The sequence below is a fragment of the Juglans microcarpa x Juglans regia genome, chromosome 7S (assembly GCF_004785595.1).
Source record: "Juglans microcarpa x Juglans regia isolate MS1-56 chromosome 7S, Jm3101_v1.0, whole genome shotgun sequence".
NCBI lineage: Eukaryota > Viridiplantae > Streptophyta > Magnoliopsida > Fagales > Juglandaceae > Juglans > Juglans microcarpa x Juglans regia.
In genome coordinates, this window is record NC_054607.1 from 18,496,582 (window position 1) to 18,568,670 (window position 72,089).

The 72,089-nt window shown below is 36.7% G+C and overlaps 4 protein-coding genes across 4 annotated transcripts; 2 read left to right on the forward strand and 2 right to left on the reverse strand.

Moving 5' to 3' along the window:
* Positions 1-3,400: 3,400 nt before the first annotated feature.
* LOC121241330 (protein DGS1, mitochondrial) lies at positions 3,401-26,486 on the forward strand. The gene is made up of 14 exons (XM_041139057.1): positions 3,401-3,733; positions 8,956-9,070; positions 9,174-9,377; positions 12,052-12,189; positions 12,384-12,545; positions 15,613-15,807; positions 19,553-19,653; positions 20,125-20,214; positions 22,665-22,737; positions 22,813-22,841; positions 22,942-23,065; positions 24,418-24,528; positions 25,591-25,691; positions 25,888-26,486. Exons 1-14 carry the CDS (start codon positions 3,507-3,509, stop codon positions 26,006-26,008), a joined length of 1,791 nt encoding a protein of 596 aa, XP_040994991.1. The 5' UTR covers positions 3,401-3,506; the 3' UTR covers positions 26,009-26,486.
* Positions 26,487-35,476: 8,990 nt separating this feature from the next.
* On the forward strand, positions 35,477-38,491 carry LOC121241654 (G2/mitotic-specific cyclin S13-7-like). The gene is made up of 8 exons (XM_041139519.1): positions 35,477-35,772; positions 36,443-36,549; positions 36,645-36,899; positions 36,985-37,110; positions 37,189-37,437; positions 37,552-37,713; positions 37,825-38,006; positions 38,130-38,491. The coding sequence occupies exons 1-8, from the start codon at positions 35,733-35,735 to the stop codon at positions 38,278-38,280; spliced, it is 1,272 nt and encodes a 423-aa protein (XP_040995453.1). The 5' UTR covers positions 35,477-35,732; the 3' UTR covers positions 38,281-38,491.
* Positions 38,492-39,771: 1,280 nt separating this feature from the next.
* On the reverse strand, positions 39,772-43,209 carry LOC121241265 (tubulin beta-4 chain-like). The gene is made up of 4 exons (XM_041138962.1): positions 43,031-43,209; positions 42,059-42,461; positions 41,548-41,817; positions 39,772-40,650 (listed from the first exon to the last, which is right to left on the reverse strand). The coding sequence occupies exons 2-4, from the start codon at positions 42,450-42,452 to the stop codon at positions 39,974-39,976; spliced, it is 1,341 nt and encodes a 446-aa protein (XP_040994896.1). The 5' UTR covers positions 42,453-42,461; positions 43,031-43,209; the 3' UTR covers positions 39,772-39,973.
* Positions 43,210-50,330: 7,121 nt separating this feature from the next.
* LOC121240889 (probable LRR receptor-like serine/threonine-protein kinase At3g47570) lies at positions 50,331-53,530 on the reverse strand. Its single transcript, XM_041138413.1, has 3 exons — positions 51,945-53,530; positions 50,811-51,853; positions 50,331-50,713 (listed from the first exon to the last, which is right to left on the reverse strand). Exons 1-3 carry the CDS (start codon positions 53,528-53,530, stop codon positions 50,331-50,333), a joined length of 3,012 nt encoding a protein of 1,003 aa, XP_040994347.1.
* Positions 53,531-72,089: the final 18,559 nt, after the last annotated feature.

Below are 72,089 nucleotides of genomic sequence, written 5' to 3' on the forward strand. Positions count from 1 at the left end.
ACTTTTAAATTACTAATTCAATGCAGAGAGATTTTAGATTAAATTAGCTATGTTTTAGCAAATACTAGCATATGACTATGCTAAGAGTACTTATAATGAGCTAATCATATGTAAAATTTAGTCAAAGTTTAGCTAGCCAACTCAAAATATACTGTAAAAATACACCATACGGTCAATAAAAGCTACAGTAAATTTAAGTGAATTCAGCTGACCAAATCTAGCCAGTGAAACTGGCTGGCCATTTAATTTTTTTTCTCATTATTTTACTGCACACTCTCTCCAATTTGGCGCAAAGATGAGTAAAAAAAATGGAAAGCCTTATGCGTAAAAAAATGTGCTGGTTTTTCTGTTATTTACAACGTCAATACTTCTTGCCGATTGGGTTTCGTTATTGTTAAAAAGCGAACGAGAAACTGAAAAAAAAAAAAAGAAAAATTATTTTATAGAGAAACTTTAATTGAAGTGAATAAAATTGTTGAAGAAATATTATGTTTTATAGTGGAAGAATAAAACCATTAGAGAAATATATCCGTTAAAAAATATATCTGTTAGAAGAATATGACTGTTAAAAAGGATATAACTATTAGAAAAATATATCCGTTGGAAGAATGACTATTGTAAAACAAAACCGTTAAAAAATTAATATGCACTTTTTTAATAATAAATAAATATTCTAATTACCATTAGAATTAAAATAAATAAAAATGTCAAAATTAATATTTTAATTGAATAGTGACAAATTTAGAGAGTTTGTTATTTAGTATTGTTGAAAAGTGGTTAGCTAAATTAGAAAAAATAAATTTTTTAATCAAATTTTGGTTAAAGAATGGGTAGGCCATTACTAATGCTCTAATGCTAATGTAAGACTCTAATATCTTCAAGGTAAGTACTTGGATGGGGAAAAAAGACTTTTGAGTTCAAATCCACAAATTGCAAGCTTATGATCTATTAGGGAATACAATTGTTTTTATATATTGTATTACTTTATTATTATTTTATATTTATAAATTATTTTATTATTATTTATATATCATCTTAAATATTCATAATATCCAAACGAATCAAAGTGAGGGAGAAAGAACCGTGCCAAAAAATGAACACAAGAGAACCGGCGGCAATCACTTCTCAAAACTAACGTGCATATATCGCGAGAACACGGGTATCATTCTCCGCGAACGTACGCGGGATTCACCATCTACAAAACTTTGTAATTTTTGTAGTCCAAATCCTAAGATAATGCTATTATATTATTATCCAATCAAACTTTTTCTTCGTAGAAGGAGCTCCCCCGTTTACTATCGATCTTTTTCTTCGAAGACATAGCCCCCCACTAATCACTAACTTCAAACACCATCCTCCTTGTTTTTCCCGCCCCCCACACTAACGTTAAAGAACTACCTGGTAATTACACTTTTTCATGGGTTGTTGTATAAATACATGAGCGTATGTCTTTCCATTTCTGCTACGTTAAGATAGCACAAGAGTTTCTTGAAAGAAAAGATGCACTTTTTCGTGGACTTGAGATATGTCTTTGTGCCACCCATCGGCCTCGCCCTAAGGTTTCTATTATCACAGGACAGCTCTTGGCCTCAAAATGGCAACTCCAAACTTGAATCCCTTGGCCTTCCCATGTTTCTCCTGACATTACTGATCGTTGTCAGTGTCATCCTTCTCTGTCTTGTGATCTCACTGAAGTTTGATCTCACAGTGGAGAGGTTCAGGTTGCAGACAGGAGATGTGTCTGGTCCGTTGACTATTTTACTGCTGGCCACACTCATTTTGCCACTCTCACTCTTCTGGTTTGCCTATTTGATGCTCTTGATCTTGTCTCCTTGTTCTGGTCTCATTTTTTATCAGCTCAAGAGCTTTGTATACTGGCTTTGTCACGCTTTCAGAACCACTCTCTTCTGCATTATTCGGCACCAAGAAGATCAACCAGAACCACCTCTACCTCAAGTTGGCATTCAACTGATCATTGGAGCTGAAGGGATCAATAATGCTCAGGAAAGAACTCAAGTGTAGATCAGGATGTCCTTGCAAGAAATGCTTACAATTATAATCTAATCCTACCATATCAAAATTATGGAGATAAATGTAATAAAATTGTACACGTGGAGCATCTAAAAAATAAGGAACAGGTATGAGCTTTCTTTGGTTAATTTTTTTTAGCAGCTTTGATTGTGGTTTACTGGGGTTTCAGTAGATTTTGATGCTTTCTAAGTTTGGATCCTCTCTATTATACTTATGTATGGGTCCATTTGGGACAAAATAATTTTCTGTTTTTAGTTGAGGTCTCAATTGTTTTTACAGATAAGATGAGATGAGATGAGATTAGTTGATATTAAAGTTAAAAGTTGAATAAAATATTGTTAGAATATATATTTTTAATATTATTCTTCTTTTAAAATTTGAAAAAGTTAAATTATTTATTTTATTTTATATAAAGGGTCATGCTACAACCCTCGTTGGGGCTCTCGCTGGGGTGTAATATTATTTTACATGTGTTTTTTAAGTTATTTTTTATATAGATGTTTTAATATTTTTAAATATTTTAAAAAAATAAAATAAATTTAGAATATCATTAAGAAAACACTTTCTTAATTGGAAAGTAAAAAAAAAAAATTATTAAAAAATATTTTCTTAATCACGAAGTAAAATAAAAAATCATAAAAAAAAATTTTTTGATAATTTTTTTTTATTTTACTTCGTTATTAAGAAAGTATTTTTAAATAATATTATGATTTTTTTTATTTTTTTAAAATATTTAAAATTATTAAAAAAATTTATATAAAAAAAAAACTTAAAAAAATATATCAAAATACATTGCCAGTCTCCAGCGGGAGATATAACATTTTCCTTATATAAAAATTTGAAAAAGTTATAATAATTAGATAAGATAAAATTAGATGAATTGATAAGAATTGTGGAAACAAACCGTACAACCAAGCCATGTGTCCTGCAATGCAATATACAATCTTGAAACTGTTTGGATAAAAGATATTTGTGAAAGTGGTGAGACATGGAAAAATATTTGTAAAAAAAATTTAAAATACATATTTTTGGTATTTGAGGAAGGGATAGGATTCTTATATGTCTAGAAAGAGAACTTTCGGTGAGTTTTTCTAGCTTTGTGAAAGCGATTTTGATCTTCTTTTGTATTTTTTTTTTAAATAATGTCAGATAACCTTTTAAAATGTATAAATTTTGTACTGGAGCTGACCAAAAACTTTTATTTATTTTTAATATAAATCACAAATTTATCATTTTTTCCGAAATAAATTTACATTCATGTCTAAATGTTAAAACTGCAAATATCAATTTTGTTCATTTCCATCATAAAATTGAACCTAATAATGAATTTATTTTCTAGTTTTCTAGAAAAAAAGTAATCTGATAGTTCTTTATAGATTTTTGGCACGCAAGCACGCAACGAACCCATATATAGGATCATTGATTCGGTGCGTCTTCTCTGATCTTCCTTGCGCGCGGCGAAGTTACCAGAGCTCATGGAGGTCGTACCTGTGGAGAACGATGAATCGAAGAACTTCAAAACGCTGTTCTCATTCTATTCCAGCTATCTATGGAACCGAGTGGTCGGTTTGTTGCCCACTTCAGCCTCTAGTTTTCTCGGGAAAATCTCATATCTCTGTCGCCAAGCAGCTAGCGCCCGGTTCCGGGGGCACAGAGAATGTCTTCCCCTCCCGTTGGCTTCTGACTCTCTAGACTCTTATATGTATGCTACCTCTTCATTCTTTTTCTAACTTGTTATACATTTATTTTTGCATATGTCTTGTTTGGCGCCGAGAAAGTGGATGAAAAGTATTTCGGATTTGGCATTTTATCTTGTTTCCAGGGGTAATGAAAAACTCTACCAAATTGGGTTCAATACTTCTCGCTACATAAGCTGCCATTTCGTAAAGTTCTTGTTTTGAGTTTTCTTTTACATTGAATTGCTGTAAGTGTTCATTCTCTGTCAGGTTTTAATAATTGTATTGTTGTACACTTTGAGTGGTTGTGTAAACGCCCCGATGTTGGAGGTCCAGAGAGTTAACTTCCTATTACCTGATAATCAATTTCAACAATACTAATATGTTCTCCAAATCCAAATATATATTTCCAAAGACTCCAAATCAAACATAAATTCCTCTAATCTGATTAACTACACATACTTATCTGTTAGATCCTCAATACAATAAACCAAATAAAATAGATTTATTGCTCCACATATCTCAAATAACATGGTAAAATAAACCAGAGTTTACATAAATCTCCATAAACCACCTAACATACTGAAACCCATCTACTGAATAAAAATAAATCCACCAACAGCAATAGTACCCCGAGGTACTCAACTACTATCCTTAGCTAATCTTGCACACGCCCTCTATTATTGATCCCCAGTTGAACCATCAAAGTCATCTGAAATATTGTGAAGATAAATAGGTGAGTTATCAACACTCAGTTCAGAGAACATATACTAATATGTAAACATGAACATTTATAGAGTTCAGAATGTGGAACAAAACATTTACTTTCAGAATGCAGAATCGAAACATGTTACAAAATATCAAAGCGAAACTTTTAGAAAACATTCTTATTCCAAAAAAAATCCTTTGACATATCATAAACTGAGACATCATTTTTATATCATATCAGAGCATCACATCGGGATAGAGATCATATTTAACCCCTGTGATAGGGTTATAAACTACTATTTTACCCGTGACAGGGCCGTATGCCACTATTATACCCGTAATTGGGCCATATACCATGTTTAACCCATGTGATAGGGTTATAAACCACCATTATACCCGTGATGGGGCTGTATGCTACTATTATACCCGTGGCGGGGCCATATATCATTATTATACTCGTGGCAGGGCCTTAATGGAAACAAAATAGAAACAACATTGGAATCAGATTATAATTAGATTCAGAATAAAAAATTCATGCCAAGGTTTTTAGATGACACATCGTATCAAATCAGAGTACTGAATAGTTTTGGATCATTTCATATATTCAAAATAACATAATCAAAGCATATTCATTTAATCAAAGCAAAACGTTTTTAGATCTCATATTCGCTCTTTTTCGGAGTTCAGAAATAGAATGATAAAATAATCTCATGTCTACACCAGTCATGACGAAAAATACTCTCTTTATTCAGATTTCATAAGTATGTAGAATACATATCTGAGGTTGTTTTCAGGTTTCTTTTCAAAGCAAGCATGCATATTTTTAAAATCAACCCCATTTTATTTCTTTTATGTAAAGTCTAGTACAGAAATCCTGCTTACCTGACTCTGGTAGTATATTCTCTATGTTTTGGGACCGTAGTCTAATTGTATCATGATAACTTAAATTAGAAATATTTGTACACGGGTTATTAACTCATACTAGCACATAACCTTAGCTAACTAAATTCCATCATCCTAAGAATAGAGCAAAACAAACTTATAAACACTTAAATTTATAAACAGCCCAACAACTTCCTGATTTAACAGTTAACCAGCCATGAATATCAATCCCAAATATACAACATCAACACAAACAACATATAAATCCAAGACCACTCATCAACTCAACACCCCACATGTACACCCAAAACAGCCAACCCATTGACTCCAAGCATCCACACAACTTACCACACGTCCAACACAACCAGCCTAAAAAAATCATCTCACAAGCTGCCAAGAACAACCCCGGACAGCTACCTAATTCCACCCTGTACAGCCACCAATCAACTCCATCCACCACACATCAACCCAAGTCACTACACTTTAACAATTAGAAAAGGCATAACACAACCAACATCTCCAACTCTATTAATTATCAGTTTCATCATATAAGTAGTGACAGAATTATCTTCCAAAACTCATTAACGTATAGATTTCCTAATAACAACATAATCACAAAACTAAAGTTTGAATTTCCTTACCCAAATTTTGTTACTGTGATAAAATGAATTCGATATCGAGATGAGGTTGTCTAACACTAATTTCAATGCCCTATGATACCAAGTAGTGGTGTTAAAAATGAGATTTACAACTGTGTTTAAAACACGCCAAAATAAATTATGTGAGGCTAGGCAATGTGATGTAACATACCAAGAGAAAAACAGCTAACACGGCTGAGGTGAATCCATGGTAGTGCAACTTCAGTATCGGCACGGAGAAGCAGCACAACGGTAGATCACGATGGCTGAAGCCAAACAAAGGTGAAGAGATGAACATAGAGAGAGAGATATGAAACTTTAGAGAGAGAATGAATGAAGAGTGGGCTTACCGGCGTTAAGTGTGCGTACGAAGAAGGGCATAACCCAAGATTAGTGGCCTCGATGTACAACTCGGAAATGGGCGACGACACACACATCTATAGTCAAATGGAGGTGAAGTGGTAAGGCTTAGAGTTTTGTTTCATCACAACCCAAATTGCCATTAGTGTTCAATTAAAACACAGAGAACGATAGAGTGAAAGAGAGAATGAGAGGGAGAGAGGGTGGGTGAGATCCTTACCAGCGTGTGCGGAGTATGGCAGTAGACCGAACGGAGATGAGAGAAGAGAGAGTACCTGTGGGGAAAATGAGCCCAACGGATGAAGAGATCAGTTGTGGAAATGGGGGTTCGAGTGGGGTGTTTGAATGAGACTGGGGTGGAGGTTACAGAGACGTGGGAGAGGAAATCAGAGATAGAGGGAATCTGAAAATCAAAAGGGAAAGGGGAAGGAAAAACTATTAGGAGTGGGCGAAGGGAGGAAGAAGAGAGTGTAGGGAGCTTACCTAAACGGTGTCGTTTCGTGGTGTGGGCTGCCATTCTTGCGGGCCTAGGCCTGGGCCTGGGTATTACAGGTTGTATGTATATAACTGTTTAAACTTCTGGGTTAGGAATGCTTATATAAGGTACTGATGCTTATATCCAATCCCCGGATAGGGGGATCATTGACATTTCGCACCTATTGTTTGCAGATGATACTCTTGTGTTTTGCGAACCAGATTTGAGTCAGGTGCGTGCGCTAAAGGCGCTGTTGTTGTGTTTCGAAGCAGTTTCTGGGTTGAAAGTGAACTTTGACAAATCCGAATTGGTACCAATTGGAGTGGTGTCAAACGCTCGATAGCTGCCAATACGTTGGGTTGTAAGATAGCCTCTCTCCCCTTGATGTATCTGGGACTTCCATTGGGGGCAAGAGCACGGTCACTCTCTTTATGGGAGTCAGTGATTGAGAAGATCGAAAAGAGATTAGCAAGTTGGAAAATGATGTATTTGTCGAAAGGTGGAAGGCTCACTTTGATAAAGAGTACACTTTCTAACTTACCAATATATTTTCTCTCATTATTTCCTATACTAGCTAGTGTGGCGCACATAATTGAAAAACTTCAACCTGATTTTTTGTGGGGAGGTTTGGGGGAGGAGTTTAAATTCCACTTGGTCAAGTGGGAGACAGTATGTCGTCCTATATCCAGCGGTGGCTTGGGCATTAGAAATGTAAGGACCTTCAATCGAGCGTTACTTGGTAAATGGCTTTGGAGATATGGGAAGGAACCCAATGTCTTGTGGAGAGGGATGATTGGGTGCAAATATGAAGACGAAGGGGGGGGGGGGGGGGGGTTGGAGCACCAAAGAAGTTAGAGGTACTAATGGAGTGGGTATGTGGAAATATATTAGAAGAGGTTGGGGGGTTTTTCTTAGACACACTCATCTTCAGTTGGGTGATGGGTCCAGGATTAAATTCTGGAAAGATATATGGTGTGGCGATAATGCTTTACAAGACCGTTTTCCCTCACTATTCCATATTGCTAGTGCTAAAGAGGCTTCAGTGGCGGATGTAATGGGGATGGTGGGTAGACAAGTTCATTGGGATATTAGCTTTAATAGGGCAGCACAAGACTGGGAGATGGACAGTTTTGTTGAGTTTTACAGCCTCCTATATTCTGTGAAGCCAAGTAATCAACAAGCAGATGGTTTGGGGTGGTTACCCTCTCGGAGAAGTGTTTTTTCGGTTCGTTCATATTATAAGGCTCTCACCCAAGAGCCTAATACTCAGTTTCCGTGGAGACAGCTTTGGAAGCACAAGGCGCCTCCCAAAGCTGCTTTCTTTGTGTGGACAGCAGCATTGGGCAAGATATTCACTACCGATAATTTGAGGAAGCGGAGAGTTATTATAGTAGATTGGTGTTGTATGTGCAGGGGAAGGGGAGAGTCGGTATCCTATTGCATTGTGAGATTGCAAGGGCTTTATGGTATGAGGTATTGAGTAGAATAGAGATGGCTTGGGTGATGCCGGAGAATGTGGTGGCAACGCTGGCGAGCTGGCCAAACATTGGAGGAATGAACCAGATCAAAGCAGTTTGGAGGATGATCCCAATGTGTATCATGTGGTGCTTGTGGCAAGAACGTAATGCGCGGACGTTTGAAGACAAGGAGAGAACGTTAGAGGAATTGTTAGCATTATTTTATAGCACACTTTGTATTTGGGCCATTGCTGTTGATTTTAATGGCATGGTCCTTCATGATTTTCTTGTCTCTCTAGTGTCCTCTTAGGCAGGGCTTCCTATTGTATATACTAGGCTAGGCCTATTCTTTGAGCAATATAGTTTTCTTACTTATCAAAAAAAAAAAAAAAAAAGGTACTGATGGGTTTCGTTTTTAATAGTCAGTGCCTTCGAGATTTCTTCCAGTGCATGATGAGTGTTCTATGTGCCTTTTTTTAAATAAGAAAAAAAATTAGTTGGGATTTTTATTTTGATTCCTATGAAATGCTGAAATGTCTTTATGTGGGCCGCATTTTGACCGAAGGTAAAGTTTGTGAAACTGTTGTCTTTAACTCTTCAACAATTTGATATAACTTATTTACTCAGAAAATGGATTCGTTTGCTTACAAAGCATGCTACATTTGATCAAAATAAGTTTGCTTTTTGGGGAAGAAATTAAACTATTGGTTAAATGTTCTGCACACCAGGGTTTTGAAGAAGCCATCTAGAGTTTATGATGTTTTGGAAGATATTTTAAAGCATACGCTGTTCAATTTGCATAACATCCAGAAGAATTTGCAGTTTTGGCAATCTAGGGCGGAGGTTAGTAAATTATATGATGCATCCCAACTGATAGTGTAGGTTACCCATGAACTTTTAAGTAGTGTTATCTAATTTGTCCTCATTTTTTCTGAGTTTATTTCAGGGATCAAATGCTCGTAAAATGTACTTTATGATCTTTGAGAGAGGGCCACGGGCTTTTATTCATGGATCAGTTAAGTTGATACGTGTATGTGTTGCCGAGGGTTCTTCCATGCAGCATCTGTGCCATTCTGCAGCATCTCACATATCTGAGAGAATAAAAGTCTTAAGTTGCTTACGATCTGAGCTTGCTATATTCTTGGCTCAGGTTTGCTTAACCTCATTCTTGTTTCATTTTAAGCATCCAAAGAGTATTGGGTTTTCCATTTTTTTATAAGTAAAAAAATTATCAATCAACACAAAGGACGCACCCTAGTTGCAAGATGTATAACAAGAGAGTCACCTATCTAGGATTAAAAACAGATACGAGAAAGTCATGAAATTGGACCATCTTGAGATAGGATTTTTGCCTTCCAGCCAGATAAATTTTGAACACTTTTTCTTTTATCTCTCTGAATGATAACGTTTTGGACTTGTGGAAAAATATGGGGAGTCCTAGATGTTCAGTGCCAAGTTGCAGAGGTTAAGAATTGCTCTTATCTCTCCTTTCTTATTCTGGGGTGCATTCTGGCTAAAACAAATTGCTGACTTCCTTTCATTTAAGGCTTGGCCTGACCAGGAGCAGCACGTTTGTAAACACTCCTTAGGGGTTTCTGCTTCATCTCTGTTTGCCCTGCTAAAAAGAATTATCATCAGCAAACAGCAAACAGTAAAGTTGAATTAAATCTCTCGTCTTAGGATCAGCCTGGAGAGAACTTCAACTCCCAGAATTGAGAGGAATGGTGATTGAGGATGTTGCAAACCTCGAGTAGGTTTGATGCTGTCAGAGGAAAGCATGTATTTTAAAGTAATAAAGTTTTGAGCTCCTTGAGGGTCCGTTTACTATCTCAAAACTCCTATTGTTTCTTTCTCTCGAAACTCACCTTCCTTGGTGTTGCACTCCATTGTGATCAATCTGGTTATTGGCCGTTGGGAAGGGAATGAAAGGGGATCCTTTTTCCTCTTATTCCCTTTGGTGAAGAGAATTAGTGTGAAAGATAATCGGTTGGTTTTTGGAGGAAACCTAGGCCTCAAAACACCAACTGTCAAGGATAAAGCTCACTGCTTTATATGTGATACCATGTAATCTTATATAGATTACGGCTTAAAGGAATGATAACTACAAAGAACAATTCTCAAGTACTAGTGTTTATCCGAAAGGATAAAAGTACACATGAATTTAAAATAACTTAAAGATAAATGATAGTAATAAACAGATTCTAAAATAAAAGTGCAATGCTTTAGCCACAAAGAGATCTCATAGAAGTAAAACCACAAACTAACGTGGTATGATGTGGTACGTTAGATTGTAAATCTACTTTTATTGTAAAGTAGATCTAACGTATCATATGAAGTTTTGTCAGTTTGTGGGTTTACTTTTGTGGAATCTCTTTGTGGCTGTAGCTCTTCTCAAAATAAAATACTTCTCGCCAGGACTTATTCCCAACGATGTGATCTTTCTACTGCCATGTGAAAATGTCCCATGCAGATTCTCTGTTCCTAACTTCTCTGTTACCTTCCCAACACTAGGTGGGTAGGAACAACCTTCCATACTGCTGTAATTTGTGGGCTTCCTTTTAACCCACTATGTGAATAAAAAAAGGCTCGCGACCCTTTTGTGTATGGCGCAAGCCAAAATAACCACGTCTGAAGAAGTCACCCTACAAAGCATTAGGCACCTCATGATGGAATAAGAGATGGTCAACAAACTGCCCACTCCTCTTGCACATTCATGTTACACCTAAGGTTATATTGAGAATATGCATAACCCACATTGAGTGGGTAGGCTAATAAGTTAGTCATGAGTGCTAGTTCTATGTTGGCTACTTACCAGGTGAAATTGGGTTTTATAAGTGACTAAGGAAATTTTAAAGTGACTAGACTTTTTGGGGTTATAGCTTAAATGTGGCTAGCGCTTTCCCCAGGTCGTTGCATGTGGCATCAGTCATGTTTTGATTTGGAGCCTGTGTTATGGGCCCACTATGCTTTGGCTGCGCTGGCCATATCTGAGTTATACCCCCAAAAGACTACTCAATTTGAAGTGTTTCTAGAATCACTTAGGTGGTAGCATGTGGTATGATATGTCATGTATGCTTACCATAACTAATGAAATTCCTATTTTTGATAAAATTCCTATTTACTGATAAAAAAAAAAATGAATATTCTTTTGTGGGTAGATAAAAATATTGAAAAGAAAAAGAAATCATTAAATTATGTCCCGTGTACTTGGCCTATACCTTCTTTTCTTATGAACAAAACTTCTTGATTACCTATCAAAAAGGAAAAAAAAACATTAAATTCAAGGTCAAGCTTAGAAGTGAAAAAAACCCAGCTAGAGTATATTATTCAATATTCTACATATTTAGAAGAGTATTGTTGGATTAGCAAGCCATTTTTTTGTTTCCAGAATTCTTTTTTGCCGGTATTATGGTATTCTCCCTAAAAGATCACTATAAAAGAACTTACCAAAATGAAAAAAAACATACACATCATTTTCGTCTGAGGGTATAAATATAGTTGATTTTTTCTGCCTCAGAATATATATTTTTTTGATAGGTAATCAAGAGGAAGCGAGTTATTAATTGCCGTCTCAAAATAATGAGACATCGCATATACCTCTCAAATTACATCAAACTGAAAAATGATATTTTTTTCAACACTTTTTTTTATCAGTAGATCTTTTTTCAAAACTTTGCTGGGTTTAACTTCATATAAAGGGATATATAGGCACGTATATGCTAGCTTAGCTAAATTTTCATGTATTACCTAATAACTTCATTTATTTCTTGTCTTCCTTTTCTTCAAGAGTCTATAATCAGACTTTTATTCAATTTCATTTATAGATTTATGTGGAAGTTGATAGATTTGGGGAAGAGTTAGTGACGGATCCAGAGACTTCATTGCCTGCATTATTGGCCACAATTAATGGTCTATTTTCAAATTTAGAGGCATCAATTGGACTTCTCCATGCAACCTGTCAGGTGACTATATAAACATAAGAATCATGTTTTTCATCACCATCTTGTGGTGATCACTGTTTGCTTCTCCACTATTTTCATTTGTTTGATTGTAGTTACCATGCTGTATGCACGTGTATAAATATTCTATTATTCTTTGCTGTACATGCAAATTTCAATTTTTAGTTTTTCCCTCTTATTCAATGATCACTTTGCAGAGGGATGCTCCTATTGAAGGCGGCTACTCGGGCCTGCTAAAGTTTGAGAAGCTACTTGGAGTAAGTCAGGAAGGCTCTCAGTGGACTGATTGTGAAGTTGGAGATGCTATCAACTTGATTTATCGAAATATTCATAAACTCGACTCTTATTTATCTGATCTTGTAAGAGCTTCTGCCATATTTGATGCTTTGTGAAGAATTTGTTCTCAGATTTATTGGAATGATATTTAACATACCTTAGTGTATGATTATCTCATAAAACCTGTGTTTGTATTTTTTTTATTTCCTTATTTTGGTTGGGGATCATCCCATTTGTTTTTTATAAGGAAAGTGATCATCCTATAAATTTGTAGTACCTGCTTATATGATCTTTCATAAACTTTTAGTACCTGCAAATTATGGAAGCCTTTCCAAAAATGAGTGATTTCTATGTTGAATACTTGTAGAAGAAAAATATGACAAGTGCAGTTTGCAGTGGTTCACTTTGATTTGTGTTGGTCTTCTGGATCTCATTAGCAGTTCACTTTGATTTGCTTCTGATTTGTGTTCTAATTCTGCAAATCATTATTACAACATTTTTTCAACATCATTTAAGGCATCAATGTATATACAGTAACACTACTTTATATCCCTTGCATACCTTTCCTAAGTTTGGGCTTTGATATGCTGAAATGCTGTATATATCAACGCAAATCCATCATTCAAACTTCCTCTTAGAGCACAGAGCTAATATTGATTTTTGGTATGATATCTAAATGTCTTGTGCGATTGAATACCGATGCGGTTGATCCTGTAGTGACATTTTGCAACATGTTCTGTGTTTTAAGATATTTGTATTACTTGCTATATTGTTTGATTCAAGTTTGTTAATTATTTTGACATTTAATTGATTTTTTCCCTATATTCTATCGATTATATTTGGTTAGTACTATGGATTTTCTGCTAGTGATTAGTATACATGTGTGAAGTTGTGTGATAGCATTGTAATGTGAAACTTAGGCTTGATTGTGGAGCCTCCTTAGGTTTGGTTTGTAAAGATTATGGTGTTTCCATTCCCTTTCATGTTATATAAAGTATAAAATTGACTGAGCTTGTTCCAAATGGTATTTTAAGTCATAGTGGGTGCTTCGATATGGAATGCGTAGAGATAAAAAAGACCTGCAAAGGAGAAAGCGCTATTTTAGATCGACATACACATTGAGAGATGAAAGTTAGGAGAGCATATGGTTAGCTATTCAAGTAGTCTTCTTCGTAAATGATGGATACCAGGTGCAGTTTGTATTGACCAGTGCAATCGTGAGCACGTTAAGTATCCTATCTTGGGAGTACATCTCCAAGAATGAAACTCATGGGAATTGATGGAGCTCCACAAAGCTGGGGAGCCTGTGGTTTGATTCAATGCAAAATGAAGAATTGTTCTCAGGCTTGACATGTTGTGAACCTATGTTTTTAACCTTTCGTTGTTCTATCATTTTTTAAACATTTGTATAAAACGTTGACATTTGACTATTCATGCTTTTTGGGTTATATATAAATAGGAATCTCTGAGAAATTTTCCGAAGAATCCATAAATGTGGTGAAGTCATCATTTTTCTATAATTTGTTAACGAAGTATTATGTAAGAAACTAAAGCAACCTTATTTGAAGTCCAACCACATGCTTCATTTTGCAGCTAATGGCTTTCAAGTTTTCTAGCAGGGGGCATTGAAGTCAAACTACTTTTTTCTTCTTGGGGTGGAGTGTTTATTTGGGCACGTCATTTAGTGGGGATGATATAGGTGTTTCCGAGTTGGTTGGAGTTTGGGGTGTAAGGTGCTCTGCCTACCTGCAGGTCTTCGGAGTTGGTGTTGGGTGCACTGTTCAATGCCCAAACAATGTGGAACACTTAATGGAAAGATGGAGTAAAGATTGGTTAGCTGGTGAAATTTGTACTGATCTTAGGGTGAGGATTATTCTTACTAAAACACCTTATTTAGTTTTTCTATGTATTTCCTATATCTTTTTACAATGTCTAACCACATTTCTAAGAAATGGCAAAAACGAAAAAGGGATCTTGTCGGAGTTGGGGTTGGTGAAGAGGTCCGATTTCACTGTGGATTGGAGTGGCGTGTGTAGTCCTATTATGTGCAGCAGTTTGTGGAAGTGCAAAAGATGAGAATGTTCAGCTAAGTTATGTTTAGAAATTGGCTTTGGACATATAACGAGAAGGGGGACCAATTTGGAGGTATTGTGAGGACAAAGAGTGACTTTTGGAGAAATGTTATTGGACTGTAGCACTAGTAAGAAGGCATGATTGATGCAGCCTAAGCGAGATCATCGGAAAGGATTAGGAGCTGTCTGATTTTACCTAAGTTTGTTGCGTTTGGAGGAACCTGTAGTTAGAGCATGGGATTAGAAATTAAGTGGGCATTTTGAGACTGGAAGGTTATAAATTGCGGACTCATTATTTGAGTCGTTTCAACTAAGTTTTGCTAGGAAAATGGCTTTGATGTACAGTGAAAAGGGGGGGGGGGGCACTTTGGAGGTATTGTAAGGGGAGTGACTTTTGGAGAATTGTTATTGTACTGTAGCACTTGTGAGAAGGCCATTTGATGGGGAGCAGCTTTTGCACAAGTGAGGTATTGTGACATGCCCGCACCAATCCATATCGGATATGTGTCTGCAGCAGATTGAAATTTTGTTTGGAAGTATCCTTTCTTCCAGAGGTTATTTGGCTTGAACTAAGTAATCAGACCTTTGATGGAGGAGCATTTCTTGTTTAACAAGTGCAAAGGTTTATATTTAAAATATTGTAAGAATGACTTCACTATTTTGGGCAATCTCCCGAGGATTTCTTGTACACTTCCTGTTTACTTTTAAGCATCCATCCTTAATTCTATTAAATATTTTTTCTACTGATATCAAACGAAAAGCCTGCAATATCCAGTATGAGTGTTGTGGAAGCGATTTGATATGCATATAATGTGTATGTTTCATAAATGCACATGATGTTGCTTAAATGGACTGGCCACTTTTAAATAATTCTTTATTAATTGAATGTTACTTATTAGCTCAAACAGGGATATCATTAAATTTGGTTTGAATATTGTTGGATGTTTGATAGCAGAATAATTATTCAAAGTTGCGTCTGCCTGGGTGAGTTTGTGTGATTGATAGGCTTATGTGTTGGTTTATTGCGTAGTTTGATCAGGTCCGAGACATGATTTGTGCTTGCATTTTCTTCTCTTAGGTTGCCAAACATCGGAAACCCAGAAAGATAACTTTACACTGGGTCCGCTATACATGTGGTGCAGTTGGCCTCTCCATTTGTTCTTTTTGGGTCCTACAGCATAGTAGTTTGATGGGAAGTCCTGACATTGACAACTGGATTCGTGAAGCAAGGGACTCGACTGTTAGCTTTTTCAAAGATCATGTAGAGCAACCGGTATGTTCGTACTTGCTGTATTTTACTATGTTGCTTTCAAAGTAGCAGTTACATGTATGTGACTTACTTTTGCTTTCATGAACTTGCAAAATTAGATTTAAGGTGTTCATTCATTAATAGGTGACAGATTCATAGGCAGAGGAAAGGAATACAAAGGTCCAGCCCTAGCAAAAATGTCCCATGGTGAAATTATATCCAACAGAACTTCCCACTGCCAAATAATGGAATATTTTCATGATTCTTGCATGATTTTCTTGTATCTTTTCCTATCTCTAGATATGCGTCTCTCTTTTATACAACTGGTGTACTTGGATTAACCATTCCAAACTTTGTAATGAAATCTAGGTTCTTATAAAAAAAATAGTGGAACATTTATCACATAAGGTGTTGGGCAGTTTATTGAAAAACGATGGTGTCGATTAAAAAGTATTATTATTTCGTCTTTACTAGTCACAACAGCGGCTGTTGAAGGGGTTTCATAAATGAATATAGTCAAAATCAATTGTGCAACCGGTGGGGATCAGTAATTGAATGATATTATCTTGTTGAAAGAGATTTCGTGGCGGCAAAAATCTAGAGCTTTGTGGTTGAAAGAGGAGGATCGAAGTACAAATTCTTTTCATAAGATGGCAAATTCCCACAGGAGAAACAATACTAGAGATGTTGATCATAGAGGGTGTAGCATGTACCGAGGCTCCTGTAATCAGAGATCATGTTGTTGGTGTTTTTGAACACTTGCTTACAGAACAAAGGGGGTGGCGTCCTAAGATTGATGGGCTGGCTTTTGACTCTATTGAACCACAGGATGTCTTGAGATTGGAGAGGCCTTTTGGGGAGGTGGAGATCCTTGATGTGGTGAGGAAGATGGCCAAAGATAAAACGCCTGGGCCGGATGGGTTTTCTATGGGATTTTTCCAAACCTGTTGGGAAGTGGTGAAAGAGGACTTGATGAAGGTGTTTCAGGAACTGATCATAGCTGGAAAATTTGAAAAAAGCCTTAACTCCACATTCATAGCTTTAATTCCTAAGAAGATAGGTGCATCGGATGGCAAAGATTTTCGGCCTATTAGTCTTGTGAGTGGGGTGTATAAGATTATTTTTAAGGTGCTTGCAAATCGACTGGGGAGGTGTTGGGGAAGATCATCACAAAACCCCAAAATGCATTTGTACAGGGAAGGCAAATCCTAGATTCAGTCCTTATTGCTAATGAGTGCATAGATAGCAGACAAAAATTTGGTAATTCTGGAATCCTATGTAAGTTAGATATGGAGAAGGCTTATGATCATGTTAATTGGGATTTCTTAATCTACTTGCTTGGGAGATGTGGGTTTGGGGAGAAATGGTGCTCGTGGATTAGATGGTGCATATCGACAGCGAAATTCTCGGTGTTAGTTAATGGCAACCCAAATGATTTCTTCCATAGTTCTCGAGGTCTGAGACAAGGAGATCCTCTGTCCCCGCTCCTCTTTGTTGTTGTTATGGAGGCCCTGAGCAGAATGATTTCGGCGTTGGTTAGCAATGGCTTCATGACTGGTTTCTCGGTGGGGGACCCCTCTAGGGGTATTATTAACATCTCTCACTTGTTATTTACAGATGATACACTTATATTTTGTGAGGTAGAACAAAACCAATTGTGGACACTGAGGGCACTCTTACTTTGCTTTGAAGCGGCATCGGGGCTGAAAGTAAACCTTGAAAATCAGAATTGGTACCGGTTGGTAATGTCCGTAATATCAGACAACTGGCTAACACTCTAGGATGCAAGGTGGCTTCCCTACCTTTGAAATATCTGGGCCTACCAGTGGGGGCTGCCCCAAGGACTGCAACAATATGGGATACGGTGATCGAGAGGATTGAATGTAGATTGGCTGGGTGGAAGAGACTGTACTTCTCAAAAGGGGGTAGGATCACTTTAATCAAAAGTACTCTCTCTAATCTACCAACTTATTTTCTATCTATTTTCCCAATTCCATCAAGCGGGGCGACCCAAATTGAAAAACTGTATAGGGAATTCCTTTAGAGTAGCATGGGGACCGAATTTAAATTCCACCTTGTCAATTGGAGTAAGGTATGTTCCCCACTTCCCATGGGAGGGCTAGGTGTTAGAAACTTAAAGATTTTCAATAGGGCATTACTTGGAAAATGGTTGTGGCGCTATAACACGGAACCGGAAGCCCTATGGAAATCAGTAATTGACCACAAATATGGAAGCATGTGGGGGGGGGGGGGGGGGGTTGGTGTAGTAGAGAGGTAAATGAGCCCCACGGATTGGGGACTTGGAAGTACATCAGTAGGGGATGGGAGGTTTTTGTTCGTCACACTAGAGTAGTGCTAGGAGATGGTTCTAGAATAAAATTCTGGAGTGATGTATGGTGTGGAAACAATAGACTAAAAAATTTATTCCCCTCAATTTTCAGGATTGGATGTCAGAAAGAAGCTTCAGTGGCGGACTTTATGGTGTTAACTGGAGATCTAGTACAGTGGAACATTGTTTTTAGTAGGGCGGTTCAAGATTGGGAAGTTGGTAGCATTGAAGAGTTCTTTCAATTGTTCTATTCCGTGAAACCGAGCCTCCAAGGAAATGACAAGTTGTGGTGGGTACCGGTTGGTAAAGGCATATTTTCAGTTCGCTCGTTCTATAAGTCTCTCACACAGGCCCAAAACATTCAGTTCCCATGGAAAAGGATATGGCGAAATAAGGCGCCTCCCAAAGCAACCTTTTTTGCATGGATAGCTTCATTAGGACAGATCTTGACAACGGATAATCTGCGACGACGTGGGGTGATCATATTAGATTGGTGCTGCATGTGTAAGAAGAGTGGTGAAACGGTGGATCATCTTCTATTGCATTGTGATGTTGCTAGAGCGTTATGGGCTGAGGTGTTCAACAGGATAGAGATAGCTTGGGTTATGCCTGCCACAGTGGAGGCACTCCTGGCTTGCTGGACCACTATAGGAGGTTAATCACAAATCAAAGTGGTATGGAAAATGGTCCCTATTTGTATTCTATGGTGCTTATGGCAAGAACGAAATAACAGGACGTTCGAAGACAAGGAGAGATCTTTTGAGGATCTTAGATCTTTTTTTGTTAGGATGTTATTTGTATGGTCCATAGCTATAGACTTTAATGGCTTAAACTTGGTTGAATTTCTTGTTTTCTCTTCTTCTTCCTAGATAGGTGTTTTCTCTTTGTATACCATCTTGTGTACTTTGGGCTATGCCTATTCTTTAATACAATCATTTACTTATAAAAAAAATATATATATATATTTGGAGCAAGATAAATCCAACTCCATTGGCTGTGGGGAAATTGCAAAAATTTCAAAATAGAAAAAATCATTGAGGACGACTGAATAAATTATCATCGTTTGCTCAAGCTCCACCCATCCTGTATAACATGGTGTAGTTCTTTAATTCATAATTGAATATTTTTTTTTATAAGTATTCATAATTGAATATTTTTACTTAATGCTTGCATAATTTTTTAAATCCGTAATGCATGCTAGTTAATTATGCTTTCTTATCGACTTTCTTGTACTCATTGAAGTTGAATCCTTGCTCCATAATTGAATAGGTGATAAATTGAGCTTACTGTTCTTCTTTAGACCCTCATTTTAGGACAGAAGGTGTATATCTGTCCTATTTTGTTGCTATCAGTTCTCTTTTGTTTATTCTTTGTGCATTACATTGTTTATATATCTATGGGGTTTGAAATTCTCAATGCTTAACTCAAATCTTTTTACAGCTTCGGTCTATTAGAGATGAACTTTTTGATACGTTCAGGAAGAGGCACAAAGGTGTCATGGAGCCTGAAGAGGTGCAGTTAACTTCTAATTCCTTGCGCAGGTTATTGCTTCTATTTCCACATTGTTAACCTTTTCCCATCATGCACATATAACATTTACCTTAGTGATGTCCATAAAAAAAATTACCTCAGTGATGTCTCAAAAGTTGTTTGGTAAACAGTGATTTTATCGAGAATCTATAAGTGCATGCTCCCACTTTAGTATGTATGGCGTTGCATCAAACTTCCATGTTTTTCCATGAAGTGTCCAATAAAAAATTGACATTTTGTAGAGAAAATATTGAATGACTTTGATCCTTTCTAAAGAAGTAAATTTCTATACTTGATATAAGTTGTCCCATTTATCTTTTTGTCCATCAAATTATACATATTTTTTAGCTGAACTTTCCTTCATCATGGAGTGCTAGGGGGATTGCATTTATAGTTGATATATGATTTTGCAGTGAACATGATTTGGGTTTCATAGATAATGTTTTACTCTAATCTTCACACATTTATCTCTTTGCTTGCAGAATGCTGTTGACATTCGGTGAGCAGACCAAAGGTCAAAAGTTCCCAGAGAATGCATCAGATCAGGAATTGCTGGAAATAGTGATGGAAAGGTGGTTGTCTTGCAGTGCTTGCTTATTTTAGTTACTTTGTAACTGTATTTTCTATTAGGTGCTTCAATATGACTGGAGAACTGTAGAAGAGAATAGTTCTGTCCTACTTGCCATTTTGAGGTTCCATTTATTTGCAATGGATTTTTTTCTTGAAACATCTTTCATTTGTTTCAGTATTGAATAAAATGAAAAATAGAAACAAATGTTTGGGATAAGGTTGTATTTGGGAAATTTACTTAGAAAATAGCTATAATGCTTTTAATAGTAGATATTTTGTGTAAATGACTGTGCCTAACTCATTAGCTATAGGTTCAAATGCATACAATGAAAGAACCCAATTCATGAAACAGAACCAAGGACGACACATGGACTTGCTTTAGAACCAGTTTCCCACTCCGAAACGGCTGACGGAGCTTTTGGAAAGGGTATTTCAAATATTGGTGCAGCTCCATTCACAGTTGTGCAAGATATTGTGGTAATGGACTAATGCTGTATATGTAAGCGGGGTGGAGAAGGCACTGGTCATCTTTTGCTACACTACAAGGTGGCTCAAGAGTCTAGACTTGTGTGCACCAATGTTCTTTACATTTCAGATTGTGTGGGTCAAGCTTGAGTGGGTGGTGGATTTGATGGCTTGTTGGTGAAATCCCCTCAGGAGGCACAACAGCATTTGGAGGATGGCCCCACTTTGTCTGCTGTGGTTATTTGGCAGGGACGTAATGCTCTGACATTAGAAGACTGTGAGAGTACAGTGTTTGACTTAAGAGCCATTATATTCAATACTCTTTATCCTTGGATGGCAGCGCATGGTAGCTTCCGCTCATGCTTTCTAGAGTTCTTAGAATTGTGTTCTTTTTCTTCATCCTGCTAGTTGGATGTCTACTATTGCATACTTCCTGTGTACTAGAGTTGCAGCCCTTTGCGTTTTGAATAAACTTAAAAAAAGGTTCAAAGGCCTGTTTATACTTGCAACTTTTTGGCCTTGTATATCAATCATAGTTAGCACATAATATGTGTTCAGTATAGGCTATATTGCAAATGAAGAAATATGGCTATCTTATGTCTATTTGATAAGTATCCGCAATAGATATTTAAGGTGTCCATAGGATATGAATTTGGATATCAATTTTTGTATATTTGGATATCAATTTTTGTATTGGATATTGTTTAGATACAGTAGATATGACATGGAGACCGTGACATTTGTGGTTAACTACTGGTAGGTGAAGTTTTGGACAGTTGCACGTATGCATATGAAAAAGAATTTTGTGATGAGGGAGAAGATCCTTGTTACCGCTTTCTGTCTAGACTCTTGAGATAATTGGTGAGTTTGTGGACCATCCCACTTTCCAGTTGCTAAGGCATGTTGGCCCTTTTTTGTGTTGCCTTTTTCATGGTAAAGGGCATGTCTAATTTGGATAGATTTTTATTGACAAGTAATTGATATTTTTTTAAAATACCATCCCCATATGGCCCACATACCTCATTGGAATATTGCCCATCCCGAGCATAGCCAAATTTTGCATCCAGCATGGCTTTCCACAAGGGCTCCCTTTCATGCTGGTATCGCTTGAGCCATTTCCCTCAAAGGGCCAGGTTGAACAAAAGGTCCTGATACTTGGGTTTAATATCGTGTTCATGTTAGGCGTTTGGCTTGTATAGAACTGCAAAAGCTTAAAGAGCCTTTCTGTCAGTTCTAATGCAAAGCATGGGACATATAGATAGATGTAGGATTTTTTTTAATGGAGCTGGAACTCCAGTTCGTTAGTTTAAGTTGCCATTGTGACAGATACTGTGTTCTTGGTTGGCAAGTGCTTTTCCATCCTTGTTCTGTCTTCCTTTTGGGGTTTCTAGACTTCCTTACTTTTAGACATCAATCAGCCTTTTGGCTCTTTATATTTAGGAACTATGGCTTTGACACTCAGATACTTTTACAAATATGCATTAGGTGCACGCATCTTGTGAGTATATCCAGTTTACTCTTGCTTTGTTTTCAGTTGACCTTGCAACATTACTCAAATGGATAAATTCAAGCCTATCATTGCGTAGGCTTAGCTGTGATAGTTTCAGCCTGATGCTTGCTCAATTGTGCCAAATTTATAATTTGATTCTTTCGAGCTAGATGGCAAGTGCTGATAACTTACAGGAAATATTACTGGATATTTATAACTTTTAACGGTGCCAGAAACAGAGAAAAATAACTAAGAATTATACTTGATCATAGAGAATTGTGCTACATATGGAATGCCTCTAGATTATCCTACTTGTATAAAAAAAATGTCTCTATATTATCCTAGGGTAGAGAGATTTACTTGAAATAACAAATACCTATGTATTCTCTAATCTCTTGGCCGCTGCATTCTCTAATAAAAAATACCAGTCCATTCATGACAAGGTAATTCAGCATAGTAACAAGAATACAGGGATGTTCATTGATTTCTTGGATGTAGGTATGAAAAGGAACTTGCGCATCCCATTCAGAACCTTCTTAATGGAGAGCTTGCTCGTGCTTTGCTCATCCAGGTAATATATGCAATCATTGATATGTACTTGTTTAGGCATTTAATGTAAACTTACGAATGTTTTGTTCCATCGCAGGTTCAAAAGCTGAAACTGGATATTGAGACGTGAGTGTTATTAATCGGTATCCTTGGGTTGCTATCCAATTTTATTGACAAACTAGTTTGTCTTATTTTTTTCTATTTCTGAAATTATTTTTTTGAACAGGGCAATGCTTGAGCTGGACCAGATTCTTAAGGCGAATGAGATCAACTTTGCTATTCTAGCTGCTTTACCAGCATTCTTCCTCTCTCTTATTTTGCTCATGGTAGTGCGTGCATGGTTTAAACAGGTAGGAAGACTGTAGATCTCCTCTGTTGTTTCTAGAGGATATTTTCATGTGTGAGAAGTGTATTTGCCTGTCTATGCATGCAGCGTTTGATGCAGTTCATTGCACTGTTCCAATTAAGGTCCCGTCTACAGTGACGTGGGCCAACATCCATGTTTGTTTCCTTGAGTAGATGGAATCATTTATTCATTTTTCCCTTGCTGATATAAGCTACTTCATGAGTCGTATAATTTCCATATCAAGGCTTTCTGTCACCGTTTGAGACATTTCTAACTCCAGTCTTCTTTCTACCCCAGAAAATCATAATTTATTTATGACCTATTTCTATTACGGTTGGAAGGTACTCTACTTCATGATTCCTTGAATGAGATACACTAGTTCATTGCCTGTGGTTCCTATCACAAACTTAACATAGCAATCTATCTGTAGTTATGCTGAGATTAAATTTAGCTTGAAGTTTGTCATTGATATTCAAAAACAGTAGGTTTCCTTTTCTTAATAGGTTATTGGAGCCAACTGTTCACTCACCAAATTCCTTTTATATCAATAAAATTTTACTTTTACCTATAAAAAAAAAAAACTGTTCACTCACCAAATTAGTCTCTCTTCTCTTTTAACCTCCTTGGATCCAGTTCCCTCCCCCCACCCCCTCTTTCCTCTTTTCTATTGTCTCGTTGTCTTCAGTGGGAGAGTGCTGTAATGTAGTTTACAATGCTACCACTTTCAACATCACTTATAGCAGCCAATCATCTGTTACTGACTGATGATTTTTAAAATAGAAATTTCTAAAAACACATAATTTTTATGTCTATTATTATATTTTTTTTTTTATCTAAATTACACTCTCCCCAAGATTTGAAAAATATAACCTTATACTACAGAACAGTTACTATCTTTCTTTGGGATTGGTGGGAAGCTTGGGATTGCCAGTTTTGGTAACAAGATTATATGCACTGGAACATTCAGGAATTATAATTAAAGATGTGTAGTTTTGAACAGATTCATTTTAGTGTTTTGTTCTGATTTAAAGAACAATAATGCTTCTGCGTCCAATCACATCTTGGCCCAAAACACACGTGCATAGACTGAGGCATGTTGCTATGAAACACGGAGCTATCGATCCATTGCATTTTTGGGCATCCAGTGAAGGATGATATTTCATTATAGAGGCCTGTATGGACATCACTGAAAGAGATTGAATTTTTCCTTTCACCTTTTGATGGAGTAACCTTCACTACCCACTGCAAGGAGTTATCAAACCTTTCTAAGTTCCGTTATCACTACAATTAGTTTTCTTTTCCTTCCCTCCCTGTTTAAGGCATAGCCTTATCTCAATTTTCGCTTTTGTAAAACAGGATACCAGAGCAGAAGGAAGGGGTAGAATGGCTCGGCTCCAACGGAGACTACTTATTGTGGAGGTTGAGAAAAGGATTATGCAATACCAAACTTATGTTGACCAAAATCGGGTAAGGAGTTAAATCAATTGTCAATTTTTATCGAAAGAATATTTTCTTTTTATGAGTGGCTACTTGCTTGTGTTTGTTTTACTTTTTCGGTATTAGAAAGAGCTAAGCCCATAGAAGCCATAAAATCATGAATTCAGGTTTGCAATGTTCCATTGCATATTATTAGTATGGATAGGACTTTCTGCAATGAATTTCATGTCAGTCTATATGAATTTTATGCATCCCTCAAGTAACATCCTGAATTAAACCTTCTCTTAAAGCCACAGTTTTGATGATAGGCAAAGAAAACTTTCCTTTTCAACTTTTAATGAGCACTACTATAGGCTGTCTTCTATCTCCCTGAATTACCCCTCCCACTTGCAAGTTGTTAGATTGAATTAACACCCTTTGCACTTATTCTCCGCTCGAGGAAATTTCTGCTAATATCTTAATATTTAATGCCACACTATCTCGTATGATTGGGTGGTAAGCATGATGTAGATTGGGGACAAGTTTACTAATGACAGAATTGTCTTAATATTTGGATAGTGTTCTATAGGATCTCTATTTCCTAGACTGCTTACTTTTGGTGGTGCACTGTCATAACTCTGGTGTTTTATGGTCCTACTTCGCAACCACCATCAGTCACAGCAACACATGCAAGGACACAAGGCTTCCATATACATTTGGGTTCTCTGGCAGAAATCTGCAACATCATCATTTACCTTCTATCTTATTGTGTGGCCAGATCTCATCATAGAAATTTAAAAGGGAACTGAAAAATAATTTACCGGATATATATTGTTTTAGAGTACGGCAAAAGTTCCAACAATTCAGTTGCATGTTATCGAGTATTTTGATCCAATTTCATAACTGGTATTTGACAATTATTGTTCCCAGGTTCTTGTGTACTTGAACTTATAAAAAAAAAGGTTCTTGTGTACTTGAATGAATGACAAGTATTTGGGCTACTTCCATCATTATTTGCGAATTAAGAAGATAATAAAACGTCACTTGCTTCAATAATAAAACACCACTCCTGGTTTAAAGTCGAAAAAAATCCTCACGTCATGTACTTTTCAGGAAAAGGATGCACAGTGTATGTTTGGACTGGTGTTGTACAGTCTCGATCGCCTATATCGTGCTGTTGAGAGGCATGCAAAAGCAACCGGGGAATGGCAGTGGTCAGTTTTATTTTGGCTGTTTTTGTGTTTCGATTCCTTCTTAAATGCATGTGTGCTTGCTTGTGTGCATGATGGGGGTGTGTGTGAGCACGAAATATATATATATATATAGAGAGAGAGAGAGAGAGAGAGAGAGAGAGAGAGAGAGAGGTTTGAGTTTAGACGCAGAGCTAACCAGTAATGCTATTTTGAACAGTTTGAGACAGGATATTATTGATCTAGGAAAGCCTGGCCTTCAAACTACTTATAAGCTCTTGGTGACCTCACGCATGGAGCGGATTTATGACTGCTTGCTTCCGGCATTCAAACGACATTAGCACTTCCATCTTTCTTCCTCCGTCCCCCTTCACTTTTTGCATTATAAATTGCTGCATCACAATTTTTGAGGTGCTAATTTTGCTTCAGAGATTTTTTGCATTTGTTTCATCCAATTTTTCCCTCTTTCATTTTCATCATGTGAAATTTAGAAAGACTCGAGTCTGGGACCTCTCTTCCTGAAAATAAAAATAACTTTGCTTGGATTATGGTTATAGCACATGATGTGTGTTTGGGGGAAGCTGAAGTTATATATGTTGCTTCTCCTTTTTTGGTATTCTGATATTTGAGAGAGAACTTGAGAGGCTGGTCAAACATATTATACCCCTTAAAGATGTTTTTTTTTTTTTTTTCAGAGTGAACTCCAGATAGATTGAAAGTGTAGTAGTCATGATCCATATCTTCTATATACACAATGCTACAGCATCAACATAGTTCATGTGTATTATTAATATTTATGTAATGCAGAATGAGGGAGAATAAAGCATTTGCCTTTTTCTCATGTTTATTAGTTGACCAAATGACATGTTCTCTTCCACAGTTTTAAAATTGAACATGGAGAAAGTCTTGTAGTAGCCGTTAACAAAAAAAGATCTTAATATCCAAATTACTTGGGGCCGATTTAGGAACACAATTATTTTTAGATATTCACAAATTATTTACTATTATTTACAAACTATTTTACTACTAGTAAGATGATCTAAGATATTCTTAGCTTCCAAACAGGGCCTTAATTTCCATGATCTCAACACAACCAAATATGTTTAACATAGTATTTGGTTAACACAAATACAAGGAGGTCAACAAAAGTGTCTACGACTTAAAAAAAAATAATAAATGAGGTATATAACAAAGTTATACAGAATAGCAAGAAAAAATTGAGCCCATTAGATAGTGATTTCTTTTCGGTAACAATTCTATAGAAATTAGGGATAATTTTTTTTTTCCTCTCTTGCGGTGCCCTTTTTAGTGGGTATTGTGGATCCATTGTGCAACATCACCTTTACCAACGTGAGATGTGTTGCTCCTTTTTAGTGCCAGGTAGTGTATGCCTTATTCTATTTGTAAGTTGACGTGGAGACACATCCTGCAAGTTACTAATAAGAGCATGTTATTTAATAATAATAATAATAATAATAATAATAATAATAATAAGTGCATGTTTGAACATTATGAGAATTTTCATAATTCTCATAATTTTTCATGATTTCAATCTCAAACGTCATTAAAAAATAAAACATTTTTCAATTTCAAAATTTTAACTCTTTCATCTAATAAATACTTAATCATTATTCAAATACAAAAATCAATATAATTTTTACAAACTTCACAACGAAAGTAATATTAGAAAATTACATTCAAGTAATTTTTTAACTTTATAATATTTTTATTCAATTCTTTCTCACATTTTTTAAAACTCAATGAAATATTTTCACTTAAACTATTTCATTACTATTAAATTCTGAGATACTCCAAGTGTCCAAACATGCCCTTAATTTGCAATAGAAGTTTGAAAATTAAGGTCCCGTTTAGATACAGAAATGGTTTTGTCTCATCTCATCTTATTATTGCAATTTTTTACAAATTACCACACAAAATATAATAAACAATTAAGTTTTTTCAAATTCTAAAAAAATAATAATATTAAAAAATAATATTCTACCAATATTTTATTCAACTCATCTAAAACCATCTCATCTCACTATCCAAACAAATCCTAAATCTTCATAAATCAAATTTGTCTTGTCAATAGTGTGAAATGTGTATTCTCTGCACTGGCTTGTGAGTAGAAGTATTTTTGTAGAAATTTCATTTTGTTATTTTTTATTGCTTGGATGGAGTTTTTAGATCTTGAGTCTGTGTTTTTCTCTCTATGAGAGCATCCTCATTTGCTTGACCAAATGAGAAGATTAGCTAAAATTTAGATAATTTGTACTAAAAAGACTCTACATTGGATTGGCCATCTCCAAAATAATTTGAATTTCTGCTACAGTGATTGGCCAAATATAGAAAACCATAATTGGTTCACCAAACATTAAAATAATAATTTCTCACTCCAATTAAGTTTAATCTCACTCCAAAGCTAAGTTTTGTGGGTAGAGATTTCATATTGTTGCTGAAGAGTTGTGAGTGCCCCAAGCAACCACATGCATAACAAAAATCAGAGTCTTTCGTATTTAAGAGAAACCCAAGTCTTGGCAGCATAAAACCTTGTTGAAGAGGTTTTGTGATGTCGATTTCTACTTTAAGCCTAATGAATTTCTTGTATGCTATTCCAAAAGTGGGATCTTCTTCAACCTTTATCAGATTTCCTAATGCGTTTCCAATTTTGGTAGCATTTCCTAGAGTCAAATGATCTAGCGGCAGTCCATGAATTTGGATATTGAAAGCTGAATGATTTAGACTAATTTCTTGTATAGTCGACCTAGGAGACCAAGGTTTTAGAACTAAGAGATGACCTTTGAAGTTTCATGGGGCTTGATTGAGGACTCTTAACTTGTCTTAAGGAGACTGAAAAGTGAACATGAACATATTTGCTTCAAGATCTTCAATGAGAAGGTTCTCAATGAAGTTCCATGCTACTTTGATACTTGAATGAATTGCAAACTTGTTCAGTGGTCTGTCTGCAACTAGTCTGCCTACTAGCATAGAATCTGAAATATTTTGTGTTGTGTCTAGTGCAGATTCAAGGTTTAAATCTTGCCAAGATAATGCTTCAGTTTGACTGATGAGAGATTCAATTTCCATTGTTGAAACTGCATATTCAACAAATACTCAGACTTTTCACCAAACACAAGGAATGCAAGACTCGGATGGGCTGTTTACGGACATAAATGCACAAGAATTGTCCTCGCAAAACAGAGGCACAAAAGGAAAAGAGCTTCAGATTCCATTATCTCAAGAATACAGACGAAGGAATTACTCAATTGAAAATCAAAGTCACTTCACCTCTAGCATCAGAGAACAATCTGCAACTGATCTTCCAGAACTTCACCAATATTTTCCGTCGCCGAACCTGCACCAAGAACTTCCTTCGCTTTCATCTCTTCCAGCATCATCAAACTCAAGTCCGTCGTTCAGCTACAGTAAACAAGCAGCATTAAACAAGGCAACATCAAGGAGAATAAATACGTTTACTGTGGAACCAACCCCTGACTACTCTCAGCTGAACCCAACCATTAGCAGTAAATGCCCTTTCTCAGAAACGGGAACCAAAATTAATTTTGATGAAAGGATGGAAACGGCGCATCTCAGAGGATCAGATTTCACATCAAGAGGTACATCAATGCCGGCTAGAAGATACACTACATGGAAAGCAGAATGGCGACAAATCTACACAGCAATGCAAGGTTTTAAAGCTCAACAAGAAAAAAAAAGGTCAACGTCCTCAGACATCCTCATAAGTGAGCCAAGTCTATTATCAGGTTCTTTCTTAAAAAATCGGCCTTTTTTATTAGATGAAATTGAGAAAAGAAGTCTCTTTGTCAAGCCCATAACCCTTGTCCATTAGGCCAACCTCATTTGCTGATAGAAAACAAAGTGGGCTCATCCTCAGAAATAGGCCTTACAAGCCCAATAACAATTTTTACAATCTCTGAGGATAATAATCAGATCACAACCCAACCCAAGACTTCAACCCAGCCCAATCTGATTAAGCTGAAAGCCCTTGAATCCATCCCAACCCAAGAACCCATCATCCCCAACACAAATAATCCCCCCCCCCCCCCCCCCCCCATCAGACCCCCCATCGTCCCCAACACAAATAACACAGCCAATCTCCCGATCGACCTCACCAACCCAAACCAACCTCAGTGTTCTTCCATAAAAAAGACAGGTTGTCTCAACAACCTCTGAAATCTCTCAACCCCCAAAGAAAAAATTCTAATCTTCAGAGAAAACAGAGACCATAATTACTGTTAATAAGGACCAAATTGTTGGAAATGAGGAGACTACACTGGCTCTTACTTTGTTGGAAATGCAGTCAAGTTTAAAAGGAAAAATTCAGAAACTCAAGGGAATGACTCGTTTGTCTCCTTATAGCAGAATGCCAATTTCACCCCCAATGTCAGGAAAGACCAGCAGGATTACAAATACAAGGCTGATACCATCCACTCCAGGAAAATCCAATAAAGCTCTAGAGGCCAGCTTCAAGATGTCTCCCCCTTCGGAATGAGGACAATTGCTTGGAATTGCAGGGGCCTAGCCTGACCCAAGGCAATTCGAACTTTAAGGGCTAATATTAGAAAATATAATCCGGATGTAGTTTTTTGGTCGGAAACCTTGGTAATGGAAGATCGCACCCTATCTATTGTACATAGTTTAGGTTTCCATCATTTTGTGTACTTTTCAGTTTCGTGTAAAAAAGGGGGATTACTACTAATGTGGAGGCCGAGTGTAGAAATCGAACTTGTTAATGTGAATATGAATGCTATTTCTGCTTTGGTGTATTCGGATCCTTCTCATCATCCATGGCTAATTACTTTTGTATACGCACCAGCACATTGGAATCAAAAAGCAAACTTCTGGAGTCACTTGGACTCGGTGCATCAATCTTTCCAAGGTCCGTGGATATGTATTGGGGATTTTAATGACATAACCAATCAAAGAGAAAAATATGGAGGATGTCCAATCTCTAATAATCAAGGTAATGGATTGAAAGCATTAATGAATAGACATGGACTCATTGACATAGGATTCACAGGGCCTCAATTCACCTGGTCTAATAATAGACATGGGTCTGCACTAATCAAAGAAAGACTGGACAGAGCAATAACCAACCAAGAATGGAGAACACTTTTCCCGGATGCAATGCTACAACATCTGACTTCTTCAGCCTCGAATCATCATCCGCTATTACTACATACAATCACAGAAGCTCGTAAACCATCCTCATTCAAATTTGAAGCTTTCTGGGTTCATGAACCACTTAGCCAGAATATCATCAGAGAAGCCTGGAATAATATCTTTCAAGGCAACCCGGCATATGTCCTTTGCAAGAAAATCAGAACAACAAAAGATGCCCTCAAGCTTTGGAACAAGACCCATTTTGGAAGAATTCAGACAAATATCCAAAGATTGAAAAATGAACTGATGGAAATCCAAAGTAATCCTATAGACAGATACAATCAAGAGAGGGAGAAACAGGTGCAGCAAAACCTTTATCAACAACGAGAAAATGAAGAGACGCTTTGGAAGCAAAAATCAAGAATCTCATGGCTCACTTCAACAGACCTCAATACAAGATTTTTTCATCTCTCAACAACAATTAGAAGACGAAGGAACTCCATAGATTCCATCAAACTAAGCCTAGGTAATTGGTCTACAGATCCCATTATAATAGAGCATGCTTTCATAACTCATTTTAGATCTCTGTACACCACATCAAATCCAAGCTTTCCAAACAACTTGGATAATCTCTTCGAGAGGCAAGTAACAGATCAAGAAAATGAAGCACTTCAAAGGATACCATCTGAGGAAGAAATATTTGGGACATTGAAGCAAATTCCGAGCCATAAAGCACCAAGTCCAGATGATATGACAATACTGTTCTTTAGGCATTATTGGCACATCATCAAAAAGGATGTTATCAATACAGTGCAATCTTTCTTCTGAAGCGGAAAATTGTTGAGACAGATCAATCACACAAACATTGCACTTATCCCAAAAATTCAGAGTCCAAATAGCCAGAGCCAATACCGCCCCATTAGCCTCACAAATGTTATCTACAAAATCATCACCAAGATTACGGCCAATAGATTCAAAGTCACATTGAGTAACATCATTTCTCCTTTACAAATAGCCTTTGTTCCTGGGCGCAATATAAAAGAAAACACAATAATAGCACATGAGCTATTTCATCATCTCAAAAAAGAAAGGGGAAAAAAGGTTTGATGGCCATAAAATTGGATATGGAGAAGGCTTTTGACCAAGTGGAGTAGAATTTCCTTTTTATGGTGATGAAACAACTGGGCTACAGTCTAGTATGGATCAACCTGGTTAAAGAATGCATTACGACAACATCTTTCTCTATATTAATCAATGGTTCTCCCAAGTGATTCTTCAATGCTCAAAGAGGACTGAGATAAGGTGACCCAATATCGCCTTTCTTATTCATACTGGTGACAGAAGCACTATCATGAATCTTCTTAAAGACATAAGTGCAAGGTGCAATGGAAGGTGTCAAAATCAGCAGAAATAGTCTACCAGTTTCTCATCTTCTCTTTGCGGATGACACAATTATTTTTGCAAAAGCAACAGAAAAAAGTGCTAAAACGATATAGAGAGCCTCGACAAGTACCAACAGTGGTCAGGTCAAAAAGTCAACATGCATAAATCCTCCATTTTTATTACAAGAAATACAAGCCAGGAAGCCAAAACAGCTATCAAACAGTGGCTACCATATAAAGCAGATTCAGCAAAAATGAAATATTTAGGCCTTCCAACTTCATTTAGCAAAAAGAAAAAGGAAGATTACCAAGAGTTGCTAAGTAAAGTGGAAAAAAAAATTAGAAGGATGGAAACTAAAGCTACTCTCTCAAGCAGGAAGAACAACATTGATAAAAACAGTAGTGAGTGCTATCCCGACTTATTTTATGGCTTCATTTAAACTCCCTAAATTAGTATGCAAAGCTCTTGATACAAGCTTTAAAAATTTTTGGTGGGGATTCCATAAAGATTGACACCACAATCTAACTCTCAAATCTTGGAAGTCTATATGCCAACCAAAATCCCTTGGAGGACTTGGAATTAGACAAATGGATAACATGAACCAAGCGATGCTAGCAAAAATAGGATGAGAAATGAGCAAAGGACAAGATAAACTCTGGCATGCACTTTTAACTGCAAAATATCTCAATAGCACGGATTTCTGGCAAGCAAATCTAAAACAGACGGACTCAATCCTATGGAAAGGGATATTACAAACAAGAGACATGCTCAAAAAAGGGAGATGCTACCAGATTAGTAATGGAGGCTCAATCAATATATGGACTCATCCATGGGTTCCAAGCATGAGCAGCTTCAAGCCTAAGCCATTACAAGGAATGGAGGAGACTCATCCAAACTTAAAAGTTTCAGATCTTATAACTGATATCCCTAGATCATGGAATGTCCAAAAAATGCAAGAATTGTTTGATGAAGAAAGTATCACAGAAATACGGAAAATATTGCTGCCTTCCTTTTCTCAGAGCCAGGACAAATTAATCTGGATCCCAAGCAACTCAGGTGAATTTTCAGTTAAATCAGCTTATCAATTGATAATCAACAATCAGGAGACAGTTCAACAGTCTGCAACACTAAATATATATAGAAGCATATGGAAACTAAAAATCCATGACAGGCACAAGCTACTGCTTTGAAAAATTCAGTGGAATATATTGCCTATCAGCTCAAGAATCAAAGCTGTTATTCAAGAAGCTCCAACGCAAGAATGTTTTCTCTGCAATCAAGAAGAAGAAACACCACTCCATCTATTCTTAAAATGCCCAAATGTCAGGATTCTATGGTATCAAAGCTCATGGCCACTAAAGCTGGAAACTTTGCCAATTCAGTCTGTAACAGATTGGATAAAAATGATCATTTCTCCGACAAAAGAATTGAGATTGCAAGAGGATGAAGCTCATCACTTTCAACTATTTGCTGTGATAATTTTAGATTTCATTTGGAAGCAAAGAAATGACATACTCCACAATCACGCTTCTTTCTCTCTTGATATCCTTTCTCTATTGAATAAGCAAAAATCCAGTTAAACAAAATATACCAGGATTATAAAGAAGCATGGAAAACAAAAAAACAAAGCCAAGTATGCAGCTGGAAGGCTCCTCCGAATAATTTTCAGAGCTTCTCATTTGACGCAGCAGTCAGAGATTTCTTCTCAGTGGCCTCAGCAGTATGCAGGGACCAGAGTGGAAAATTTTTTGAAATCCAGACAGAAAAGGTTCTCACTTCCAATCCTCTTGTAGCAGAAGCAAAGGCAACTCTCTTAGCCACGAAAATAGCCTCCCAAAGACAACAAGAAATGGCAATCCTGGAAGGAGACTCGCAGTTGGTAATAGAAGCCATAAACAATAGAGACACTTATACTCAATGGCATATTGAACCCATCATTGAAGATATCAAGCATATCTCTGCTTCTCGAAGGTTTTGAAATTTTACTAAAATTCATCGATCTGCAAATCGATGTGCGCACTCTGTGGCGCAATGGGCAGCAACCAATCTTGTTTTTGGTTGTATACCCAATAACCTCTTATCTAGATGTCTGTTATTTCTTGATAGTGGGAAAGATCCTCCCCAAACTTTGTAGTACTTTATCTATTTATAATATATGCAAGCTTGCTTAGAAAAAAAAATGATAGTAAAAGAGATTTGAGCGGATCATCTTTTGCCTTCATGAATATTGTATCTTTTATGCTATAAATTTTCTTTAAGTTTTATAATAAAATAGTCATCAATATCCATGGAGTTTTGTGACAATAAAAGGCTTTATAGAGTAATAAACTAAAACCTTTGAAGATAACCTTCCAGAAGTGAAAACCGAAAAGAGATAGAAAGAACGTCAAATAAAAATTCTTGTGCATTATAAAAAAATGTATAAAAAAAAAAGAAATGATATTTGCAGTTATTGGACATATGCATGTTTTTCACACTCCCTTTGAAAAAAATGATTAAATTTGAGACTCATATTAAAAAATTATTTTTTTAATAGTAGATCCTTACTTTTTTTTTAAAGGCAATATGCCGAACTTGTATACCTTAACATTATATCTAACATTACTCAAAAAAAGAAATGTGAGTTCCAAACCCATATGGAGGCTAGTTTGTTATCACACTACTTTAGTATTATTCACAAATATTTTACTATTATTTATAAACTATTAATTATTATTTATAGACTATCTCATTACTTTTTATAAATGATTTGATCTGAAATAACCTTAGCATCAAACGGAACCTTGAATAAATACAAAAGCTCATTACCAAAACATGTCAACGAGGAAAAAAAAAAGTATAAAAAAAAAAAAAAAGACATGTAAAAGAAATAAAAAAAAAATAAATTTCATTTTTTTATATCTTTTTATCATTTCATGATGTGATTTTAAATGATTAAAAATTATTTATTATATTTTATTTATAAACTTATCATCTAATATCACATTATCTCACAATATAATGATAATAAAAAAAAATAATAAGTAGCATTACTACCATTTAGGTCATTCTGGGCCAAGGGCAAAAACGAAAAACTGAGGCAGTTTGGGCTTCGGGCTCTTCCGAAGTTCGAACGGCTCATAATCGAAGTACCAAGATACCGGAAAGCCGTACAGTCTAACGGCTAGAAAATCCCAAACGCTCTAAAGAAGGAAGGATAGATAGCCGTTGATTTCACATGCATCCAACGCTCCGATTTCAAGAAAGAATCAGACCGTTGGAGCCATCGTTTCATAATTTTTTTCCTTATAAACGTTCCACCAAATTCGAGAACCCTGTACCTGTGAAGTGGAAGATACGCAACGAAGACGAAACCAAGAAGAAAAATTCTTAGGAAGAGAAGAAATCAATAGAATCAGAGAGAGACGGACAGAGATTTTGGTATTTGGGTTCGACGAGGTGGCGACCACAGACGCTGACGAAGGAGGAGAGACGCGCAACAGTCGCCTCCAAGTGTTTCTTTCGTCGCTTTTGTCGAGCTTTGGAGGTGTTTTTGGCTATAACTCTCAAGAACAAGACATGGCATCGAGAGCTGTTGTTCCTCTTCAAAAGCCAAGAGGTACTCTTGATTCTTTTTGAGTTCTAACTCCTATGTTTCTTTGTTGATCTGATAGGTTTGCGACATAAACCCAGTTTAGCTTTGATTCTTTCTGAGTGTGACCGTAATGGTGTTTTTTTTCCCCCTTTTGAAGTTAACTTTAGTTTCCCATTTTCTCATTTCGTGTACCGTGCGAGTGATTGATGATACCCTTTGTTAACAAGAAAGAATTGAAAAAGAAAAAAATAATACAACTTGGAAAAAATAAAGAATTGAAAAAGAAAAAAAGAGATTATTTGCCTGTATATGCTGGGATCCAAAGTAGTCTCTGTTTTGGGGTCTTTGATTTAAACAACTTATCAAGCTTGTCACGATGGCTAAGGGGAATGTACCCTTGATTATTTCTATTCTTTCATTTTAATTTAGGAGGTTTTCCCCTTCGGTTGTCTACCATATCTTTAATCTCGTTGCTGGAGATTCTGCTCTCCGTTTAATTAACATTCGGTTTAATTTATTCATAATGTGATTAGAACCAGAACTGCGTCTGGATCTACTTGTTCAATCTGTTGTTTTAGGAAAATTGACGTTCTTAGTTTTGTCCGAAATCCTCTTAGCCTTGCTTTTGTGTTGTAGTTATTTTTTTATGACTCATTTTTTTTTTTCTTTCTTATGATTTTTACTATACTTTCAGGCGAAGTGAAGAAGAATGCACCAGCAGAAGGAAGGACTAGGAGGGTTCTCCAAGATATTGGTAATCTCGTAGTGACTAATGCACAAGCAGCCGCGGAGAAGAACAAGGTGACATCTCAAAACGAGAACTTCTTTGAACTATTTCGTTTTCTGTCAGACTTGCAATCTCCCCTGTTTAATGTGCTGAGTTTTTCAATTTTCAGAAACTAATCACAGAAGGTGTAGATGCCGTTGCTGGTAATGGGGTCGGTGTAGGGAAAGGCCGGGCAGCAACAAAGTTGGTGGTACCTCAAAAGAATGTAATCAAGAAGCCGATCCCCGAGGAAGTGATAGTGATTAGCTCTGATGAAGAAGACGGGGGTAACTGTGCTGGTGGAAGAAAATCCAGAGGAAGAGAAGGTTCCTCGAAGAAGGAGAATGTCCGGACCTTCACTTCAACCCTCACTGCTCGAAGCAAGGTGGGATTTTTTTTGTACTTTTCTTGTTCAAGAGTATTGATCTTGTCCTGGTTCTTTGAGTATACTAAACTTGGTTGAACCCCAGGCTGCTTGTGGACTCACCAATAAGCCCAAGGATCCAGTAGAAAACATAGACGCGGGTGATGTTGACAACGAATTGGCTGTAGTCGAGTACGTGGATGACATGTACAATTTCTACAAGCACGCAGAGGTACTGTTTCATAACTCTCTCTCTCTCGCTCTCGCTCTTGCTCTCTCTCGTTTCTGATGTTAGACTTTGCTAGTGCAGGATTCGAGTAAACTGCATGACTACATGGCCACGCAGCCAGACATAAATGCTAAGATGAGATCTATCCTTGTAGACTGGCTGATTGAAGTTCATCGCAAATTTGAACTCATGCCGGAAACCCTTTATCTTACCATTAACATTGTGGATCGATTCCTTTCTGTGAAGTCTGTCTCTAGGAGGGAACTCCAGTTAGTTGGAATCAGCTCAATGCTCATTGCAAGCAAGTATGAAGAGATATGGGCACCAGAGGTAATTAATTGTATACTTTCTTCAATTTACTTGCCCAAAAAAGATTTCTTCAAATGCTGTGTGCTACTTATGAAAGGTTTTGTTTTGACTAATTTTGTGTTCTGAAAATGACAGGTAAATGACTTCGTTTGCATTTCAGACAACGCCTACATCAGAGAACAGATCTTGGTCAAAGAAAAAACAATCTTGGAAAAGCTGGAATGGTTGCTGACAGTCCCAACTCCCTATGTCTTCCTGGTTCGATATATTAAAGCCTCTATTCCATCGGATAAGGAGGTACATAAATTTTGTTTCAATTTCAAGACATTTCATATCCAACATTCAAATTAATGAAAATAAAATACGAGATAATTTGAACTAATTTGTGTGATTTTTGCGATAATGTAGATGGAGAATACAGTATTTTTCCTAGCTGAACTTGGGCTAATGCACTATCCTGCTGTAACTGCTTACTGCCCTTCAAAAATTGCTGCTTCTGCTGTTTATGCTGCACGATGCACCCTTGGTAGGAACCCTATCTGGACTAGAACTCTAGAGCACCACACAGGCTACTCAGAAGATCAGCTAAAGTAAGTTCTCTCTGTCTTCCTTGATTGCAAGTTCTGCTTGGATACTTGGTCTAATAAAAGAACTAAGTTTTAATATTGACTCTCTCCTTGTTCTAAAATTTGATCTGCTTTGCCATGTAACAGGGGTTGCGCTGACCTCTTGGTTAGCTTGCATTCTGCTGCTGCAGAAAGTAAGCTCAAGGCAGTGTATAGGAAGTTCTCATGTTCAGAAAGGGGTGCTGTTGCTCTACAGATCCCAGCCAAAGGCCTTTCAAGCAAGTCGTTGAACTTGTAATGAATTTTTAGATAGATTGTGGTGGTTCTCAAATAGGGGAGAGATCATTTTGCTGTTATGATCTTTATTATATTTTTTTTTTCTTCTTCTTCCTTTGGTAGTTGTAGAAACAAGTTGTGTGAAGTTCAGGTCTTTTACAGTTATTACTGAAAATTGTGACTTTCTGATCATTTCTTTCAATGTTAAAAGAAGATCGATGTTTGTTGTCTCATTTGTATTTTTGGCTTCCTAGTCGGGGAAAGCCCCACTCTAGAGGTGTTGCCTCTGTTTGTTTGCTTAACAACAGCAAAAGTGCTATACCAATTTACACCTGGCTTGTTTGGATAGAGAAACTATCTCATTTCATCATCATTACAATTTTTCTAAATTTCCACACAATTATAATAAACACAATACTATTATCATTTCATCATCATCTCCGCATCATTATTTTAATAGGTATAATAAACACAATTCAATTTTTTCAAATTTTAAAATAATAATAATATTAAAAAATAATATTCTAATAATATTTCAATTAATTTCATCTAAAACTATATCTCATCTCATCTCTCTCATCTCACTATCTAAACGAGATACACCTATTGAAACCTTCTCACACGAGGAAAATGGATGTTCTCACATTGTGAATCACTACCCAAAAAACCATATCTCAAAATTTTCTTCATCTAAACAAAATTTTGCGATTTCAAGTTTTGCCAATAAGCAAAAATGCAAATTTTTTCTATTTTAAATTAATCACATTTCCTCAAAACCTCTCTTTTTCTCTACTCTATTATTTATTTTTTTAACTCAAAGTAATTGCAATGAAAGTGAAAAGAAAATAAAGAAACAACAGAGAGACGGAGCAGACAAAGTGTGCGCGAGTCGAGAGAAGAAGCTCCTGAATGCGGCGGGGAGGGAACAATTTTTCTATTATAGGAGAGAGAGTCCAGTCTTTCTCTCAAACCGAGAGAGAGGGGGGTAAGCAATAATTGAGAAGGAAGAATTCTGAAGGGAAATGGAAGCAGATGGAAGTGGTCAAGGGAAGCTTCTGTTAGTTAGTTAGTTAGTTAATAAGCAAAACACTGTAATTAGAATAGTAGCCTTACTTAACTGTCATAATGTACCAAAATCCCTTATCTTCTTCGTAACAGAATAAACGATAGGATTGTGTATAAAAGGGGAGGGCTCTGAAAGATTTAATTCATTGAAAAAGCTTAGTAAAGTGCATTTGGAGGAACTGATCCCTCAAAGATCAAATTAGTGAGTCATTCTTAAGTTTTATCCTTACAGGGGTTCCTTATAGCCAAAGCCCGGGTGTGAAGTTGTGAGTGCTATATCTAAAAAATATCTCCAAAAACAAAACTTTCAATCCATGAATAACTAAAAACTTCAAGGCCTTGCTCATATAATTTGGGTTTCCATTTCAAGCAGTCAACGGTTAAAGGCCTACTACCAAACAAGGAATTAATAATTGGAGAGAGAGAAGAGCTCATGTGAGGCATGGAATAACTTCAAATATAGAATATATTGCTAAATTCCATAATAAAAACGGATATAGAAGCAAACCCAGAAATCAAACATGCACAACCACCTCTCCGATTAACTAATTAATATTGGACCAATCACACCATCTCACGAATAATCAGTACTGGATTTTTAGCCACCATATATATATCTTTAATGCAATAGTAAAAAGCTTTTAAATTTCTCAAGTCTCCTGCACACCTTCCTCCTCATCCTCATACTCCAGCTCCTCCTCAGCTGTGGCATCTTGGTACTGCTGGTATTCAGATACAAGGTCGTTCATGTTGCTTTCAGCCTCAGTGAACTCCATTTCATCCATCCCTTCCCCAGTGTACCAGTGCAAGAAAGCCTTCCTCCTGAACATAGCTGTGAACTGCTCGCTCACCCGCCTAAACATCTCCTGAATAGAGGTGGAGTTGCCAATAAAGGTCGATGCCATAGAGAGGCCTCTTGGTGGAATGTCACAGACACTTGATTTCACATTGTTCGGGATCCACTCAACAAAGTAGGAAGAATTCTTATTCTGAACATTGATCATCTGTTCATCCACTTCTTTAGTACTCATCTTGCCCCTGAACATGGCTGAAGCTGTGAGGTAGCGACCATGTCGTGGGTCTGCTGCACACATCATGTTCTTCGCATCCCACATTTGCTGGGTGAGTTCTGGGACAGTTAGAGCACGGTACTGCTGAGATCCACGTGAGGTAAGAGGAGCAAATCCAACCATAAAGAAGTGCAGACGTGGGAAGGGAATAAGGTTCACTGCAAGTTTCCGGAGGTCAGAGTTAAGCTGGCCAGGGAACCTTAGGCAGCATGTAACACCACTCATGGTTGCAGAGATCAGATGGTTCAGATCACCAACTGCCAGAGGCAAATAAATCAAATTAATCAGCATGATTATATTACCCTACATTTGATAAAAAATTCCACACAAGCACTATGCCAAACAAAAGCAGGAAGGCTATATGCAATTATCAAGCGGTACCATACCGCCCAAAAACAGTCAGACATTCCCACAAGGCAATGGACAATGACATCTTACCAATACAACTAAGTTTTTATTTTCCCCAATAGACTAGTGAAGTATCGTGCAAGATCGAATGCGAATCCCATATTGGAAACCACAGGTTCAGAAGTCAGCGTCACAAGGTGCTATTGTACCAAGTTAATTAAGATAATTACGGTTCAAGAATCAGATGAACCTAACACGTGCTACCAAGCACAGTTCATCATGATATATATCAGGCAGGTAACAAATTGGTCCCACAACATACAGATATTGCAACCAACCAAGCAGGTGCAATCAATGAATGAAAAACAATTCATCAGGATAACAGCTGTCCACCACCATCCACAAGAATAGACAATACTCAAACACAGTCCGACCAAACAAAAAGGGAGATTCCGAGCACATAGGCTACAATCGAAAAGGAAATAACAACTGAAAACACTAAAAGAACTTTGCAATCAGATTTGAGTTAGTTTTTAGCATAATCAAGATTCTTGAGGCTCTACTACGGAGCTAGATCACAGAACAAACATACACAATATATTAAAAACACGTTCAATATGCGACAGCGTAAGCTTAAAATTCGTTAAAATTCAACCAGTTCACATGTGACATAGTCAGACCACAAACTTGACCTAAGAAAACTACATTACCAATTGCTTTAAAATAAAACCACTTGACAAGACTTGACACTCAACTAAATCAAACTCCTGCATCTACAGTGTTGCAGTGGAGCATAATGAACTTACAGCTTGGAGTGGTTAGCTTCAGAGTCCTGAAACAAATATCGTACAAGGCCTCGTTGTCCAACACCATGCACTCATCTGCATTCTCAACAAGCTGGTGAACAGAAAGAGTGGCATTGTATGGCTCCACAACTGTATCTGATACCTTTGGTGAAGGGAACACAGAGAAAGTAAGCATCATTCGATCAGGGTACTCTTCCCTGATCTTCGAAATAAGCAGAGTCCCCATCCCAGAACCGGTTCCTCCTCCGAGTGAGTGGCATACTTGAAAACCTGCAGCGCAATTAAGTTCAAAATTTAATTTCCACGACACAAGAAGGTAAGGAGAATAAAGACAATACTATATCACTTTTGTTTTCCAGAATTAAATTTAAGAACTGAATCGGAAATGATTATCCGACATCCGATAATAATTGCGATTTCCAAAGTTTTAACTGAAACAAATGTAAATGCCCCAACCATTAGCAGCGAAGAAATAAAAGATCATAAATCAAACAGGAACAAGCAACTATACCCTGAAGACAATCACAGTTCTCAGCCTCCTTTCGTACAACATCAAGAACGGCATCAATGAGCTCCGCTCCTTCGGTGTAATGCCCCTTCGCCCAGTTGTTCCCGGCACCAGATTGCCCGAAAACAAAGTTATCGGGCCTGAATATCTGGCCATAGGGACTGGTCCTCACGCTATCCATGGTACCGGGCTCCAAATCCATGAGCACCGCACGAGGGACGAACCGTCCACAGGAGGCCTCGTTGTAGTACACATTGACGCGCTCCAGTTGAAGATCGGAATTCCCGGTGTACCTACCGGTTGGGTCTATGCCATGCTCGTCGCAGACGACTTCCCAGAACTTGGATCCAATCTGATTGCCGCATTGCCCACCTTGAATGTGAAGGATTTCCCTCATATTTTCTCTCTGGAAACCAAGCACAAACAGCAAAATCAGAATTATTTAGTGAAGATCCTAATGCTCTGTTTACCTTGCAAACAAAATTCATAAAAATATGTATAGACTAACATCGACTTAAGCTTCGGATATACTGGAAAAAGAAAAAGAAAAGTATTGAACATAAATCTCTCATGTTTCTGACCTATAAGCTAACTTCCGAAAAAAATCACGCTCTCATCCATCAATTTTCTCGGAAACGAAATAGAATGAATAGAATGAGAAAAAGTCCACAAAAAAAAAAAAGAAGAAAAGTTCACAGCAATTTAAAAGTTTTATGCAAAAATAAAAATGTCAGATAACCAGGGATGATAAAAAAAGAACTAAAATTTCGACGATTAAAGCAACAAGACTAGAAGATTAATACCGTATGGTAGGCAAACAAATGAATGGAAGGGAAGAAAATCAACCAACACATAATAAAAAGAAATTGAAAATTCGCTCTGCTTTCGTATTTCATTTCCTCTCCTTTCCATAGTTTTCTGAGCAACCAACCAAACAAAAAAAAACAGAGGCCAGATCTGTGAAGCAGAACTCACCAACGAGTAATACAGCGACCAGTTGTAAGCAGAACTTCCGGCGATAGAACAGAAGCCTGACTCGATCGGAAGTTGAGAGAGTGGAGTAATGGGAAGAGTGTGGGGTGAGGAATACGAGCTTTGGAAATGGTGGTTTATATAGTGAAGGGAGAGGACAAAGTTGTGATATCGGACGGCCAACGATATTTCCCTCTCTTTTTTCTGCTAAGACATTGGATGCGCTAATATCAACGAGAATGTACGGTGAGGATTTAGTTGATTTATTCTAGGAAAATGGGGATTTCAACTTTTTTTTTTTCTTAAATGTTGCGGCATCATTTTCGGATGGATTTTTGTAAAAAATTATAAACATTTTCTTTCAAATTAAAAATTATATTTTTTTAGAGTTTTCCCAGATCCGTTTAGATAAGTAAGATGAAACACATCATTTCATCTCATTTTAACTAATAATTTTATAATTATTTATAAATTATTTCGACTCATCTTATTTTATCTCACTATCCAAACATACCAAATCGTGCTAAATGCATGGACAAGACAAGATAGGCACCAAGCATAAAATTTTTATCATTTTTAAAAATGTTACAACATTATTATGGTTAAATAGATTTAAATGAGAATTTATATTTTCATTCTATTCCTTTTTAGAAGTGACACTCACACTTTCATGAAAAATAAAATGTTTGATCAACGTAGAAATTTTATGAAAATAAATTTATAAATTAATATATCTTGATGTGATATATTAGATTATCATTTTTAAATATAGTACGTGCAAATATGTCACATTTTAAATGACTTCATTGTTCATAGTTGATCCTGTCATGTCCAATTATACTAACTGATATATTACATTTAAAGTGACTTTCCATTTAAGTAGTTCACTTACGAAATCAATTAAAAATATAACAGTAATTAATATAAATGAGAACGATAAAATTTAGAACGAGCATCAACAAAGATGATATGTGTATATCATCTTTGTCAACCGTGCCGGCATACACAGCCGGCATGCATGATATGAATGATAATTACTAATTCAAGAAAATCTAAAAAAGGTGTCTTGATTTGAATGTAAATGTCCAAAATCATAAATGTGCAAAATAAAAAGGACAAAACGGTCGGCAAGATCAACTCTTGTAGAAAAGATTCAAAAGTCATGAATATATGGCAACCAAGAGAGACCCCGCCATGACCGGCCAACAACTTTGACAAGCCCTATGCCATCTCTCACACCTAAAAGCTCAATTGAGAGGGTTTTTTTTTTTTTTTTTTTTTTCCTTTTTTAATGGTGTTCTATATCATCTGTGACTTCATTTAATCATGTTTTGCTTACATTTTGGGTTACTTGTATATGTCACCACGGGGGGCCAATGGATGCTAGTTGTTCATCTATCTATATCATATAGTCTATTACTTTGAATTGAGGTTTCCTTCCATGATTTAATGTATATAAATTAACAATCATGAAAACATCACTTGATCTTTGGGTCCAACTACATGCATGAATTTTGACTTGTAATTGATATGGTGAATCCCGCAAAAGAGGTTTATTCTCGTGAGTTTTTGATTATGTTCTTCGATAGTCAAGTCAGAACATGTCCTAAGTGATTAGGTTTTTCTTGAAGGTTCAAGGGAACTAGATATTTTCAAAATGAATGGCCAGATGGGAATTATGTACTTAGGTATCATCCGTGTAGGGAAAATTTCGAGGGTGTGGTGCGGGACCGGAATTTACTCTAGGGATAGATCCTAAGGGTCCTACCTTGGAGAGGTTTCCCGACATTAAAAAAAAAATATATTAAGTAGTATTTTCAGAGTACATATATCATGTAGTACTCTCATCTTATCATATGATGTTATATTAATTTAAAATAATAATTATATAATCATTTTTAATTACATGATATGTTGTGATACGAAAATAGTACCACGTCACTCATACTCAAAAAGTATATAATAACTTTCTATTATATTAGTGGATCTTTTAATGATAGTAAGCTTTTACTTCATCATTTCCCTAGCTAGGTATTTTACTATTTTGTGGGAGGCATTAGGCTCTTTTGTACATATAAAGTATGAGATATCATACAGTTTGACGCGAGAGATTATCTTCCGGTGCTTAATCTCATCAGAAAGGTTCCTACTACATTCTTTCACCTCGGCCTTATCTATATATAGCTTTTGCCTTAGGTCGACTCATTTAGGTCCTTTTCATCGAGTGGAATAATTTGAGTTTGACACCATTATTTGGTATCACCAAATCATGTTTAAAAGACAATCTTTTCAATTAAAAAGGTGGTAGTTCAGTTTGTTCCAGTTGGTATTTCATGGATTTCAAATTAAGAATTCGAGTTAGGATATAAATTGAAACCACTTGTAGTAGTAAAGCCTGACATTTGAGCTATGAGATGAGACTTTGGACCAGCTAGATACTTTGGGAGTGCTGTGGTGATGAGCTCACCCTTGGAGTAGTAACTATGACTCAAACCGAACATTCCACAGTAGAGAGGGGCTCTTACGTTGGTTGCACTCGCCTCGCCTCCCTCCCCTCCCCTTTTTGCTGAAAAAAAGGGAATCTTTCCTTTTAAAAAAATATACTATCATAAAAGACTAAAAAGAACTAGATTAATTTTGAATAAAAATATTGAGAATCTCCCTCTTAATTTTAACACTTAACCATTTATAATTAATAACTTAAGATATAAGAAATGAGATTTACAGTCAGATGTGCAAGTTCTACTTATTCTCTTTGAAAAAAGTAGTTAAATCTAAGATCCACATGAAAAAAAATCATTTTAAAGGATAGACTCCATTTATTTTCAAAAAATAAATGTTGGGAACTTACATACCCTAAGATTATATCTAACATTATTAAGATATTATTAATTTTATTGAATTGATTGGTGTCACCTGCTAACAGTGGCCTTCATTCCTTCACTCATTGGCTGTTGTATAGAAGGAGAAAAAATCATTAAATAATTGTAATTTAAGGTAAAACATGATTGAAAGTTTAAGAGCTGAACTACAAAAATGTAGCATTTGGGATTTTTCTTTATAAACTATTAAAAATACAAATGAATTTCCTAATCTTATTCCAAAATCAACGGTACATAATAACATTCTATGATGGATATACCTTTTTATTCGCGGAGTATCCCTTTTTCTGCATCACATATCACTGTAATTACATTAGAGGATCTTTTAATGATAATAACCATATAGTACTTCATCATTTTCCTAGTAATTTTGGGGGAAGCCATAAGGCTCTTTTTGTACATAGTGTGAGATATTATACCATTTGATGGGATCAGAGATTATCTTGATCTACACAATCTTATTGCAAAAAATGTTCCTACTACATTCTTTTCAACTTGGCCTTGTCTATATAGAGAGATGTGGCCTTAAGACGACACATTTAAATCTATTTCATCGAATTGAATAAGACTTTGAATATAAAAAGCACTACCATAAAACACTAAAAGAACTAGATCAATTTGAATAAAAATCTTAGAGAATCTAAACCTAATCTTAACACCTAAATATTTATAATTAACAATTTAAGATATTATTAAGTTTATTGATTCATTGGTATGTCACATGCTAACAGTGGGCCTCCCAAGCATGATTCTTTTCACTCATTGGCTGTTGTAGAAATGCCAATTATGAAGTTAACAGACACTCAATGAGTCATTAATACACATCTATGAATTTTTTTTTAAGTATTTATTAATTTTAAGAATCCATTATAATTTTTTAATTGATTTGTATCAATATAGTTGGTAGTTATTAGCTGATAAAAATGATATTTGTTGAAGGGAAAAAAACCCATGAAATAATTGTAATTTAAGGGCTGAACTAAAAAAAAATGTAGCATTTGGGGTTTTTCTTTATAAACTATTAAAAATACAAATGAAATTCCTAATCTTTTTCCAAAATCATAATCCTAACATATAGAATATGTTTTTATTTTGACAAAAAATAGAATTTTGTTTCTATTTTAACTTCTTATTGAATACAATTTTTCATAAAAAAAAAAGGGACTTATAACCCTCATCACCCAAAAAGGAAAAAAATAAAAAAGAAAAAAAAAAGTAGCTGTTGTTAAGATATAAAATAATAAAATCTACATCTTCCCATTAACTTAAGCTTTTGGGATAAGTGGTGATTTCACATAGTATCAGAGTAGAGGTCTTGAATTCGATCCTTGACTCTACACTCTATCCCATTTAATTAAATATTTCATTTATTAGGCCTACTCATCGAGGGAAAGTCTGCCTCACAAGTGAGGGGGAGTGTTAAGATATAAAATAATAAAATCTACCTCTTTCCATTAATTTAAGTTTTTGAGACAAATAGTGATTTCACAACTGTGACAATTATCTTTTTGATGGGATTGTTCAACAACTTCCCTATCCCTATCAAAAGTTTAAAGGTCCAACCTTTGATTGCATATTGGACCATTTTTCTAAATGGCTTCTTCTGAAAATTCTAGGTGAAAGGTTAACATCGTAGAAGAATACTATTGGCAGGCAGCGGTAGATTAGGCGCCTCCAAACCCACTGAAGATTTTTTTTTTAACTAAAAATAATGTGAGAATGTACAACACCAATATCCTATTTTCATCTTAACCTACTCGTGATTTAGTAGATTTATCAAATATTACTGTTACATTTACAAATAAATTATACAAAATAATTTTACAAACTGATATAGGTTTATCTGATATGTTAGATATACTTTATAAAAAAAAATAACTTTATAATTTGACGAATTACATAATAATATATCAATTTGTAAGATTATTTTTGTATAACAGGTAAAGTATTTCCCTTTATTAAATATTGCCACGTCAACAGAATAAGATAATGAAGTTATAGTTGTACGTTTCTAACATTAATATTTAAAAAATGAACTACAAAATCTTCTCCTTCCAAGCAAATTCACAAATTCTTACATTAAATATACCTTTCAAAATGGAGACTCTGTTTAAACTTTAAGACAAAACTCTCATAAAACGATCGAATTTAATTTTATATGACGTAAACTTTAGACAAGAGTTTCGTGAAAAGATTAGTGTACTCAGGAGATATAAACGATTACCATTACTAAATTGATTTGTTTCATGCTCTGTTATGAATCTGAAACATCTAAAGTGTAACAATTATGTTATAAGAAGCACTCATAGTACTCAATAATCAATTGGATACTCATTTGTTCATGTGTAGTACTCCAAGACTTTTTCATAACTCAAAGGTATAAATGACCTTGCTAAGAAGTTAGTTCGAATTAAAAAGAACATCGTGTGACGTGTACTCATTGATATATTTGTTTGCAAACTGGTTTTCCCAATATCAGTATAGCTATAGGAATTATTTCTACATTAAGTATTATAAATAATTCGTTGAATAACCAAATCGGGGATGGTTGGATGAATGATAATCTTGTCATGTATAGTGAGGGATTATTCCCTAGCATTAGTTATGAAACAATGAAAAAATGCTATTAAAATACAATTCTGCTTCAAGTACCCGCCTTCGGATACCTGTTGCGGAATCGTTTGACGTGGCATTAGCCATGTCAGCTTTATATTATTATTAAAAAAAAAGAAAAAAAAAAACGGAAGGAGATCGATTTCAGACCTAGGCGCTAAAATGAAGTTAAGATTTTATAAACCATTTTTGTGATCTCAGAAAAGAAAAGCGATTTTAAAATACTGGTAAGGAAATGCCGATTACAGTTAAGTGAAATGTGCAGATATGTAAACTGTAACTTTTCACGCCAAAGTGGCCTTCAAACAGACATGACGAATATGTTTCCGTTGCTTTTTACTTTGGGTTTCTTGAACAGTTCTTTCCCCAAAAAAATAAGAAAAGTGATTCATTTACGCTACAGTACCAGTTGATCTAATCTCGTTTGTGGGATTGACAAGAATAAATGTTTTTATGCATTGGAAAGGGGTTTCATTACCATATACAATACCTTAACTGAAGTGGAAATAGAACCCACTTATGGTATCAGAAGTTTTCTATTCTTCCTATGAAGACGGAGACTACTAAAAAATTCCAAAAAAAAAAAAAAAAAAAAAAAAAAAGCTTTCTAAAAAGGAAATGAGAGAAAAAGAGATAGAGATGGCAGTACCAGTCAGTCAGGCTTTGAGATAACGGAGAAAAGAGCGATACGTGGAGACAGAGAATATTTTTGGTTCTAAACTGCCAATGCTGATTCTGAACTGTCGATGTTGCCCAATTGTTAGATTGATAGAGAAAATATTTCGGTGGGTTCCCTCTGTTTTGCCAACATTGCCAAATTGGCTCCGAACGCACCCGACCCATGCTCCATTTGGAGTTAGACCCGAACACCAAGCCATACAAGCCCATCATTTCGTGTTTCAGTGGGGGAATGGTCTTCGTAGCAAGCTTGGGAAGCTTGGAGGTGTGAACGGTGCGAGGTGAAGATTGGGGTTCTTCATCGTCTTCCATGGTTGTTTCGGTGCGAGTTCAATCCTAATCGTCGGAAGATATTGCATCGTCTTCGTTCTGGGGGTCAGTTTGATTTCGCTAGTGTTGATTTTAGAAACAACACTAAGCAGAGAAATGGTGCGTTTAACTTAGGGTGCAAAAGCACCATTTAAATAACGCTGACTTGGAACCCGGGTACGCGGTGTGTCCCCGTCCCGGGTGCAAGTAGCTTTTTTCATTAAAATATGAGAACCAATAGATAACAATCGTAATGAATTTTTAAATAATGCTAAATGCAAGTTTAAGGCGTGTAAATTCTTTAAAAAAAGTAGATTTCTTAACGTGTGTCGCATTTTTTTTCAAAATATTTGCAAAGTACTTGGACATCCTAGGCTTACCCAAATCATTTACTCCAAGAAAAACCCCAACTCCGTCGTAGATTGTAATGCCCTTGAAAAAAGTATTGCATCAAGATATGGTCCTAAAATCGTTCCCAACACTATTACCTAGGAGTCAACACCACACGAGAGTTATGATGGTTGTATTGTTGCAACAAGATCATGCCTCTTCTATATGACTAAGTGCTTTGTCTAGTCTATGGGGCAATTGTCACTTCACAACAAATGCCTCTTAGGTCTGATTAAGAGTATATTTCAGTTTTCATCTTCAAGTGTATCTTTCATGGTTTTGCAGGTAGACATTAAATATGCTATCTGCAGTGGAGATAGTTTTGGTAGACTTAAGTTATTTTGCATGTGGTAGAGGTGGTTAAACTCTTCTTGTACGAGCTTCGAATTCAGAAATTAAATATTCATGATTATGATAATACTACATAACTATCACTGAGTAAGCTTTTTTCTGATTAAATCAAGCTTAGCTACAATATCTCTCACATTCATCCGTTTTTCTGGCTGTTCAAGAGAACATGCAACTCCAATCTGGAAAATCAAAACCAAGCACTCTTGAGTTTTGTTTCTTCTTGTAATATTGCTGTTATTTAGGCCATTGTTTCTAGTTGTCTCCTCTTCCCTTTCATGAAAAAGACTTGGATCCGAAATCTCTACTACTCCTTGAGGCAAGGCTGTCTTGACAAAGGAATGTAGGTTTAGGGTGCCCTGAAAAATTTCATCAGTGGGTCTCTTTCCTGTGAACAATTCTAATAGAAGGATCCCATAACTATATATATCTCCATGGGTTGACACTTCATTTCCCATACCATACTCTGCAATTTGAAACATACACTATATTAGAATGCAACATTAGTTTCTAAAAAATAGAGCATTTATGTTAAGAAAGAAAGGATAGAAATGTTTTTTCACCAGGAGCTGCATAACCAATAGTTCCCCTTAATCCAATAGTGCTGGAGTAAGTGGTAGAAGAGTTATGATTTCTTTCAGGAGAGAATATTGCCATGCCAAAATCACCCAAGTGCCCAATCATTTCACTATCGAGAAGAACATTGCTCGGCTTTAGGTCACAATGAATGATTCGTTTTTGGCAATGATAATGTAGATATTCCAATGCACTCGCAACATCAATGATGATATCCAACCTTTGAAACAGATCTAGATTTCTTTGGTTCTGATGCACTTCATCTTCTATAGCAGTTGGATGCAACCATTCTTCAAGGCTTTCGTTGACCATGAACTCATAAACTAGAGCCTTGAAATCATTTCCATTGTAATCAATACTTGAACAAACTGTAAGAACCTTTACAAGATTTCGATGTCTGATGTTTCTCAAGGCTTCACACTCAGCAAGAAAGCTTTTGAAGGCTCCAGAGCGCAGAAGGTTCATGAAGACCTTGACAGCAATTATAGTTCCACTCTCATCAAGAATTCCTTTATAAACAGATCCAAAACCACCCACACCAACCAATTTTGCTGAAGAGAACCCATTAGTGGCTTTTAGGAGACTTTGGTAAGATATATTCGAAAGAAAATATCTTGAAGAACTTAATATGGACACTTTTCGTTTCCTTTTCAAACAAGAAACATACAAAAAGTACTGCACCAAAGTTACTCCTAGTAGCCCCAGAACTGTAGATATTATTAACTTCAAGGTTGAAGTCAATTTTGTATTCCCAAGCTTTTTGAAATTGCATTTAGACAAGTGCATCTCAGGAATTCCCCCACATAGTTGACTGTTCCCTGCAACTAAAGCTGAACTCAAATTCTTGAAAATGCCATCTGTTGGCATCGGCACCTCAAAATTTTTGTATGATATATCTAATTTCTGCAAAGACTTCATATCCACAAGAACGTCAGTGATTTTTCCCCATAAATTGTTCCTAGAAAGATTTAAGTGTTGAAGTCCTGTCAGAGAGACAAAACTTGGCGGAACAGTTCCTTGGAAGAAGTTTCTTCTCAAGGATAGATACTCCAGCTTAATGCAACTGTCAAGACTGCTAGGAATTTCACTAGATAATATGTTCCTTGAGATATATAATGCACCTAGATTTAAGATTTCCAACTTCCATGGGAAGAGGACCTGTAAGAAGATTTAGGGACAAAGCTAGGTAAATTGATAAAGATGTGAGACCAAAGATTTGTGGGGGTATGGAACCATTGAAACTGTTACGAGAAATGTCGAGTGCGATCAAAGATTTGCAATTGCCTAGACTTGAGGGGATGCTTCCGCCAAGGTTATTTCCATCTAAATCAAGTTCAAGTAACAAAGTTAAATTTCCAAGAGAGTGCGGGATGCTGCCTGAGAGATTGTTTCCCGATAGACTCATTGTCTTTAACCTATGAAGCCTACCGATAGCAGCTGGAATGTTACCTGACACTTGGTTGTCTTCCAAGGAGAGTGCTTCTAAGTTGACAAGATTCAAGATCCCACTCGGAATCATTCCAGCCATTTTGTTTTGATCCATTCGAATTATTCTTAGGGTCAATGAAAAATTACCGATGCATTCGGGAAAGACGCCACCAAAATTGTTGGTGTGCAATGACAAAAGGTCTAACTTGGTTGCATTGGTCAAAGAGCAGATAAAACTCAAGTCCTGATCAACCTCTCCACTTCCCCCCAAATTGTTTCTAAAAGCAGTAAAGAAATTTAGCCTATGCAGCTTTTCCAAAGAAGGCACCTTTCCAGTAAATTTGTTCTCTGCAATTTGAAGTACTTCCAAATTTGAGGCATTGGATATTGAAGGAGCGATGGAACCAGTAAATTGGTTACAGGAAATGGAGAAGCTTAGGAGATTAGGAAGATTAGTTATGCTCAAGTCCCAAGGAAGACTCCTTCGTAATTGATTAGTTAATACATCAAAAACTCTAATAGAAGAGAGATTGAAGATTGATGGAGGGATGGTACCTGAAAGCTTATTTTCATAAAGTACAATAGATGTAAGATTTATGAGTTGGCCTAGTGTATTTGGAATAATCCCACCCAAATTATTTGAGGATATATAAAGTTCCTCAAGTGAAGATAAGTTTCCAAGAGATGAAGGAATACTTCCTGTTAGTCTGTTATTCTCTGCATAAAATCCTCGAAGCTTTGACAAGAAGCTAAACTCGGTTGGAATGGCTCCAACAAGTTGGTTAGAATAAAGTTTGATGCTTTCAATGTTAGAGCAATTGGATAAATTGGATGGGATTTTGCCAACCATCGAGTTATTGTACAAAGATAATATCTTCAGTTGATGCAAACCACCTATTTGTGGTGGGATTTCATGACTGAATCTATTGTCTTGGAGAAAAAGAATCCTTAGAAAACTCAAATTTCCAATGAAAGGAGATATAGAACCTGTGAGTCCCCAAGATACCAAGCGTAACTCAATGACTCTTTGGTGCCGATGACCACATGTAACGCCATACCATAGACAAAAGTGGGTGGTTTCATTCCATGAGCTGAAAACCATGAAAGGATCATGGCTTATTTTGGCTTTGAATTCAAGCAAGGCTAGTTGGTCGGTCTCATTTCTGGCCATGGCATAGGTACTGCAAGAATCAATGCACAAGGCATAAGCAACAAGAAGGATGATAGAAAAAGCAAACCGATAGAATAGTAAAGAACTCAAGGTGGGAATTAGCTCCATGATGCTGGGAAAAATCTCAAGGAGATGAAATGAAGAAGGCTAAACTAGTTGTTTTGGCAGCTCAAGGGATCAGAAACAAATTTCTAGAAAAGGACTTGAGTATGGAATAATAAGAGGTAAAGGACTGAGTATGGAATATTAAGAGGTAAATTCCTCTCAATACAGATCAGATTATATAACCATTCCATATTCAATGCATCTTCTTCAATTATAAATGACATGTAGTGGTAAAGGACTGAGTATGGAATAATAATCAATGACCATGTTCAATCAATGGTACGCCGGTCGCTCGTCAACATTTTATATCAATTGATCACTATTTTATTCAATAGATGTTGAACTTGCCTTTTGTTTTTCGTTGCATTGCATTAGAATTTCTTTAAACTTAGATTGCATTTTACTCAATTCAATCCCCACCCACGACAAAAGCAGCGCAATAAATTAGTTGTTGTTTATATTTGCAATCCCATCATGTTAATTTTTTTTTATTAATCTTGACCTAATAGATTTTAACCGTCGAGGATGAGTTGAGATTTTGTCTAGTACTGAATAAACTACTACCAAACTTGTAATATAATTAATTAGGATATTAGGTGATCAGATACATCTGATTATTTCATATTTATTGATGTTAATACAAATAAACAGAATAAAAAATAATGAATACTACTTATTACTAATAAAAAAAATGGCCGGACCACCGGCCCTATGATTGGTATTGTTGTGACAAATGGAGTTTTTAAGATAATCAAGAAGTAGAAGAAGATAATAAAAAGATTTTAGTAAACATTCAAGACATCAAGATTTAAATGGTTCGACTTGAAGAGAAGCCTACATCCATTAGGGGAGACTATCTCAAAGTGTAACACCCTATTCCTGTTGGCTAAGAATGTTACGTACTTACGTAAAGAAAGTCAGGCAAGAAATTAGTATAAATAAAACATTGTTTATCACATAATAATAGAGCACCGTTGGAACCGACATCCATTAGTAGAGACGATTTCAAAGTGTAACACCCCATTCCCGTGAGCTAAGAATGTCATGTGCTTACATAAATAAAGTCGGGCAATAGTTTTGGATAATTAAATAAAACATTGTTTATCACATAAAAATATAGCACCGTTGGAACCGTCATCCATTAGCGGAGACGATCTAGCTCAAAGTGTAACACCCCATTCCCGTGAGCTAAGAATCTCATGTGCTTACATAAATAAAGTCAGACAATAGTTTTATATAATTAAATAAAACATTGTTTATCACATAAAAATATAGCACCGCTGGAACCGACATCCATTAGCAGAGGTGATCTCAAAGTGTAACACGCCATTCCTGTGAACTAAAAATGTCACGTGCTTACATAAATAAAGTCAGACAATAGATTTGTATAATTAAATGAAACATTATTTATCACATAAAAATAGGCTAGAATCATGAATTGTTCCTACAACAACAATTCATGTATATATATGTGAATTCTCTGAATTGTTTTGCTATTGCACACGCTATAAAAATTGTTGGATCAATTATGAAAAGTTTACTTGTAATTGCACTCACAAAAAGATATGTATATATATAGAGTCAATTATGGTAACCCGTTTTAAGATTTCAACTATTAAATAAAGAAAATGAACTACAACAACAAAAATTAAGTTTATTTACTTCAAATATGTTTGAAAAATTAAGTTTATTTACTTCAAAGATTCCAACTTTCCATTAAAAGATCCCTACCGAAAATATGAAAACTGCTACTTGCGTGACCCATAAACATTTGCCAAGGTCACCACTTGGTTTATTTTCTTTTCAAAATATAGTGCCATAAATGTTTTTAGTTAAATTTTGCATCCACTGAATTAATTGAATCTAGGTATAAAAACATAGTGCCATAAATTGAATCTGGCTATCAATTTGTGTTACATTTTAACTTACTTTTTTATTGAAGTAATGACATATAAAATCATATATATATATATATATATATATATATATATATATATATATATATATATATATATATATATATATATATACAAGTCTCTTTGTCAATGAGCCGGCATGATATAAATCGTGATTGTTAGTTCAAGAAGAATAAAGTAAGAGGTACCTCATTCTGTGTGAATATCCAAATAAAAGTACGGAAAGGACTCGATCTTAATTGTGCATATATAGTGTAAAAAAAAGAAAAGTTCGAAACTGAAAGCATTCAATATGCCCACCAGCTACGAGGGCAGCTGCTTTATGATGTCGAACACAAGCCATACCCATCCTGTTCAAGTTGTATATATGCCCACCAACTATGAGGCAGCTGGTTTATGGATGAAAAGGATGAAGTTATGCACACCTGCTCCGATCCCAGGTTAACTAGTCAATCGGCCAACTTGTTACCTACCCTGTAGACATGAACAATTTTAAAATGCGTAGTGAATGGATATCATGCATAGTGGGGTCCGGTGGCGATGCTCCAATGGAAATTTTTTGACCCAGTTTGTGACTCAGAAAATTCTAGACAAAAAGTTTGCTCTATAGGTCATTTGAGCGAAACTCAGGTAGAGAGTTCGCTTGAGACTTGCTCGACATCTCACTCTAGCGTATAACTCAAAATTTGTGAAATTAGGGCTTCTGTCGTGTAATCCTATAAATATGTTTATAATGAATAGTATGGCCGTCTAGAACAACATAATTTCACCATGAGTGTATCTTGTCATTCTTGAAGATAATAAAATCATTTGCAGCTCTGAGGTCATAAGCACATTGTGGAACTACGTAAAACTTTATGTCGTGTGTTTGATTTTCTCGATTGTCTTTATTTTTGTTATATTGTTTTTCAAACGTGTATTTATTCATTAGAAAAGTAATAAGAAAATGGAATAAAAGTTAAATGGTGGGGAAGCCAAAGAAGAAAATAATGGATATCCAAAAGCAATAAAAAGATGAGGATTCATATTTTTATTGTAAAGGTAATAACAAAAAGTAGATTTTTTTTTTTTTTTTTTTTTATTTTAATAGAAGAGCCGGCAGCCATACATAGTAGCCTCATCCCAAGTTTATTAAAAAAACCTCTCACTTATGACGGAGGAATACTGTGATTACAATCAAGGTACTTGAGAGATTATCAAAAACCTCCCAAATACAGCCCAACGAACCTCACACAAATAAACAAACTAAACAAACTTAGAATAATACTAACAAGCCTGTATAATAAGACCTCTAAGACAAGCCTAACAAGCAACGCAAAAAAAAACATAGAGCAACGTTGCATACAACGCAACGCAACAAACATTCTGCACTAACCCGCAGAAAACCACATTTGCATTAACTCCTTACATCATGTGATTTACACCGAATTGATGCAAGTCCCCATTTATCTATTCTAATCAAGTCCCCATTAACTCCATTCTGCATCTCCCTCGCTTGCACCCCATCAAGCAAGCCAATCCGTGGCAGCATTCCCTTCCTTAAAAATATGATAATACCTATAATCCATGTTCTTTATAAGCTCCCGAATCTCCTCCCAATAGTCCTCCAAATACCAGATGCCACACCGATTCTTCTGCAACCACGGCAGCACAACCTTTGAATCCAATTCAAAATCAACGCTAGACAAGTTTAATTGTTTACAGCGTCTAACCCCCTCCAATAACGCCCGTAATTCTGTTTGTGTACTATCTCCATAGCCTAAATTCATAGAAAATGCCAACAAAACAGATCCCTGCATATCCCGAATAACCCTCCAGCCCCCGAAATTCCTGCGTTACCCAAACAACTCCCGTCCGTGTTTAGCTTGACTCTACCATGTAAATGCTTTGACCAAGAAATGAATTGAATGGGTTGTTGTTGAATAGGAATAGGATGAACATTCAGGCTCCAAAGAATGTAAGAATCGATCTGGCTAAACTTTTTAAACTTAGCAAGACCTTGTCCAAGCACGCCTACCAAGTGTTTGATAGAAAGCCATACCGCCTGAATTGTCACAACTTTGTTCTCCATTTGAGTAGAGCACCTTCTGCCCCATAATCTCCAAGAAATGATAATAGGCAATAAACCAAGTATGACACCTATTTGTGAGGAATTCAAGGCTTTCCGAAACCAACTAAGAAAAGTTTCACGCCATGATCTTCCAACCGGTAGCCCAAATAAAGAGCCACATTTTTTCCAAACCCTAGCGGCAACCTCCCCTTCAAATAAAACATGATTAAGATCTTCATACTTCCCTTGCTTACAACAATTACATTTCAAAGCTAGAGGAATTCCAATCCGCCTAATTTTGTCATCCACTGCTAGAGCACCATGCCACGCCTTCCACATAAAAACAGAGAAATTGTTTGGGAGAATACTATTCCATATCCATTTATGTCCCTCTAGAATAGGACTTCTCACTCGAATACAATCCCAAGCCGAGTTTGTAGAAAAATTCCCACTCTCAGTTTTGGTCCAAATAAGCAAATCTTCTCCATCTTTGCTTCTTGCCAACACATTAAGGACATTATCAGCAAGTTCCGTGCCCACCAGTCTTTCTAAAAGATCCACATCCCATCTATTTTCAAGCTTGCAATCTTTGACTTTTAAAAGAGGTTGCTCAACCACTGGCAAAGCTTAAGCAAAAGACTCCTGCGCCAACCACTTATCATACCAAAAAAATACATTCCCATCTTTGATCTTCCATTTGATATAATTCAAAACAGTAGGAATATTGTTTGCAATCATACGCCAAAACCTTGTACCCTTTGGAGGACCAAGTAACATGAAAGGTTTGTTGCCTACATACTTCTTTCGAAAAAAATTTGCCCAAAGTGAGTTTTCATGCATAAGCTTCCATGCAAATCTTAACTGAAGAGCTTTTTGCATTTCTTCTAAAGGTCTAATTCCCAAACCTCCTTCTGCAATTGGCCTACATATATTCCTCCAAGCCACTCATTTTCTCTTTCCTCTTCCATCCCTTTCTCCCCAAAAGAAAGAGCTCATAAGATGATTTAAAGCATAAATAATCTGTTTAGGAACTTGCAAGAGCGCAAGAAGGTGCAAAGCCATGCTTGCAACGACATGTCTCAGTCAGATCACTCTTCCCCCCACAGATAAAAGCCTCATTTTCCACCCGCTGATTTTGGTCTGAACCTTTCTCACCAATTCCTCCAAATCTGTAATTTTCAGTTTTCTGGAAACAATGGGAGTCCCCAAATATTTAAACGGGAATTTTCCTTCTGAGAAACCCGTCAATCTTTTGAGGTTCCTTTTCCTTGCTATGGAAATTTTATTAGAAAAAAACATAGCAGTTTTTTCTTTGTTGATCAATTGACCAGTTCAGTTCTCATATGTAGCCAGAATTCTTAAAATATTGCGGATAGAAGTGCAACCACCATTCATAAAAATGACAACATCAGCAGCATACATTAGGTGTGATATCAAACTAGTACCACGGGCTTGTGAAAATTGACCAAAACTCTTCTCTTCCACACTTTGTTTTATAAGACGAGATAGAATTTCCTGCAAAATAATGAACAAATAAGGGAACAACGGATCCCCTTGCCTCAGCCCTCGACCACCCTGGAAAAAACCTTTCATAGTGCCATTCATCAGGATGGAATACCAAGGCATGGAAATACACTCCCCAATCAAACTACAAACTGTATTGGAGAAACCAAAGGCAAGAAGCACCATCAAAAGAAAATCCCAGTCAACACGGTCATAAGCTTTGGACATATCCAGTTTTAAAACCACATTCCCACCATGAATCTTGTTATTAATCGAGTGAACCATTTCTTGAGTAAGACTGATATTTTCAAAGATACTTCTGCCAGGAATAAAAGCACCTTGCTCAAGAGATATTATTTTTGGAAGAAGAGATGTCAAACAATTTACAATCACCTTGGAACAAATTTTGTAAAATACCGAACATAGGCTTATGGGTCTAAATTTATCAAAACCAGTTGGTATATCCATTTTTGGTATCAATACCACGTAAGAAGAAGTATAAAATCTAGGCCATTTTCCACCTCTAAAAAATTCTTCTATAGCAGCCATGCTGCCCATCTTTATAATATCCCAAATACTTTTAAAGAAACCCGCTCAAAAACCATCAGGACTTGGAGCACTATTAGAAGGAATAGAATCCAAAGCCTTTTTAACTTCGTCAATAGAAGGAATATCACATATTACTGTACTTTTCTCCGCTGTGATGATGGGCGAAATGATATGGGATAAATTTGGTGCATTCCTATGTGTTTCCTTCTGCAGAAAAGAGGAAAAATAATTGACAGCTCCTAAATGAATCTCCTCAGGTGATCTCAAATAAGTGCCATCTTGAAGTCTCATCTCCATGACTCTTTTCTTCCTCTTGTAATATAAATAAGCATGGAAGAATTTGGAGTTTTGATCACGTTCAACACTCCATTTAATTTTTGCCATTTAAGCTAGTCTAATCTCTTCCCGATGCCTCCAATAAGCCAATTCTACCATCTTCATAACAAGCTCTTGTTCAATGTTTGGATCCCAATCTTGCTGTAAAACAGGCTCCAATGAATCAATTTGAGATTGTAGCTCCTGTAAACATTGAACTCAGTTCTACCAAAGATCCTCTTATTCCAAACTCTCAAAGCACCCCTTAACTTTTTCAATTTTAGAGCCAATTTCAAGAGACCGTACCACCCACCTCCTTTTGCTAGACTTGTTCCACAAATGAATGAAATTCTGGATGTTCTATCCACATTTTGCTGAAACCGAAAAGGAGGAGGACCATAAGAGAAATGATCTTTCTGAAGTTCCATGAACATGGGGGAGTGATTTGATGTGGATCTCGCTAAATAACTAATTACTGCATTCGAAAAACTATTCAAACAACTAGCATTCACAAAACAACGATCTAATTTCGCCCAACTTCTCGAAAGACCCCGCTCTCCATTACACCAAGAAAACCTCCTGCCGAAAGACCTCATTTCAATTAATCCACAATGATCAATCCAGGAATTAAAGTCTTCCATTGCTGCTCTCGACGAGGTCTACCACCTTGACATTCCGAATCTTCTCTAATAATATTAAAATCACCCATAATAATGAAAGGATCTGAACCAACTACCTGGTCATTCAATTGCTCCAGAGTTTTCGTCTCTCCACCATATTACACTTCGTGTATACAAAACAGCACAGAGTATTAGTCATACCGTCCTCCAGTCGAAGTAGAATGAACTGCTCTCTACATAAGACAAGCTGTACTGAAACATCATCCTGCCATAACACCCAAATTTTGCCAGCCTCCCCCTCATTTGTGATGAACTTATCCATACGTAATATGTGAAGCAACTCTTGCATCTTATCCACTGCTGCAAAAGGTTCTATTAGAGCCACAACTTTCAGTTTCATTTTCTTAACCAATTTCTTGAATCTTTTGCAAGAGGTTCCAAGACCTTGAATATTCCATGCTAAAATCGGACTAATCATAAGGAAAGTTTATTTGGCCGGGCTAACACCCGGGTTGAACTGCGAACTTTTTCAAAAGTTTTTCGAACACCTTTCTTTTTCATCTCCACACCCTCATTTTCTGTAGCATAATCCTTATTTTTTGAAAAACTTTCCACATTTAATTCCAACTCAAGTTCAGACAAAGAGTCTCCCATATTCATTCCTCCATCACCATTTGTAGTAGGAAAGTCATCTACTTCCAGAGCTATATCATCTTCAACCTCTTCCACTTGATAAACTGTTTCCTCTAAAAATTTTTCTGCACTCTGCTCATCCTCATTACTACTCATCTTCTTTGAATCTTGAATAGTACCAGCCTATCCATCTACATCTTCATTTTCCACAGGACCCATTGGAATATCAACTACAACCTCTTCCACGTGATAAACCTTTTCCTCTAAGATTTTTCCTGCACTCCGCTCATCCTCATTACTACTTATCTTCTCTGAATCTTGAATAGGACCATAGGACCAGCCTGTCCATCTTTTGACCAATCTTCAGCAGGAATAAGGGCATGATCCTCAGGTTCCTCTATTTGTGTATTCAATGTCTCACTCATAGATCCTTCTATATTTCTTGGAACAACCATCTCTCCTTTTTAGCATCTTGCTCAACTTTTCCAGAATTTGTAACTTTTACATCCTTACAAATCTAAATTTTTTCGCCATTATTCTAAATTATTCTGCATGTATGTGTTTTGTGACCTTGCAACTTACACTTAGAACAAAACGCTGGGAGTGTCTCGTAGATCACTTCTTGCTTCCATCCCTGCCTCGGCATCCCAATCCAGAAATAAGGGATTGGTTCTTTCGCAGCATCCATCTCCAAACATAATCGTGTTCCATTCATGCGAGTTGCACATTTTGTAGGATTATCCCTTCAAATATAATGGCCAAATGGTGCAGTGAGGATCTTTAGAAAAGATTTATGATAAAAATTAAGTGGAAGCCTTGGCAACACAATCCAAACAGGAACCAACGAAAGTTCTTCATCTTCATTGAAATTTGGCTTCCAATGGAAAGCCCTGTATTGAATACCATTCACATCACAAATTTCACGAGAAAGAGCTTTTAAAAAATCTGATTCATTGGACATTCGGATGAAGACATTCCATGGTCTCCTCATAGCAGAGACAACCGGCATGCATGATAAACCCCAATGATTATGAATGAATGACCGTATAGAATCCAAAGAAGGCCTCTGTTTTAGAAACTTTAGAATAATGGAAAAACGGAACGGTTCTGCAGATCTTGTAATCTCCTCCTTAGAAAACTGAAACAGATTTCACCATCCACATATTTTGGCCCACGATGAGGCACGGGCATCTCAAGAATGGGTTGCGGAACCGCGGAGACGAAATGGCCGAAGGATACAACTCATTAAAAAGAAAACTTTATTCTTAAAAGATAGCTTTAACTTATAGCACTATTAATATATTGTTGGAAATATTTTCAATTGCCTCTTTTTCTCCACTTTGAAAAAGCTTTTTTTCTGACAAAATTAAGCTCGATATTTCAAATACAAGCCTAATTGCTAAATTTTCAAGACTACTATACCAAAGATTAATACCTATCACACTGAAAATTCCAACCAACTTCAATAAAAGCAAAGTCTAACTACCCAAATTTTCAAGCCTATCGTATTGAAGTCTAGAATTCTGGAATTGTACCTAGTGACTTATGGATTTTTACCGCGAGCCCTAAAATCCTTGATACCACCTATGGTGCCCTCGAACCCTACTTGGATTTTGGCAGGAGTCGCGGTGCCGGGGTGTTGGCCGCTCGGGTCACACACCCCTAGTGCAATGTGGAAGCAAGTGCGTACAAGCATGCAATATAAAAGTGTGCAGTAAAGTCGCAGTGGTAAATAAGAAGGGCAATACAAAATACTAACAGTGCCAAAAGTTAAAATTACATCTCCTGGCAAAACCATAAATCACCAGTCTCCCAAACACCGACATAACATAATACATTCATCCGCTTAAAATAAAAACATCAAATCAACACTACTCCCAAGGGGAAAAAGACCCCCAATTTTCACTCTTCAGGCGAAGCTAAACCTCCAAGGTCATAACCATCCTCTATATCAAAGTCTGTGGTTTTGCAGAGCGGAATTGTAGGGAGACACTATAGTGAGATTTTGCAAATTTTCATTAAGTGAAACCAAAAACTAACACCCAAAAATACAAGCATCGAAAAATATGAAACTATATCAAAATGGAAATTCCAGAGAATGTTAAAATTTACCATTATTATGACATCAGTACTTTCCCAAATTTAATAGAAAACACCACACACCCAAACTCACACTTTCTTTTGAAAAGTCACCATTTAATTAAGGTTTACGCCATGGTCACCCCTAATGACCATCCGCACACTTTGGCTCCCTTCGTCACACCACAGGTAATGATCGTGTGTGTGACTTCATAATGAGTGATGCTCAGCTTCGCGGTTGGGGCGTATGTGACAAGGCATCCTTTAGGCTCTGCTAGCAAAGAGACAACAAAATCGACATAAGAGCATTACCATCTCGCTCGAGCCAACTGTCACTTAACGACAACCTAGGGGATGTCACTTAGTTTTACGCTCTTCCCAGTGCCAGATGAGCTCCACCGGGATAATGCTTCATCTCGGCTTGGGTATCAACATAGAATCCATACAATCGTTTTATTATTATGCATCATGATCTCCTGTATGGACCATCCGCACTTTAGTTCCCTTCATCACAGAACCCGTAATGAGGGATGCCTAGCTCCACACCCAGTGCATACGTGACCAACCATCCTCTAGCTTCTGCAACCAGAAGAGTCGACAAGAGAGCGTTATCGTCTCGCTCGAGCCGGCTATTGCCCGACAACAACTTAGGGGATGTCACTCAATTTTACGCCCTACCGAGTGACTAGAGGAGCTCCATTGGGATAATGGCCTATCTCGACTTGCAGTCGTGATGTACACACACCCACAAATTCAAATTTTTAATATTTTGACACCAAAATACCAATTTTCCAAGTTTTCAGCACAAGCATAAAGAAAGCACAATTAATGAAATTTTAATGACATGCAATAAGTAACAAAGTGAATGACATGATTACAACATTAAAAATGAGTTGAAACAAACAAACAATCACAAGACAATTCAAATCACAACATCACAACTTCTGATTTCATTCCCAACGCTTCACCTGGCCCTTGGACAACGAATCACAACCAACTACAAATATTTTTCCTAACGCTCCAGGGGGCCTTCGGCCCCTTCACAAATTCCCAACCAGACTACACATCACACTTTCACAATTTACAATGACAACATTTCAAGGGCTAGTCCAAGGATTACTTACAACCGGGAAGGTAAATTCTTGATGATCAAAGTGCGCTGACCTTGGGTGTTCCTCTTGGATCGAGAGAAATCAGTGTGTGTGTGCGTGCATGTGTCCCTACACAGATGGACAGAGTTAGTAAAATAGATTCAAACGTGACCAGAAAATAAAATATGAGGTGAGAGGTGTTATGAGCCATCGAGTGCGATCAAAGATTTGCAATTGCCTAGACTTGAGGGGATGCTTCCGCCAAGGTTATTTCCTTCTAAATCAAGTTCAAGTAACAAAGTTACATTTCCAATAGAGTGCGGGATGCTGCCTGAGAGATTGTTTCTCGATAGACTCATTGTCTTTAACCTATGAAGCCTACCGATAGCAGCTGGAATGTTACCGGACACTTGGTTGTCTTCCAAAGGAAAGTGATTCTAAGTTGAAAAGATTCAAGATCCCACTCGGAATCATTCCAACCATTTTGTTTTGATCTATTCGAATTATTCTTAGGGTCAAAGACAAGTTACCGATGCATTCGGGAAAGACGCCACCAAAATTGTTGGTGTGTAATGACAAAACGTCTAACTTGGTTGCATTGGCCAAAGAGCAGATAAAACTCAAGTCCTGATCAACCTCTCCACTTCCCTCCAAATTGTTTCTAAAAGCAGTAAAGAAATTCAACTTAAGCAGCTTTTCCAAAAAAGGCACATTTCCAATAAATTTGTTCATTGCAATTTGAAGTACCTCCAAATTCGAGGCATTGGATATTGAAGGAGGGATGGAACCAGTAAATTGGTTATAGGCAATGGAGAAGTGTAGGAGATTAGGAAGAGTAGTTATGCCCAACTCCCATTGAAGATTCCCTCGCAATTGATTAAATGCTACATTGAAAACTCTAATAGAAGAGAGATTGAAGATTGACAGAGGGATGGTACCTGAAAGCTTATTTCCATTAAGTGCAATAGTTTTAAGATATCTGAGTTGGCCTAGTGCATTTGGAATACTTCCACCCAAATTATTTGAGGATACAAAAAGTTCTTCAAGTGAAGATAAGTTCCCAAGAGATGGAGGAATACATCCTGTTAGTCTGTTGTTGTCTGTATAAAATACTCGAAGCTTTGACAAGAAGCTAAACTCGGTTGGAATGGCTCCAACAAGTTCGTTAGAATAAAGTTTGATGCTTTCGATGTTAGAGCAATTGGATAAATTGGATGGGATTCTGCCAACCATTGAGTTATTATACAAAGATAATATCTTCAGTTGATACAAACGACCTATTTGTGGAGGGATTTCATGACTGAATCTATTGTTTTGGAGACGTAAAATCCTTAGAAAGCTCAAATTTCCAATAAAAGGAGATATAGAGCCTGCGAGTTCCGAAGATGCCAAGCACAACTCAATGACTCTTTGGTGCTGATGACCACATGTAACGCCATACCATAGACAAAAGTGGGTGGTTTCATTCCATGAGCTGAAAACGATGAAAGGACCATGACTTATTTTGGCTTTGAATTCAAGCAAGGCTAGTCGGTCTGTCTCATTTCCGGCATGGCATATGTACTGCAAGAATCAAAGCACAAGACAGAAGCAACAACAAGGACGATGGAAAAAGCAAACCGATAGAATAGTGAAGAACTCAAGGTGGGAATTAGCCTCATGATGCTGGGAAAAATCCCAACGAGATGAAATGAAGAAGGTTAAACTAGTTGTTTTGGCAGCTCAAGGGATCAGAAACAAATTTCTAGAAAAGAAAATGGACACCTCCTCTCAATACATATCAGATTATATAACGATTCCATCTTCAATGCATCTTCTTCAATTATAAATGACATGTAGTGATAAAGGACTGAGTATGGAATAATAATCAATGACCATGTTCAATCAATAGTAGGCCGGTCGCTCGTCAACATTTTATATCAGTTGATCACTATTTTATTCAATGGATGTTGAACTTGCCTTTTGTTTTTCGTTGCATTGCATTGGAATTCCTTTAAACTTAGATTGCATTTTACCAATTCAATCCTCACCCACGACAAAAGCAGCGCAATAAATTAGTTGTTGTTAATATTTGCAATCCCATCATGTTAAGAAAATTTTATTAATCTTGACCTAAATAATCATATAAACCATCGAGGATGAGTTGAGATTTTGTCTAGTACTGAATAATCTACTACCAAACTTATAATATAATTAATTAGGATATTAGGTGATCAGACACATTTGATTATTTAATATTTATTGATGTTGATACAAATAAACAGAATAAAAAAAAATGAATACTACTTATTACTAATAAAAAAAAATGGCCGGACCACCGGCCCTATGATAGATATTGTTGTGACAAATGGAGTTTTTAAGATGATCAAGAAGTACAAGAAGATAATAAAAAGATTTCAGCAAAAATACATGATATCAAGATTTAAATGGTTCAGCTTGAAGAGATGCCTATATCCATTAGTGGAGACGATATCAAAGTGTAATATCCTATTCCTGTAAGCTAAGAATGTCAAGTGATTACGTAAATAGAGTCAGGCAAGAAATTTGTATAATTAAATAAAATATTGTCTATCACATAAAAATAGAGCATCGCCGGAACCGACATCCATTAACGGAGACGATCTCAAGGTGTAACACCCCATTCCCTTGAGCTAAGAAAGTCACGTGCTTAGTAAATAAAGTCAAGCAAATTATTTGTATAATTAAATAAAACATTATTTATCACATAAAAATAGGCTAGATTCATGAATTGTTCCTACAACAACAATTCATGTATATACATGTGACTTCTCTGAATTGTTTTGCTATTGCACACGCTATAAAAATTGTTGCATCAATTATGAAAAGTTTATTTGTAATTGCACTCACAAAAATATATGTATATATATATATATATATATATATATATATATATATAGAGTCAATTATGGTAACCCGTTTTAAGATCTCAACTATTACATAAAGAAAATGAACTACAACAACAAAAATTAAGTTTATTTACTTCAAATATGTTTGAAAACAAGTGATTCCAACTTTCCATTAAAAGATCCCTACCCAAAATATGAAAACTGCTACTTGTGTCACCCATAAATGTTTGCCAAGGTCACCACTTGGGTTTATTTTCCTTTTCAAAGTATAGTGCCATAAATGTTTTTAGTTAAATTGTTAGTCAAAAGGCATATATATATATATATATATATATATATAATATGAGTCTCTTTGACAACTGAGCCGGCATACTCAGCCGGCATGATATAAATCGTGATTATTAATTCAAGAAGAATAAAGTAAGAGGTACTTCATTCTGTGTGAATATCCAAAAGTACTAAAATTAGGACTCGATCTTAATTAATTGTGCATATATAGTGTACACCTGAAAAGTTCGAAACTGAAAGCATTCAATATGCACCAGCTACGAGCTAGGGCAGCTGCTTTATGATGTCGAACACAAGCTATACCCATCCTGTTCAATTAAGTTGTATATGCCCACCAAGTATGAGGCAGCTGGTTTATGGATGAAAAGGATGAAGTTATGCACACCTGCTCCCAGGTTAACTAGTCAATCCGCCAACTTGTTACCTACCCTGTGGACATGAACAATTTTAAAATGCATACTGAATGGATATCATGCATAGTGGGGTCCGCGGTTGACGCTCCCACAGAAATTTTTTGACCCAACTTGCGGCTCAGAAAACTCCAGACAGAAAGTTTGCTCTACAGGTTACTCGAGCGAAGTTCTGACAGAGAGTTCACTCACGGCTCGCTCGAGTGAACATTGGATAGAGAGTTCACTTGAGGCTTGCTTGACACCTCACTCTAGTGTATAATCCAATATCTGTGAAATTAGGACTTCTGTCATGTAATCCTATAAATATATTTATAATGAATAGTATGGCCGTCTAGAACAGCATAATCTCACCATGAGTGTATCTTGTCATTCCTGAAGATAATAAAATTCTTTGCAGTTCTGTAGACATAAACACGTTGTCAAACTACATAAATCTTTGTGTCGTGTGTTTGATTTCTCGATTGTCTTTATTTTTGTTGCATTTTTTTTTTCGAATGAGTATTTATTTATTAGAAAAGTAATAAGAAAATGGAATAAAAGTTAAATGGTGGGGAAGCCAAAGAAGAGAATAATGGGTACCCAAAAGCGATAAAAACATGAGTCTTATTTTTATTGTAAATGTAATAACAAAAAGTAGATCTTTTTAAACTTACAAAGGAAATGGAAGGATACAACTCATTAAAAACAAAACTTTATTCTTAAAAGCTATTAATATGTTGTTGGAAATATTTTCGATTGCCTCTTTTTGTTCCACTCTAAAAAAGCTTTTTTCTAATTAAATTAAGCTCAATATTTCCAAGGGGAAAAAGCCCACAGTCTTCACTCCTCAGGCAAAGCAAAACCTCCAAGGTCATAACCATCCTCTACAGCAAAGTCTACGGTTTCGCGGAATGGAACTAGAGGAGGGGACACCATAGTGAGATTTCGCAAAATTTTATTAAGTGAAACAAAAAACTAACACTCAAAAATACAAGCGTGGAAAAATATTAAACTATACGAAAATGGGAATTTCAAATAATGCTAGAATTTACCATTATTATGACATCAGTACTTTCCCAAATTTCACAAAAAACACCACACACTCAAAATCACATTTTCTTTTGAAAAGTCACCATTTAATTAAGGTATATGCCATGGTCTCTCCTAGGGACCATCTGCACACTTTGACTTCCTTCATCACAATACGGGTAACGATCGTGCGTGTGACTTCATAATGAGCAATGTTCAACTCTGCGCTTGGCATGTATGTGACCAGACATCCTCTAGACTCCACTAGCAGAAAACAACAGAGTCGACATCAGAGTATTACCATCTCGCTCGAGCCGGTTGTCGCCTAGCGACAATCTAGGGATGACACTTAGTTTTATGTACTCCCCAGTGACTAGATGAGCTCCACCGGGATAATGCCCCATCTCGACTTGGGTTATTATCAACATAAAATCCATACAATCATTTTATTATTGTATTGACCATGATCTTCCCTATGGACCATCCGCACTTTGGCTCCCTTCGTCACACAACGGGAGACAACTACTCATGTGACTTCATAACAAGTGATGTTCGCGCCCGGCGCATACGTGAGTAGCCATCCTTTAGCCTCTGCCACAAGAGAGGCAACACAGTCGACACGAGATCGTTACCTTCTTGCTTGAGCTGGCTATCCCCCGACAACAATCTAGGGGATGTCACTCAGTTTTACACGCTCCCTAGTGACTAGAGAAGCTCCATCGGGTAATGTCCTATCTTGACTTGCAGTCGTGATACACATACACTCACAAATTTACATTTTTTATGTTTTGACACCAAAACTACCAGTTTTCCAAGTTTTTAGCACAAACATAAACAAAGCACAGTTATAAATTTTAATGGCATGCAACAAGTAATAAAGTGAATGACATGAATACAACGTTAAAAATGAGTTGAAACAAACAAACAATCACAAGAAAATTCAAATCACAACATCACAACTTCCGATTTCCTTCCCAACACTTCAGTTGGCCCTTAGACAACAAATCACAAGCAACTACAAATTATTTTCCTAACGCTCCACGGGCCCTCTACCCCTTCGAAAATTCCCAACCAGACTGCACATCACACTTTTACAATTTACAATGATAGTATTTCAAGGGCCAATCCAAGGATTACTTATAATGGGGAAGGTAAATTCTAGATGATCAAAGTACGCTGACCTTTGGTGTTCCTCTCGGATCGTGAGAAATCAATGAGTGTGTGCGTGCACATGTCCCTGCTCAGATGGCATAGTTAGTAAAATAAATTCGAACATGAACAGAAAATAAAATACGAGGTGAGGTGTAGAGGAGTTTACTGTGGGGGCGTCTGGAGGGGTGGAGTACGGCAGTGACGATGTCAAGCACTTTGGACAGTGGCAGATCTGGCTAAAAAGTATCTGGACACCACAGTGGGGAAGTTGGGAAGCAGATCCGATGAATATAGGGGATAGGGACGTATGGGCTTGCAATGGTTGGTGGTAGTTGGTGGCAGTGTGAAACCCTAAGAAAGAGAGATATATAGTTTCAATTACAAGGGGGAGATCTAAGAGGGGGAAAGACTGAGTGGAAATGGAGGTAGGGGTGGTCGGACGACCTCCAATGAGTACCTAAGAGTGGCGGACCACGACAAATGGCATAGCACAGTGGCAAGCCTAAGAAGGAAAGAGAGTGCATAAAGGAGGGGAAAGAGAGAGCGAGGAAGTGGGAGGAAGAGATATCTAGAGGGATGGTGAGCCAGAGAGGAGGGGAGCCCACTACAAATGGCGGAGCACAGGGACGAAAATGGCTAGGATTTTTTAGATCCCTAAAGATCTAGTCCTTTCAAGGGTGGAAGATGAGGGAGTGTGGGCGAGTGAGGAAGGGTCGGTTGGTGAGCTAGAGATGGGGATCTACGATAATGTATGTGCGATGTGGTGGCTGATGGCGGTGCCATCTTAACTGTGAGGGACAGAGGACGAGAGACAAAGGGAGGGAGAGAGATCTTATGAGAAGGAGGGTGAGATTGAGAGATAGACATATTTGCTGTTGGCAATTGCGATGACGAGCAACGGTGGTAGCGAAAGCAAACCAAAAAAATAAAAAATGAAGGGAAAGAATGGGTATTTGTTAAAGACCCAATCATTGATCAAAAAGTCCTAAGACTGATAGATACTAATTTGGTTAAACCTTTAACCCTTAGGATCATAATATTTCACCATGCTTCCGAATCCGACATCCACGATGGCCTATACAAAGTACCAAGATATTTTAATTCAGCCTATAAGTCACCCTCTTTGTGACTTGAACCCATGGTGTAGTCTCTGCTCTAATGTCAATTCTTAAACACCTAACCATTGATCCAAAAGTCCTAGGACTGTTGGATACTAATTTTGTTAAAGATTTAACCCTAAGGATCATAACAATATCTGGGGCTAAAAGAAAGAACAATTGAGAGCAAGAGAGGGCAAGAAGATGCTTACTGGCATCGGCGTGGTGCAGGGCTTGACCGACGGTATCACTCGGTGAGGTTGCGATACTATGGGGAGGTGAGAGAGAGGCAATGAAACATATGGGGGTAGAGGAACTTATCAACGATGGAAGGATTACGGTGGCAGCACACTGCACGACTTGGCATCCAGCGTGGTGTGCGGTGACAGGAGTGAGGGACAAAGAGATTGGGGTGGCAACTTGGTCTACTAGAGAGAGGGAGAGAAGAAGAGAAGGGGTAGGGGGGGGAGGATGAAGACCTAACCCTAGGGCTTGATGGGTTGGGCTTTGGGCCTAGACTTTGGTCTGGGCTTCACAATATTGATCTGTCCATCCTCCTCAATTATATATGATGGGTAATGCTACATACAGTCATGGAGTGCGTAAGTGCCGTGCAGTCGCTTGGAAAAAAGTGAATAAATACAGGACCCATATAACATTGATAGGTAACTACCGCGATTATGAAAGGCTCTAATTAATAATCCACCATCCTTTATTAATATGTTGAATCAATAGTAGGGCGGTCGCCAACCTTTTATTCAATGGATGTTCTTGTTAAATCAGCACAATAAACTAGAATATTAAGGTGATCATACATATTTGGTTATTTAATATTTATTGATGTTAATAAAAATAAACAGAAGGAAATAAAGAATACCACTTATAACTAATAGAAAAAAAAAGGCCGGCCACCCCATGATTGGTATTATGGTGGTTGGACCATTCAAAGGGATATGTAGGTGGTCATGGATTTATGTCATC

What these genes read in the sequence shown, in the direction of transcription:
- LOC121241265 (XM_041138962.1), bottom strand. Translation starts at nt 42,452, where the DNA reads ATGAGGGAAATCCTTCACATTCAAGGTGGGCAATGCGGCAATCAGATT. An exon ending in GAACTGTGATTGTCTTCAGG is followed by an intron (nt 41,818 to 42,058) that starts GTATAGTTGCTT and finishes ATTGCGCTGCAG; the next exon opens with GTTTTCAAGTATGCCACTCA. An exon ending in GAAGCTAACCACTCCAAGCT is followed by an intron (nt 40,651 to 41,547) that starts GTAAGTTCATTA and finishes TGCCTCTGGCAG; the next exon opens with TTGGTGATCTGAACCATCTG.
- LOC121241330 (XM_041139057.1), top strand. Translation starts at nt 3,507, where the DNA reads ATGGAGGTCGTACCTGTGGAGAACGATGAATCGAAGAACTTCAAAACG. An exon ending in TTGCTATATTCTTGGCTCAG is followed by an intron (nt 9,378 to 12,051) that starts GTTTGCTTAACC and finishes TTTCATTTATAG; the next exon opens with ATTTATGTGGAAGTTGATAG. An exon ending in TTCTCCATGCAACCTGTCAG is followed by an intron (nt 12,190 to 12,383) that starts GTGACTATATAA and finishes ATCACTTTGCAG; the next exon opens with AGGGATGCTCCTATTGAAGG.
- LOC121240889 (XM_041138413.1), bottom strand. Translation starts at nt 53,530, where the DNA reads ATGGAGCTAATTCCCACCTTGAGTTCTTTACTATTCTATCGGTTTGCT. An exon ending in GTTGGAAATCTTAAATCTAG is followed by an intron (nt 51,854 to 51,944) that starts GTGCATTATATA and finishes ATCCTTGAGAAG; the next exon opens with AAACTTCTTCCAAGGAACTG. An exon ending in TATTGGTTATGCAGCTCCTG is followed by an intron (nt 50,714 to 50,810) that starts GTGAAAAAACAT and finishes TTCAAATTGCAG; the next exon opens with AGTATGGTATGGGAAATGAA.
- LOC121241654 (XM_041139519.1), top strand. Translation starts at nt 35,733, where the DNA reads ATGGCATCGAGAGCTGTTGTTCCTCTTCAAAAGCCAAGAG. An exon ending in CAGCCGCGGAGAAGAACAAG is followed by an intron (nt 36,550 to 36,644) that starts GTGACATCTCAA and finishes TTCAATTTTCAG; the next exon opens with AAACTAATCACAGAAGGTGT. An exon ending in ATTTCTACAAGCACGCAGAG is followed by an intron (nt 37,111 to 37,188) that starts GTACTGTTTCAT and finishes TTGCTAGTGCAG; the next exon opens with GATTCGAGTAAACTGCATGA.